The sequence below is a fragment of the Aphidius gifuensis genome, linkage group LG6, assembly GCF_014905175.1.
Source record: "Aphidius gifuensis isolate YNYX2018 linkage group LG6, ASM1490517v1, whole genome shotgun sequence".
Taxonomy (NCBI): Eukaryota; Metazoa; Arthropoda; class Insecta; order Hymenoptera; family Braconidae; genus Aphidius; species Aphidius gifuensis.
The window spans coordinates 808,309-867,853 of record NC_057793.1 but is presented as its reverse complement, the minus strand read 5'-3'; the positions used below and the strand labels follow the sequence as shown (position 1 = coordinate 867,853).

Below are 59,545 nucleotides of genomic sequence, written 5' to 3'. Positions count from 1 at the left end.
GTTAAATTTCCCATGAAAAAAGAATAGAATTAAATGATAAAAAAATAAATTATATATATTGAATGGAAAATAAAAATGTAACATCATTTGCGTTTCTGTATATATATAAATATCGTGTGTTAAACATTCGATTTGAATATTAATCATGATCTGAATGACTGAAAAGAAAATTATCTTTTCTCCGCTTTATGATCTACACAATATTAAATACATAATAAACTATTATTATAGAAAAAAAAAATTAAAATAACAAAAAAATACATGTGAAATTATAATAATCAGCGTTTTAATTCTTTGACATGAATCTTTTTCAGGAGAAGAGATAATATATTAATAAGATTCTCAACGCAATCATAAAAAATAAAATAATAATATTGTAATTATTGAGTCTGCAAAAACGAAAACAAAAAAATAATAAGAGAGAAATTGTAAACAGCTGTTAGTTTTATTAATAAATTATTAAACTATCCCACTCAAAATTACAAAAATATTTTGTATACTTGATATAAAGTATATAATTGATTATTTATTTCGACTTTTTAAATATTTAATTACTTTTATTAAATATTTCGAATGATTTTGTGTAATTATTTCGATTTATTGGATTACTTTGGCAATTAAATTTATTAGAAAATAATAAATTATTAAATGTAAAAATACAAAACATGATGATGATAATTCCATCGGTAATATAACTTTAAAATTTTGACAGATTACACTTCAAAGGATAGAAAAAAAAAGAGATTGATGCATTGAAATTTGAAAATTTTCCAGAATTACCACGGGACATTAACGGCCACGTATGTTTTTTTAAGTAATAAAAAATTTTTAAATTTTAAATGCAATTATAAAATTGTTCAATATCGCAGTATATATTATTAATTGAACAGTTTTATAATTGCATTTGAAATTTAAAAAACAATTGTTTAAATGTTATTGAATGCATTATTATTATGATTTGTTTGTTTTTTTTTTAAATTTTTTATTGACTTTTATATTATGAAAAAAAAAAAAAGATGACATATTTTTAATGATTATAAGTTTTTTATTATTAGTACAAAATTAATATTAAATGAGTAATTAACTAATTCTAAATTCTAACTTAATTGAAAATTAAGTTTTTTGAATATTCATTCATGATAGTTAAATATGCATTCAATGCATTTACATATCGTATATAAATATTGAATTGGTTGATTGGTGATTAACTTATTTTTTTTCTTTATATAATCATTCTTTCCATGATTTACAAAGATTCACATTTGGTACTTTTGAATTATTAAGTGCGTTCATACCATTATCTGTTATATGTGTGGTAACTATAAATAAATAATCTAATTTTTTGGCATTATTACAAAGATTTATCAAAAATTCATCTGTAACACCATAATCAAAATTAATATTAAGGTTTTCGAGGTTTTCCAAATTCCCAATTGGATACATATTAATTTTATTCCGAAGCATTTGATGCTCCTTCCAACAATAAGAGAATGATAGATTAACCAAATTTTGCATTTGACCTATTGACTCGAGTAATGGTTGGGTTGGTTCAAAACCCCACACGAAAAGTTTTTTTAAAACGACAAATCCAAGAAAAACCTGAAAAATAATCAATTTATTTATTAAAAATTAAATAAAATTTTTTTATTATCAATTAACAATTATTAATAATTAAAAGTTTAAAATTACCGAAGCCAGTGAATGTGGTAAGCAGAAATCATTATTTTTTACATAACATTCAAGAAAAAAATATTCCAAGGTTCCACCAACTTTTTCCAATGACTCGACCAAATTTATTGGTAGAGTTGAATATTCACATTGCCATTTAATACTCAACGATTGAAGATGAGACATATTAGAAAAAACATTATCAAAATCTTGGCTTTTAATTTCTTTGAAACCCAAGAAAAGATCCTCAACATTTGGACAATTATTATTTATCAATGGCATTATTTCAGAAAAAGGATAATCTTCGACATATAGCTCTGTCAAAATTAACCCACAGAGATTAATTATGTATTTGAGATCAATTACTTTTTCATGTGATTCATTGACATCTTCATATTTATATTCCTCTACATCTTCATATTCATCTTCATCTTCATTTTCATATTCATTTTCATCTTTATCTTCATCTTTATATTCAAAAAAATATTTTCTACAGCATGAATCAACGAAATAGTTATATCGATTTTTGCATACTGAAAAATTAATTAAATATTAAAAAAAAATTATTTATTTAACCTAAATCAATGCTGTTAGTTCTCTTACTTTTTTCAAATTGTGGTAGACCTGCAAATAGTGGACGCATCTGAATGATTCGCTTATTATATTGTGCTGTGAATTTTTTTTTAAATTTTTCAGTATCCTCTCTAAAGTCATCTTCAGAATGATATGTTACCGTCGATTTTAGAAAATAATCGTTATTTAATTTGTCTGGTGAATTAAACTGTAAGCAAAAAATTAATTTATAATCAACAAAAAACAATTGCAGCAATAACAAACTCAATTAAGCACTATATATCACAATGAAAAACAACAATTAATATAAACATATATAGGTATAATTTTAAACTTACTTCGTCCTGCGAAAATGCAATTAATTTTTCACGCCATTCAATTGGACTCAAAACGATCCTCATCTTGATTTTATTGATTAATCTAAAAAAAAAAAAAAAAAATTTAATTATTATAAGTATAAATACTAAATTTAAAAAATTTGATGAAAAATGTTTGAGTAAATTAATTGCATTCAATATATATATTTTTTACCTTTTTTATAATTCGCTAATAACCGCACTCGAATGCTACTAATCTCCTTGTAGTGCTAGACTTTCCCAGATAATTTGCGTGCAAGGAATATCACAATTAAAGAGGAGTGGGGCTACAAAAAATACCTTCATTCAAATAAGACATTGAACAGGTTTACAAGTAAAATTTAAATTATTTAAATATTAATTTTATTTACTTACGATTGCTGATTTATTTATTGTCTCAACAAAAGACAACAAGAAGAAAAAAAAAAAAACCGAAAATTGATGATATTGTTGCTGCTGTTGTATTCCAAAATAAATTTAATAACTAATTTTCAATAAGTTATTTAATTACAATTTATTTAGAACTTTTTATTTATTAAAGAATTGGGCCTTATAATTATCGTTAATTTTATGTACGTGTCCAAGTAACTTCGCAAGACTTTAACTGACTAGCAAGTGATTCAGCCGTATTTATACATATAGACAGGGAAATTTGGAAAAAGATAAGCACATGACTTGTCATTAGAATAGACACGTCAGTATTATCAGGATGGATTTGACGAAGTTCGTGGCTTGTGTTACCTTATTAGGAGTTGTTTGTTGGGTTTAACGATTTTGCCTTTGGCAATAAAGTTTCCAACGCTTTGTCACTTATTTTGTAAATTTTTTGTATATTGACTCGAGTAATGGTTGGGTTGGTTCGAAACCACACATACGAAATGTTTTTAAAACGACAAATCCAAGAAAAACCTGAAAAATAACCAATTTATTTATTAAAAATTAAATAAAATTTTTTTTATTGTGTAAATAATAATTAAAAATTTAAAGTTTAACTTTACCGAAGCTAGTGAATGTGGTAAGCAGAAAGAATTTTCTTTTGAATAACGTTCAAGAAATAAATATTTTAAGGTTCCACCAACTTGTTCCAATGATTTGACCAAAGTATCTGGTAGAGTTGAATATTCACATTGCCATTCAATCCTCAGCGTTTCAAGATGAGACATATTAGAAAAAACATTGTTAAAATCTTGGCTTTTAATTTCTTTGAAAGCCAAAAAAAGTACCTCAAGATTTGGACAATTATTATTTATCAATGGCATTATTTCAGAAAAAGGATAATCTTCGATATCTAGCTCTGTCAAAATATATCCACAGAGATTTATTATGTATTTGAGATCAATTACTTTTTCATGTGATTCATTGACATCTTCATATTTATATTCCTCTACATCTTCATATTCATCTTCATCTTCATTTTCATATTCATTTTCATCTTTATCTTCATCTTTATATTCAAAAAAATATTTTCTACAGCATGAATCAACGAAATCGTTCTCTCGATTTTTGCATACTGAAAAATTAATTAAATAATAAAAAAAAATTATTTATTTAACCTAAATCAATGCTGTTAGTTCTCTTACTTTTTTCAAATTGTGGTAGACCTGCAAATAGTGGACGCATCTGAATAATTCGCTTATTATATTGTGCTGTGAATTTTTTTTTAAATTCTTCAGTATCCAATCTAATGGCATCTTCAGGATAATTTGTATCAGTCGGTTCTACACAATCATCACCTGTATTTATTTTGTCTGGTAAATTAAACTGTAAGCAAAAAATTAATTTATAATTAACAAAAAACAATTGCAGCAATAACAAATTCAATTAATCACTTATATATCACAATGAAAAATATGATAATTAATTAATAATTCATAGGTATATAATTTAAAACTTACTTCGTCCTGCGAAAATGCAATTAATTTTTCACGCCATTCAATTGGACTCAAAACGATCCTCATCTTGATTTTATTGATTAATCTAAAAAAAAAAAAAAAAAATTTAATTATTATAAGTTTAAATACTAAATTTAAAAAATTTGATGAAAAATGTTTGAGTACATTAATTGCATTTAATATATATATTTTTTACCTTTTTTATAATTCGCTTATAACCGCACTCGAATGCTACTAATCTCCTTGTAGTGCTAGACTTTCCCAGATAATTTGCGTGCAAGGAATATCACAATTAAAGAGGAGTGGGGCTACAAAAAATACCTTCATTCAAATAAGACATTGAACAGGTTTACAAGTAAAATTTAAATTATTTAAATATTAATTTTATTTACTTACGATTGCTGATTTATTTATTGTTCCAACAAAAGACAACAAGAAGAAAAAAAAAAAAACAGAAAATTGATGATATTGTTTCTGCTGTTGTATTCCAAAATAAATTTAACAACTAATTTATATTCAATTACAATTTATTTAGAACTTTTTATTTATTAAAGAATTGGTCTTTAAAATTATCGTTAATTTTATGTACGTGTCCAAGTAACTTTGTCAAGGCTCTAACTGACTAGCAAATGATTCGGGCGTATTTATATATACAGGGAAATTTGGAAAAAGATAAGCACATGACTTGTCATTAGAATAGACACGTCAGTATTATCAGGATGGATTTGACGACGTTCGTGGCTTGTGCTACCTTATTAGGAGTTGTTTGTTGGGTTTAACGATTTTGCCTTTGGCAATAAAGTTTCCAACGCTTTGTCACTTATTTTGTAAAGTTGTTGATAACAATATAGTAAAAATACATGATAAGGTTTATTTTATTTAATCAAAATCTATAGTCAAATAAAAAAAAAAAAAAAATGTTTCGATGCGTAAATGACATTAAAATAAATTAAGTTATCTTGTAAAAAAAAAAATAATATTAATAATAAATCGTGCTAAAATTAGCTAGCAACAAATGCCATGATTATATTGTAATGATTTTAAAAAATATATTTGCGCCATTGACACAATTAAATGACCTTTAGGTTATTATTTTGTATTCTTTTAACTTATATATTGTTTTTTTTTTTTAATTATAAAATTACAAGATCAATGCTCAGTTACTTCAAGAAAATATCGAGTTAAATTTATTCTATGCACGTTAAAGTAAAGTATTTGCTCTCTTATAAATAACTAAAATTTTAGTGCAATAAATTATAAAAAATAAAAATAAAAAATTGCATTCTAATAGTCAAATTAATTATTGATAAAAAAAAAACCATATTATCACGGATAAATTTTCTCCGAAGTTTCTCCGAATCGCCTTGAGTGAAGAACAGTTCAGAAATATTTCTCCGCTATAAAAATACTCGGAGAAACGGACAATATTATAATCATTTATTTAAAATATATTAATGCATCAAATATGAATAGCTGCTATAAAATATCATCTATTAAAATTTCTTGATGATTCAATATGAATATTTTTAATTCTGAAATTACATAATCTTATTTCCACAAAAAAATGATCGAATGTATATTACAATAATAGTGGGTAGTCTACTTCGCGTCATTATTTTGAGAAAAAACATGTTATTATTTTGTCAGTATAATATCAGCAATAAAATTGGTATAAAAAAAGACTCATTTTATTTAACATTGTTTAACTTCACATTGTTTAACTTCATGAATTGTAAATTCTGCTTCCTCTATTTTCCACATAATAAATAAATCAAGTCTTGGCGCATTTCAAGTGAAAAAATTATGTATAAAATATATATGGAATATATATGGAATATGTATGGATTTGAACGTAGATTTTCCATACATATTTTATATATATTTTACACTTTTATTTATTTATAATGGATAGAAAGTGACCGTTGCTAGGGCTCCAAATAAACAAACTTTTTTAATTATTCATTTTACTGCGTTAATTTTTTTTTCCCCCGTTTTTTCGCTTGTTTCTTATTTATAAAAATTAATTCATTATATATGTTTTTTTTTTTTTTTTACTTTTTTTTTTCACTTGTTTTTTATTTATAAAAATCATTAAAAAAAAAAATTAAGATAAAAAAAAAATTCAAAAGTGTAAATGTATACATAAGAAATATATAAGTGTAAAAAATATATATAGAATATATGTATGGAAAATCTACATCCAAATCCAGAGAAAATTCGGAGAGATTATTTCTACTAGGATAGATTTAACTTACTTTTTATTTTTTTATTGTACAGCAAATACAAAATGACATTGCAAAAAAGTTGGATGAATTGAAATTTAAAAATTTGCCAGGATTACGACGGAAAATTGACGAACAATAAATATTAAAATTAATTTTTCCGGAAAAACGGTCCAACTGCAAATTCTAACTTTTTCACTAATAATTAGCGAAAGTATTCCTACATCTATCTGATATATTGCTTTCAATTTTAGTCCATTGATAAAAAAAGATATTGAGATTTTAATATTTTGGAGTAAAAAAAATGAATGAAAAAGAATTTCTGACGTTTTTTTTTTTTTTTAAGAAAACGAGTCAATAAAAAACTGATTTCGATATTCTTTACAAATTTTCATCTATATATTAAATTTTTTTTTTTTGTTGTTTTTAAATTATTTTTAAGACAAAAAAATGACAGGTGAATAAAAATAAATTGTTTGCAATTAGTAAATATTTAAATTATAATATTATTACATTTATTCTTTTTTATTATTAGTACAAGTGTACAACAGTAATATTTAATTAGTGATAAACTTATTCCAAATTGTTAATTCATATATGAAAATTGAATTGGTTGATTAGTGATAAACTTATTTTTTTTTTTATATATGTAATCATTTTTTATATGGTTTACGAAGCATCAACGTTGGTACTTTTAAATTATTAAGTGCATTTATACCATTATCTGTTATATGTGTAGTAAATATAGATAAATAATCTAATTTTTTAGCATTATTACAAAGATTGATCAAAAATTCATCTGTAACACCATAATCAAAATCAATATCAAGATATTCGAGGTTTTTCAAATTCCCAATTGGATACATGTTGATTTTATTCCTAAGCATTTGATGCTCCTTCCAAAAAAAAATGAACGTTAGAGTAACCAAATTTGGCATTTGACCTATTGACTCGAGTATTGGTTGGGTTATTTCGAAACCAATCATACATAATTTTTTTAAAACGACAAATCCACGAAAAACCTGAAAAAAAATTAATTTATTTATTAATAACTTGATAAAAAATTTTTTATTGTGTTAATAATAATTAAAAGTTTAAAATTACCGAAGCCAGTGAATCTGGTAAGCAGTAAGAATTTTTTATTGAAAAACATTTAAGGAGAAATAATTCCAGGGTTGCACCAACTTGTTCCAATGACTCGACCAAGCTTATTGGTAGAGTTGAATATTCACATCGCCATATAATAACCAGCGCTTTAAGATGAGACATATTAGAAAAAACATTGTTAAAATCTTGGATTTCAATTTCTTTGAAACCCAAATTAAGTGCCTCAAGATTTGGACAATTATTATTTATCAATGGCATTATTTCAGAAAAAGGATAATCTTCGATATCTAGGTCTGTCAAAATATATCCACAGAAATTAATTATGTATTTGAGATCAATTACTTTTTCATGTGATTCATTGATATTTTCATATTTATATTCATCTTCATATTCATATTCACATTCATCTTCATCTTTATCTTCGTCTTCATCTTCATCTTCACCTTCAAATTCAAATACATATTCTTTACAGCATGAATCAACAAAATTGTTAAGTTGATTTTCGCATACTGAAAAATTAATTAAATATTAAAACAAATTTATTTATTTTCTATAACTTAAAATAATATTGTTAATTTTCTTACTTTTTTCAAATCGTGGTAGACCTGCAAATAGTTGACGCATATGAATCATTCGCCTATCGTATTGTCTTGTTAATTTTTTTTCAAATTTTTCAGTTCTCTCTTTAAAGGTGCCTTTAGAATCATTTGCATCTGTCGATTTTAGACCATCATCTGGATTTATTTTGTCCGGTAAATTAAACTGCAAGCAAAAAATTAATTTATAATCAAAAAAAACAATTGCAGCAATAACAAACTCAATTAAGCACTATATATCACAATAAAAAACAACAATTAATATATACATATAGGTATATTTTAAACTTACTTCTTCCTGCGAAAATAAAATTAATTCTTCACGCCATTCAATTGGACTCAAAACGATCCTCATTTTGATTCTATTGATTAATCTACAAAAATAAATAAAAAGTTGATGAATTATTATAAGTTTAAATACTAACTTTATAAAATTTAATATAAAATATTTATGAGTAAATCAATTGCTCTTTATACATATACTCATTAAATTCCACTTGTAACACTTGTAACATATAGTAAGTTAATAATTAAAGTAATGAATTAGTTTCATCAGCATGTGTTACAAGTATAGTAAAAACGAAAGCCTCCAACAGCAACTCTGTTACAATAATTTTTTTAGCTACATTAATTCCTTAGCTATTTGCTAAAATGAATTAAAATATTTATAGCTCAGGAATTAATGTAGCTTACTATATAATTTTTTTGGCTCCATGAGATATATCTATGCTTCATTCCAATCTATGTCAATGAGTATAATTTTATATCTATTTAAATATGAATCGTTAAAGTTTTTAAATAATGTATCATCTGTTGTTTTCCAGTATTAATTTTATTACTAAGTTATTCTTAACAACAAACTGCAGTTTGTAATTTTATCAATAATTATATAATATGAAATATAACTATTAAATTAATAATAAAAATAATATAATATTAAATAAATATTAATATTAGGAATAATAAATAAAGAAAATTTAATATAATAATATTCAAAATTAACCGCTTTTTTTTTATTACACGCCATTTAAAAAAAATCTAAAAATTGAAAAATTATTAAAACAAAAAATCCCAACGTAACCCCCATTAAATGACATTAATTAGTACTTAAGTGTGATAAAAAATTATTAAAAACAATATAAAAAAAAAAATAAATCAATTACACAAAAAAAAAAAGGACTATATTGAGCCACTCTCCTTCATACCTTTCTTCTAATGCACGTGGATAAAATCGTGTCTGTAACTCCAATCACCACGTGGTACGTATAACCTGACTTTTGATGAGTTTGAACTTTTGGCTTGATGGCTTTGAGTTCTGATTTTCTGAACAGTTCTGAGTTCTGGTCTTTTCTGGATTCTGGTCACCCCGGCCTGCCCCGGCCACAGACAACGTAGTGCTATTTAGTTCTCTACTACTGCACTCTATATGATATTTAACTCAATTAGTCTGTGGGCCGGTTTTTTCGTCCACCATTACAGTTAACTTTACAGTCATTTAACTAAAGATTAAATACTTATCGATTGATATTTTCAATAATAATAGGCTCTATAAAAACGCAGTTGGTAACCAAATCCATTAGTTAACTAGAGTTTAAACGAATTCTTAGATGCTCTAATTTATGTATCTAGTATACTACAAATGTATTTGGTTATGGATATATGCTACGTCTGACTACAAATTCTAATTTTTTCACTAAAAATTAGCTAAGTGTTCCTACATCTACCTGATGTATTAGTTTCAATTTTGTTCCATTCATAAAAAAAGATATTGAGATTTTAATATTTCGGAGTAAAAAAAAATAAATGAAAAAGAATTTCTGAAGTTTTTTTTTTGAGAAGCGGGGGTCAATGAAAATACATTTCTATTCTTTACAAGTGTCTCTTCATTTATATAATATAATTTTTTTTTTTTTTCAAATTATTTCTAAGTCAACAAAAAAAAAACAGATGAATAAAAATAAATAGATTGCAATTAGTAAATATTTAAATTATAATATTATTACATTTATTCTTTTTTATTATTAGTACAAGTGTACAACAGTAATATTAAATTAGAGATAAACTCATTCGAAATTGTTAATTCATATATGAAAATTGAATTGGTTGATTAGTGATAAACTAATTTTTTTTTATATAATCATTTTTTATATGGTTTATCAAGAAACAGAACTGGTACTTTGAAATTATTAAGTGCCTTTATACCATTATCTGTTATATGTGTAGTAGCTATAGATAAAAAATTTAATTTTTTAGCATTATTACAAAGATTTATCAAAAATTCATCTGTAACACCATAATCAAAATTAATATCAAGATGTTCGAGGTTTTTCAAATTCCCAATTGGATACATGTTGATTTTATTCCGAAGCATTTGATGCTCCTTCCAATAAAACACGAATGTTAGAGTAACCAAATTTGGCATTTGACCTATTGACTCGAGTATTGGTTGGGTTATTTCGAAACCAACCATACATAATTTTTTTAAAACGACAAATCCACGAAAAACCTGAAAAATAATTAATTTATTTATTAATAACTTAATAAAAATTTTTTATTGTGTTAATAATATTTGAAAGTTTAAAATTACCGAAGCCAGTGAATGTGGTAAGCAGAAAGAATTTTTTTTTGAATAACATTTAAGGAGAAATAATTCCAGGGTTGCACCAACATGTTCCAATGACTCGACCAAGCTTATTGGTAGAGTTGAATATTCACATCGCCATATAATAACCAGCGCATTAAGATGAGACATATTAGAAAAAACATTGTTAAAATCTTGGCTTTTAATTTCTTTGAAAGCCAACTTAAGTGCCTCAAGATTTGGACAATTATTATTTATCAATGGCATTATTTCAGAAAAAGGATAATCTTCGATATCTAGGTCTGTCAAAATATATCCACAGAGATTTATTATGTATTTGAGATCAATTACTTTTTCATGTGATTCATTGATATTTTCATATTTATATTCATCTTCATATTCATATTCATATTCACATTCGTCTTTATCTTTATCTTCATCTTCATCTTCATCTTCATATTCAAACACATATTCTTTACAGCATGAATCAACAAAATTGTTAAGTTGATTTTCGCATACTGAAAAATTAATTAAATATTAAAACAAATTTATTTATTTTCTATAACTTAAAATAATATTGTTAATTTTCTTACTTTTTTCAAATCGTGGTAGACCTGCAAATAGTTGACGCATATGAATCATTCGCCTATCGTATTGTGTTGTTAATTTTTCTTCAAATTTTTCAGTTCTCTCTTTAAAGGTGCCTTTAGAATCATTTGCATCTGTCGATTTTAGATGATCATCTGGATTTACTTTGTCAGGTAAATTAAACTGTAAGCAAATTAATTTATAATCAACAAAAACAATTGCAGCAATAACAAACTCAATTAAGCACTATATATCACAATGAAAAACAACAATTAATATATACATATAGGTATATTTTAAACTTACTTCTTCCTGCGAAAATAAAATTAATTTTTCACGCCATTCAATTGGACTTAAAACTATCCTCATCTTGATTCTATTGATTAATCTACAAAAAAAAATAAAAAGTTGATGAATTATTATAAGTTTATATTCTAAATTTAAAAAATTTGTTGAAAAATAATTGAGTAAATCAATTGCACTTAATATATATTTTACCTTTTTCTTAATGCACTATAACAACTGTACTTGACTGCTACTGATGTTGCTGATGTTCTTGTAAAGAGTGCTGCCTGCTGAATGAAGCACACACCGACACACGTGCAGTTTTCGATTAGGCTATTTTATTTCGCCAGAGGGCTGATGATTATTTTTTTATAGTAACAAAAAATGCCTCCAACAGCAACTCTGATAGATTTTTTAGCTATATTGATTCCTTAACTATTTGCTAAAATGAATTTAAATATTTTTGGCAAATAGCTAAGGAATTAATGTAGCTTACTATAAAATATCTTTGGCTACAAAAAAAAGTTGGGTCCATTGAAAATTAATGAGGCATAATTTTCATTGATCAAGTAATTCTTTTTTTTTTCTCTATTCGAAATTTGCCGGAAAGTAAGACGTGACATTAACGAACACGCACAGTCCACGCCGCTGGCTATAAAAAAAAAAAAAAAATACACAACTGTACACAACATTTTATCATCAACAATAAAAATAAAATTAAAAAATATAAATATTGGATCTACTGGATTTATCTATCTATCAATAAAACCCAAAAAATCCAGGACAATATTTAACCAAAAAATTAATAAATTAAACACTTGTAAGTACAATTAATTAATTAATTAATAATCTTGTTTTTGTATTTTTGAGGTTATGATTTATTTGTATAATCATTTGTATTATTTTTTTTATTTATAGATGAATTAAACTATATATTAATTAATCATCAATTGATAAATAAATAATTTTGATATTTATAATGTGGCTATTAGTGAGAAATTTTGTTGTAAGATATGTTCCATTCGTAATGCTTCCATTCGCCGGTATTGTTGGAACAATTGGGTATCATATTGAGGAATTGGTATCAGACAAGTATACACCAGCACCAGCTCCAATTGGCCAACAACGTGCTGAAAGATTATTACAAAATGTTGATACTGAAGTGAATATTGAAGCACATAATCCTTTGAAAATTAATTTATCACCATCACTCTCAGAAAAATCATAGTTTTTCATTTAGATATATCTAATTTATTTTGTTTTGTTATTCAACATTATAACAATGTATCTAAAATGTAAAATGAGTGATATGTAAATATAAAAATAAAATAATAACAGTATAATAATACAAGTGAAAATATTATTTATTTATATGATAATATTTAACCATAATTAATAATCAAAAATCGATTGCATTTCTTTTGATAAATCATTGATGACATCCAGTAATAATTATATTTCAACTCCAAATTTATATGTAACAATGTGATGATAAATATCACCAGGTCTTACAATACTATTTGGAAAATTATCGTGATTAACAGCATCTGGATAATTTTGTGTTTCCAAACATAAAGCACCATGTTTAAAATAACGTGCTCCATTTTTTCCAATAATACCAGTTGTATTATAATCTGGTAAATGATTAGCAGTATAAAATTGTACACCAGGTTGATTAGAATAAACATCTAATGTTCTTCCTGATCCTGGATGAATAACAGATGCAACAAATATTTCTTCTAATGTTTTATCATTATTTTTTGGTAAGCAATAATTGTAATCATAACCACCACCTGGTACTTTATCAATAACATCACCAATTGTTGTAGATTTTCTCAAATCCATTATGCTTTTTTCAACAGAACGTATTTCACCAGTTGGAATACTATCAGCATTTGTGACTGTCCAAGAATTTGCATTGATCATTATTGAATGTTTATAAAGTTCAGCTGAATTTGTACCCTTTAAAAAATCAAAAAATTAAATGACAATTTGATGATTAGTAATGATCAAGTTGATGAGTTTAACATACCTGACCAGCAAGATTAAAATAACTATGATTGGTTAGATTAATTGGGGTTGCTTTTGTTGTGCAAGCTTTCATTTCGATAACAAGTTCACCTTTGTTGGTCAATTTAAATATTGCTGTTGCAATAACAGCACCTGGAAAGCCTTCATCATTGTCATCACTGAGTAGAGTCATTACCAGTGAATTATTACGCACAACTGATTCCCAAATTTTTGAATTCCATCCTTTGAATCCTCCATGAAGTGTATCATTACCAATATTTCTTGATACAACATAATCAACATTATCCAAGTGGAATTCTCCATTTCCTATACGATTTGCCACTCTTCCAACAGTTGCACCAAAATAAGCATTATCCTTGCCAAGATATCCTTTAATAAATTACATAAATTATTATACATTTTGTCAATTAGAAATTTGATAAATAAATTACCTTCTATATTGTCAAAACCAAGAACAACATCTTCAAGTTTTCCATGTTTATCTTGTGTTCTTATGGCTCTTATTGTTGCACCATAATTTAATACATCAACTTCTTGGCCTTTGTCATTTTTCAATGTGTAAAGTTTAACTTGTTGATTATCAATTTTACCCCATGGCTGGACTTGGATTGATGAAGATGCCATGCTTAGTCTGTTGAAAACACATCAAACGATTAAACTTCTTAATGATAAAGTCAATTTTATTTATATTCTTTGATACTTGTAGGTCATGTCAAAGTAGCAGTTGGGTTTTTTTTTTTTTTTTTATCTACACTGATAAATGTTTATCTGATTTTTTTTTTTTCTTTAAAAAATAACAACTTGAAGATTCAAGATGAAACTTGAGCCAGCTTAATTGCAATTGCTTCAATTAATTTATATAATATATTAATAATTAATTTAAATTTTTTTATTGTTGTTAAAAAACTTGGGAGTTGCATTAATTTAATTTTTAAAAAATAATAATTTATACAAGTTTTAATTTTATAGAAAAAATATTTATCATTACTTTTTTGTTTGAAGAATAATTGTAGCTTATTATTTCAGCTTTTAAAAATTTTATATGGATTTTTATAAATTAATTATTTAGCTTTATAAAAAGACAGACTTTCGAGAAAGCCAATGATGTTTCTAGTTGGTCGTCACCAATGATACTGATCATGTTGGATTGCTGGTGAGGATTGAGGAAGAGCCTCGTTTAAATTTATAACTTATTCACTTAAATTTAATCATCAATCAGACACATTATTGAATTATTTATCAGTCAAAAATATCAACGACCTTGATAATAATTTATTATTAATAAACATGAGAAAAAGAAATTTACTTTGATGTATAAATAATTTTTCTTTCTAGTTTCTTTTTACCTTAGCTTTTTTTTATTTGATAAATTTTTTTTATATTATCGTGCAGTGGCTGTGAAACAACAGAAATTTATTGATATCGAAATTTATTTCGATGCGTTTTATCTAATCTTATCAAGTATACACATTCAAAGTAATTTTTAATTCAAGTGAAAAACCAGTATTTATTTTTTCAACTTGTTAATTATTATTTCAAGGAGTATTTACAATGTAAATGGAAAAATTATATCAATCATTTTAAATTGTTCAACTTGTTTGTGTCATTAAAAATAAAAAAACAAAAATTATTCTTGTTTACTTTTTATCATGAGCTGTTTAATTTTTATTTTCTCATTTTTTGTATGATTAATGGTTTTTAAATTACTTACTCAAAGTATTTTATATTGTTGGATAAATTTGTCTTTGATAATTCCGGTAATTGACAAGCATAGAAAATTGTTATTATCCTAAATATAAAAAATTATATTCAATAAGATAAAATGAAAATTTGTTTTTTTTTTTTATGAAAAAAACATGAATGAACGCAGTTTTTTTAAATAAATGTTATTTTTTTCACGATCGCGACCCTGAATAATTATAAAAGATATATTTTTTTCAACGTCTCAATGTCTTAATAATTTTTATACTAATTATTATATTTTTCAGACAATTAACAAGTGCCACAATTGTTGAAATATTGACACATATATTTCGTTGTTTTTACAATTTTAATTTGTTGTTTTTTCTATTAATAAAAATAATTTCAAATAGGATTTTTTAATTTATGTTATCTAATTTTATTTTGCATGTTCATTGGCTATTTCAGTTAATTATTTAAATTATATTCTACAGGTAAAATAAAATAAAAATAGATTATAATTATTAACATTTATTCTGCAGGTAAAATAAAACAAAAAAAAATATTTATAAACATTAGAATTGTTGGGTTATAAACAAGTAAAATATATAAAAATATAGAGATTATATTTTATTTAATTATAGATTTTTTTGTTGTTAACTTTAGTCAATTATATTTAAATTTAATTGAGGAAAAAAAAATAAAAAATACTTGTTTAGTATAAATTAACAAATTACTTGTTGATTATTAAAACAGTTATTAAAATTTAGCAACAACAATAAAGATATTAGTTATAATTGAGCCAAGGAGAATAAAAATAGTAAATTACTTGTAGAAATAACATAAACAATTAAATTAATTTTATCTCTTACCCAAGAAGAAAAAATAATACAACAATCATTGCTGCTTTAAAACGCATTTTTATATTATTTAATTAACCAGAAAAAAAATTAAAATATATTCTTGAGTCTGTTGAAACCGAACTGAGGATAAATTTTTTTCACTTCCTTTTTTTATACCCAGTTTTTCCTCACAGTTTGTAATAAAAAAAAAAAATATTTTTTACAACCAATGTATTGCTGTTTTATTTTATTTAAATATTATTATTTATGAGTAATATTATTAAAATATTAAAAATTAAAAATTCACAATAATTTGTTCTTAAAAAAATCCTGCAGTTTGTTTTTGTTTTTTTTTTGTTTTTGTGAATTAATTTATATTATTTGTAAAATTTAAACAGAAAAAAAAAAATAAATTTGAGGTCGAGATAAAGACTTGGATAAACAATTGAATTGAATAAACATCTGTTAATTATTTTGCAAACATTGACAAGTGTTATAAAGTCACTATAAAAATATCTCTGACTTTATAACATTTATTCCTTTCATTTTTTAAATGCTCAATTATTGCATTCAACATCAAATGACACTGGAAATAAGTTACGTAGATCTGGCATTCTATTTCGATTCGTTTTTTATTTTTTTTCTTTGTGGTATAATTATTAACATAGCCCAAATGATTATTAACAATATATTTTTTACCAAAACCAGTCTTGCAAATCTTTTTTAAAACCTTGAAATTTTTTTTACTCCAACATTTTTTTTTTCTATATATTTATTTACTTTTTTTATCACCGAATGAATTTTAAAATATTCAAAAAATTTTTATGTAACCAGTTAAATTTTAAATAATAATAATTTGCATTTTATTGAAAAAAATTTTTTTTTTCAAAGCTTTTAGATATCAGTAATAAATTTCATTCGAAATTATTTGAATAAATTTCGATTTTTATATTACAGCTATTTTTTTTTTTTTTTGTAATTTATATATTTTTTTATTCTAGCCAAGAAATTGAATCCTGATAAGTTTTTTTTTTTTTATCTTTGTCAAACGTTTGGCAATTTTCCTTGTAGCTGGATGACCTTCAATGTTGGTTGAGCATTTTGAAGACCTACTTTTTTTTTTACTTGTAAAATATATTGTCTAGTTGCATCAAGTATCCAAATACTTTCTCGATTGATTTTATATTTTTTCTCTTTAATTTTTTTTAAAGCTTGAATATTATCTCAAGGTGTTTAATTAGTTTTATATTTTAAAAAGCAAAAAAACCATGTACACGTTTAGAAAAATTAACGTTTGTCTAAAAAATAAATGAATATTGAAAAATTAAATTTTAATGTCTATAAAAATATTCAACTATTGTAAAATTTATTTAAATTTAAAAAAAAAATTATATTATCTTTAAATGTATTTTTAAATAATCAATTTGTATTTTTTTTTTATTTTTTTTTCATATACAAAGTGGAAAATTGTCATCGATATTTTTAATAACAGTAAACAGCTTATCGAAATGAAAAAAAAAAAAAATTTCTTTTTTAAAATGATAAAACGTAATCGCAAGAAATATTTAACAATAATAAAAAAAAAAACAACAGTTAAATAAAAAGTAAATAACAATAAACAATAATTAAATAATTGTAATTTTTTGTTCTAAATAATTTAGTATTTTTTTTGTAACATATATTTGTTCAAGATTATCATCTTAAATATATTATCTCGAACAAACGTACTTTATTCTTTTTGTACTTTTGTTGTAAAAATAATAACAATATAAATCATGATAATGTTTATTGGCTCAATAGTACATTGACACGAGAAATTTAATCTTAAAATGTACAAAAAAAGAAAAAAAATATATCAAATTATCGCTAGACTTATTGTCTGTCAATAAAAAAAAAATCAAATGCATTTTATGATTTATAAATTATTTAAAAAATATAGACACATAAGACATCACGTTTTTTAGAAAAAAACACCTCCAAAAATTATATTATTTATTTTATTTCATGATCAATAAAAAGTACTTTAACTAACACGAAAATAATCTCTGAAAAATTTATACGTTTATTTAAGAATTCATAAATTCTTAGAAATAAAAAAAATAATTTTATTCATTTCTAGAAAATACATTATCATACTAGATACAGTATCAAATAAATATACACAAATAGATTTTTTTTTCTCTTTTTTTTTGTGACATTCTATACCACGTGTTTAAAATATTTAATCTAAAATATTATTTCAATTTTAATTTATAAATAAACTTTCACAGTCATCAGAAAGCAAAATAAAAAAAAAAAAAAATATATATTAGTCATTTAGATATTCAAAAAATAAAAATAATAAATAAAAAAAAAAAAAGAATTCAACTTTATAAAAACGATGTAATCAAATTTCATAAGCCTTGGCTGTTATTTAAACAAAAAAAAAGCCAAACAAACTGGTAAACTTGACCTTGTTGACTGCCAGACTCTGTTTAATATAATTTTACATTTTTATAATAAAATTTAACGCGTGGTAGTCTTAAAAATGATTCCACTTGATAGCAAATTAATTACTCGCGATAAATAATGATCAAAAAAAAATTAATTACAAATTTTCCACCTATAAATTTGTAGTGTTATCATTAAATTCATTTTCCCCAATAAATAATCCCAAAATTAGTTGAAATATTTAATTGACATTTCGCGTAAAATGATGCAATTACTATTTAAATTATCAAATTGTTTAAAAAATTAATAATAAATTATAAAATATATTTTTTTTCGAACAATAATTTTAAATTATTGGTCAGTAGTTTGTCGCGCGCCTTTGCCATTGGCTATTTTATCCCCCACTTTTTTTTATTTTTGATAAACTGCTCTCTCGCCACCACGTCCACGATCGCCCCACCACCGCCACTGTACATTGTACACAACCAACCTCAATGTGCCTCAATGTTGAATTTTTATTTTACCTCATTTAACCTCAACTGGTTTCTCACTTTGCACGTACACCAAAAGTATCCTTAACGTTTTCAATAAATTTACTCGAAATTCGAAAATAATTCACAAGTTTATTAGAAAAAACATTTTATTAATTAAAATTTAATAAATTATATTTTTTTCGAAATATTATCTAAACACGTGGCTATTATTATAAAAACTGTGTGATTTTTCTTTTGGAGTATTATTTGTTGAAGTTTATTTTATTTATATATTTAAAAGAGGACAGTGAACTTTGGACCCAGTGTCTTGATTGTGAACATAAATAATTTTCTTTCTTATCACTTAACTCAGACAGAAGAACAAGGAAAATATTATTTTTTATTAATAATAAATATGGGAGTTGCAAATAAGGTATTAAATTTTTTTTTTTTCTTTGTAAATATTTTATGCTTTCTCTCTCTTCCTCTCTCTCTTACTTACACCTTGAATTGATTTGTTTAAAAAAAATTTTATCTCTTAAATATAAATAAATATATACTCACTTTTTTAATTTAATTTAATTAATTATTTACAACAAATAACAAGTTATTGACTGCATAATTTGCAGGTCGATATTCGATACAAGATGGCGTATTTAGTATGCACCAACATAATCAAATTACCACTTATTTTATGACCATTTTAAAATTATTAATAAACTTGTTAATAACATCATTAAATTAGAAAATATTTGTAAAATAAAATCATGACAATTATTTAATGATCATTGCAAATTTTATACAGTTGAAAAATATTTTTATGGTGGCTTAGCTCCAATAAATTTCGTCCTAAATTTAACCTGACCTCAGTTGGAGGTAAATTTTATATTTTTATTTTTAATTTTCATTCCAAGAAGCCGTATCATTAGCAATACGTATATTTTAAAATATATTAATGCAAATATCAATATGTATAATCAAATTACATCTATCTTCATTAACAAAAAAAATAAATAGTATGAATAAATTCTAAAACATTCAACATGTAATTTATTAGACTTTTATTTTTATTTGATTCAAAAATTTCTACTTAATGATCTTTTATTATTATTATTATTAATAATAATAATATTTATCAATTTTTTTTATCTTGAATAAAATAGAATTTAAGACATGTAAGTTGACAAACATTTCAAGCTTATTATTAACTCAAATTACATTTTTATTTTATTTTTTTTCAACTATATATTTATCTTGACTTGAAAATAAAATATTTCTTGTTTTATAAATATAGAGCAAATATTGCGTTTTTATAATTATGATTCATAAAATTGTCTGAGAAAATAATATCTTGTTTATTTTTATTTTTTGTCATTGACACTTTTTATACGCAAAAAACTGGTTTTAATTAAACCAATAATTAGAAAAAAAAAATTAAATAACAACGTAATAAAATCAATCACGTGTTGATAAATTTTTCTTTGTGAAAATATTTTATAAACATTTATTTTGTAGTATAATATTATTCGTGAATTCAAACAGTTCATGTAAACAATAGCCACGTGCTATTTTTTAAAAAACACGTCACCCTCAATGCAATGTAAAAATTATTATAAATTTTTTAATGTCAATATTATTATTTATAGTAATATTCCAATTGAGCAAATAATAAATTGACTATAAAAATAACAACATGACTATAATTAATATGAAAACACTGTGCAATTTTATACGTCATTGTTTTATTTACAAAAAAAAAAAATTTATATTGATCGAAAATTGGTGCGCAAACTCGTTTGATGTCCTGGTTTTTTTATGCAATTTAGACATAATATAAAATATTTACAATAAATATTAACAATAAACAATTTAAACAATTAATTTTTGGGGATTACAGTGGGCTCATTGTAACCGATAGATCTTTTATCGTGAGCTATCCACAAGGGAGCGCTTTTATAAATTTATATAAAAAAAAACTTGGATAATCTTCTACATTGTTTTTTCATTGTCCAATCGATTCTGTAACATTTTTTTTTTGTGTCGACACACCTGTGATACGTCATTAATTATAAATATTTCAAGTAATAAAATAATTACGTTTAAAGTAATAAAAATACACAACAATTAAAAGGAAATCCGTCCAGTGATTGTGTACGTAAAATGAAAAAGAAAAATCACATAAATTGCTTTTAAATTATCTAAATTGTTATACAATGTTTAATTTTTTTTTAGTTATATAATAGTATTATTTTACTATATTTATGAATTAAATAATTAATTTTGTTTATAATAAAAAGCTGAATGAATATTAATTTTTTTTTAAACTTGTTCTAGATGTCTGATAAAAATCCAGAAATGAGAGCAAACGCAGCAAGAATATGTCGTGATTATTTGACAGGTGTTTGGAAACAAGTTAATGCTGAAAATATTGTTGTTAATCACATAAGGTTTGTTGATGATTGTAAAAAGAATTATCATTAATTTTTGTCGAAAAAAATAACGAGATTAATAACTAAAATTTCGATTTGAAATAAAGCTAAAATTAATAATTATTTTTTCGATTTTAGTGGTGGACTTAGTAACTGGATTTATGATGTACAATTACCAGAAGGAATTGCACCAGTTCGTGGTGAACCACGTCAAGTATTATTACGTATTTATGGACAAACACATGGTGAAAGAGCAGTTGAAGGTATTATAACTGAATCAGTTATATTTGCATTATTGTCTGAACGACAACTTGGACCAAAACTTCATGGTGTATTTCCTGGTGGTAGAATTGAAGAATATATACCAGCACGTCCTTTATTAACAAAAGAACTTGCTGATCCTGAATTGAGTGTATTAACAGCTGAAAAAATGGCAGCAATACATCAAATGCAAGTGCCAATAAGTAAAGAACCAACTTGGCTTTGGAATACAATGATCAAATGGCTTGATACTGCTCAAGATGTACTTAAAAATATTGATGATATTGATCAACGACTTGTAGATAATATTAAAGCAATTAAATCAGTATCACTTGCTGATGAAATTGCATGGTTCAAGTAAGTTTCATCATTTTTTAAATTAATTAATATCAATTGTATAATTTAATTATTTTTTCTTTGTAGAAATCTTGTATCACAACAAAAATATCCAGTTGTTTTTTGTCACAATGATATGCAAGAAGGAAATATTCTTCTTCGTCAAAATTCAACAAAACGTGAACTTGTTATTATTGATTTTGAATATTGTTCATATAATTATCGTGGCTTTGATCTTGCTAATCATTTTGTCGAGTGGCAGTACGATTACACAGCCAAGGATTATCCATTTTATCATGAGAGAAATAATGCTGGACCTACTGATGAACAAAAGGTATGTTACACTTTGGGGACTGGGTTGGGTAAAAAAAGAAAAGCAAAGTAAAAACGAAAAAAAAAAAACAATTATGACTAGGGTAAGATCGAAATTCATTCATTATTTGTTCACATAGAAAAAACTATTCGAAATTTATTATTACCTATATTTTTTTTTTATTTTTTTTTCTGCTTATATTTCGTTTCCCCCTGAGTATATTATTTCGATTAAATATATTTAAAAAATAAAATAAAAAAATATCAATGTCGTACACAATCGGTAACATAATTTGATTGAGAAAAATATAAAAATTTTTAAACAATTAATTTGTCTTGATATTATCAAATGTAAATATTAAAATTTTTCATAATTTTGTGTACATAATGATTAAGTATTTTATTTTTTAAACATATAAAAAAAAAAAAGCAAAGTTAGTTGAGGGAAAAGTAGCCAAACGTTGGCGTGCGTTGCTCGTGTATGTGTTAGTTTCACAGGATCACAAAACACTGAGAGAAGGCTGAAGGCCTGTCAACATATTGTGGAGAAGCCAAAGACTAATGTGATGATGAAGTGTCATCATTTTGCTGGAATGACTAACAGTGGGAATCTACGCAAGAGTCAAAGTGAAAGAGCTCAATTGAGACCAACTGACTGTCTGAGAGCCCAACCAACATTGGGCATATTGGATCGTCAAACATCTCTATATCAACAACAATAGAGTACCGTCAATACGCACTCTATTTCAATTATTCAATATAAATTATATCCGTGAATTTATCATTGATAAACATCCTAGTTTTCAATATTGGCAATTTTTTCTACTTAAAAATACGAGGCACTCTATTAACAAGGGTATAAGATATTATTGTAAAATATTACATGTATATCTGTATACTTCAAATATATTGTCACACTTTTTTTTTTTTTTTTCCATCGTTTGATAAACATTTTAACATATTTATCAATTTAATTTTTAACTATCCAAATTAATTTATTTTATATTTTTTTTTTTCTTCTTGAATGCTTGTTTATTAATTAGAAAAAAAAAAAAAAAAAAACACCCACTTACACAAACACACACACATTCTATCTCATTTTTTAATTTTTAATAATTTTTATTTTTTTAATTTTTTTTTATAAAAATAACGCTATTAAGTATTTATTTGCTGAAATTTAAAAATTAAAATTTCGATTTTTTTTGGCTTTTATTTATACGTTTAAATAAATAATATTTATAAAATATTAATTATACCTGACGAGTTTACAATGTGGGTGTAAATATTAACGATTAATTTGATTATTTAGTTTTTTTTTTAAATTCATTATTCATTCATTAATTGACAATACTCTAATTAATTTTGAAATCAATATTTTTATTTTTTATATATATTTTGAGACACCATAATGTTTATCATGTGTTATAATTTGTAAACGGAATTACCTTAAAATAATAATGATATTTTTTTTTTTTTAATTTTTATTTAAGTAGCTTGAAAATTTATGAAAATTTCTCAGCGAAATAGTTTAGTAATAGTATTTTTAATTTTTTTTCTATAGCTCCGTTTTATCAGAAGCTACTTGAAGACAATGGGAAAAGAGGGAACACTTGAAGAGCAACGTTTGTTGGAAGAAATTAAAATATTTTCATTGGCAAGTCATTTGTTTTGGAGTTTGTGGAGTATTGTTAATGTTCGTCATTCACAAATACCATTTGGTTACATGGTAAGTTTATTTATTTATTTTACTTTTAAATACAACAATTGATAATTATTTAATTGTTAATTATTTTTTAAGGATTATGCTGCATCAAGATTGAGAAACTATCAACAGTTGAAAGAAAAAATTAGCTCTGAATCAGCTCGTTGTGGCATCAAAAGAAAGGAGGAAATAACAGACTGAGTAAATTTCATGATTTTATTATAAATATAAAATTTTGACATTTACTTTATCAATTTATGATGACAATAGAATGTCTTTTTTAAAATCAAGTGATACGATAATGCTGGGAACAAATGACGCAAATAATTGGGTCTCTTATCCCAAAACGAATGAAAAAACTTAAAAAAATCTTAAAAAAAAAATAAATAACTTAAATATGTTTTACAAAAAAAATCGTTGAATGACGTTGCATTTAACAACAATTCTATTAAATATCTATCAACTACTTTTGAGATTGTGATGAAAAAATAATAACAAACAAATAGTTATTATTTTTAATTAAATCTTTTAAAAAAGTATGAATAGAAAAAAGAAAAAAATAACAAAAAAACGTCAAATGAAAGATGAAATTTTGAGTTTAAAAATTGTTTTGTTTTTACAATTTTCATTGATAAAAGTGATAGAGCATCAAGTATTATTTGGATTATTCGTATGAACGAAGAACTGATTGATAAAATCTTGCTATGCAAAGATCATCTTAACAGCAAAATAATCTTACTTAAATTGTAGATTTAATTACGTAGATAAATAAAAATAAAAAATAAATACACAATTAGCTAGACAACTTCATAATAACAAAAATTATTTTCCATAAATTTACTTAAATAGATTAATTATTTAGTTAAGATATAAACGAAGCAAAAATAATCGAATTTAATTTATTTTTTACATTATGTATTAACATTTTAATTTTTAAAATTAAAAACGAAAAAAAAATTCAGTCAGTTATTATTGTATTTTAATATGAACTTTGTTTTATTTATTTTTTAATATGATAAATAAATATTTAAATGAATATTTAATTTACATAAATGCCTCAGCTGGAATCCCAGATGATTTATATTTTTTAACAAATTGTATAACAGCTTTTTTAATATTCCAATTATTAGCTTCAAGCAATTTCATTGATGACACTTCATTCAACGTTGACAACTTCATAAATTTTTTAATTAATATATTCTTTTCATTTCGACTTAGCCACTGTGGTTTGTATGTATAATCAATATTATAATTATTTAAATTTGCCATTACATTTGGCAAATAATCACCAATATGATACATATCATTTAAAATTTTATATTCATTATAAATTTTCAACAAAACAAATGTACGATTAAAATTAAAGCTTCTTGAATTTGGACTTGTTACTAGCAATCCATAAACTGTGAATATTATTTTGTCTTTATTCATGAAAATTAAATCATAGCTAAATGAATTTTTATCATGAATACAAAAATTTTGTTGACCCAGTATTTTAATAATCTCATCAGGTCCATGATATATTAATTTGTCATTCATATTAAAACTATTATCTTGAATTAAATTTCTATTTATATTAAAGTACGATTTGACATCATTAACATCATTTTTTTCACATGATTTAGCTGTAACTGAATACAGCGCATCATCATGATACAAGCCATACATGATGGATTTATCATTCTGATCATGAAGTGTGAAAAAATGACTTGTAAATAATTTAACAAGACACTCAATATTTCTATCAGGTAAATATGATTCATAAATATTTGGTAAATCTATATCCTCAATAGTAATACCATCAAGTTTTTTTAATTTTCCACAATATTTTTTAACTGAATTGATATATAATTGAGCATTTGAATAATTTTCACACAGTGGATTGCCATCAAGGTATAAAATTTTAATTGGCATTCTAACTAATGGACCAAGTGTATTAATATCAATAAGTAAATTATTTCTAATATCTAAATAATTAAGTGTATTTAAATTTGCATTTTCAAATGCAGCTAATGTTGTTAAATTATTATTTTTTAAATTTAACATTGTCAATGAGACAAATGATGGTGTTGTTGATGTCTCAATGAGTTTTAATACATGATTAAATGTACGTACTTGTGATATTGGACAATAAACATTTTTAAGCAATTCATCATCACGATGAAAATTTTCTAAATTAATTAAACATTTTTGTTTATCATATCTTTTTATTAATGATGATAATATTAATGGCTTTATGCTGATTTTTAAATCAGCAACTGATGCATATGCAAGTGTTATATTTAATATTATTGGTTCTTTATTTATTACTTTAATTAGTAATTTATTTTCACATAGCTTTTCAATTGCTGCACTACAATTTCTTGCTATGAAAAATGTGTCACAACCTGTTGTTTGATAACGTACTGGTATCATGTCTGCTGGATGTACTGCATTTAATATTGTTTTTAGTAAATATTCTTTGTCATATTTTGTACCATTTATTATTACTATTTTATGCCAGACATCATTTCTTGATATCAGGGCTTTTTCTTTTTGCATTGCACCTTTTTTTTCGAAATTTCCAAACGACGAAATGTCGAGCTGCATTGGATTTGGTTTAATTTGCATCATTTCGATTGATTTTTATTGACAAATTTTTTGTTTATTGTGATGGAAAAATTATTTATCAATCATGTAGATTATACTTGTTCAGGTTAGCTGATTCTTAAACAAATTAAATATTATTTTTTATAACAAAAATCATGATTGAAGTCAATTAAATATGGAAAATTTGAATAAATACCTTTTTTAATTTACAAAAAGTAATCAATTAAAGAAATTATATTCAGCTAATAATTTGACATATTTGTCAACATTTGTCAAATAATATTTATTTTTATTATTATGATTGTTTTGTTGTTGTTGTTTTTTTTTTTTTTATCGACAGCTATTTTGTTTACCGACAAATTGGTAGTTTATGTTTTGGCCGCCATGGCGTTCAGTTTTCATTTGATAAAAGTGCGGGAAAATATATTGCTCCGATAGTCTCGTCGTCAGATAGCGTTTCCAGTACCATTTATTACCACAAATATATTCTACCATACAAAGTAATATTTAAAATATTACTAATTTCAAAATTCTAAAAAACAATATCAATAATAAAAAAAATAAAAAACACCACAACACACTTATTCAATTATCAATGATAAACATACAAATATTTTGAATATAATTTGCCGCACATGACCTAGACAACACATTTATCAAATAAAAATTTAATTTAATTTGCTGAATCAATTATCGCGGTTAAAAAAAAAAAAAAAAAAACTTTTCTTTGTGTGTAAAAAAAAAGCTGAAAGAATTTTTAAAAAACGCCGACTGATACACACCAGAAGAAGCCAGACTTCGTAGACAAGATATGCTTAATTACCCACGACCAAAAAGATGAAAATAAAAAATATATCAAAATATAACATTGAAAAAAAAAAAATATACAAAAGTCGGCAGGAGCTAGAAACAGCAATTTCTACGTACGACGTGAGTGGTCCTAAATATTGTTGTCATTATTATGAACCAGTATGTCATCACGTCTGTCAACTTGCTTATTTTTATTATCACATTATTCTTGAAACATCATCTTGACAAAAAAAATATATATTTCTATCCAAACTAACAAGTAAATGATGAAAAATTTCGATTAGAAAATTATTTAATTATTAGAAATTTATTTTCTATATTTTTTTTTATAGGACTAATTGAGTTATTGGGTAATTAATTTGGATGTTAATAAAGTGAGCTTATAATTCTTAGTATAATAATAAATATTTATTATCACGGTCAAACAGAAATCTGATGTTAAAAATTATATCTGTTTGTGGCAGTTGTGATAAATGGCCGTAGAATGATTTAAACTCAGATGATTACTGTGGCTAAATGTACTTGGAAGAAAGACCAACATATTGGATATATATTGTGCGAGTTAAAAAACCACAATTCAACAACTGATTTCTGCTTAATGATAATTTTTCTACAATAGAAGCTTTCATAGTTTTGCAACTTGACTGTGAAGCACATCAAATTTTTTTATCTTTCTAAAATAAGGGCTAATTTATTTTAACATTTTTTTAATATTATTTTTAACATTTAAAAAAAATATTTAAATTAAAATGCGATGAAAAAAAAAAAGACACAAATGATTTAGAAAAAATTCGTAAAATTTGATGATGATTTTGTGTTTTTTCTCGGCGAATAAATACTTTATCAAAAAAAATAAATAAAATATAAAAATGATGATCCTGTATGTGTTGGCAAGTTTTCGTGTCTATCTATCGTAAAATAATGTAGCTTTTTATAGCTTCAGTCATTTACAATTTATCTTTTTTTATTCTCGTTAAATGTATTTTTTTATTCATCCATTTGTCATCTTTCTTTTCACTCAAATCACAAGGATGCTTCATTCATTTTTTTCCTCAATTGGATTTATTTTTTTGACAACATTTTTATGAAAAATTTCATCATCTCACATGATCTTGATTCAACATATCACATTGTCTTGAACACGGATGCTTTATTCCCATATCATGATCATAGAATTTTATATATTTATTTTGAGCTATATATTATCAAACATTAATAAAAATTTTATCCACCAAGTTGGTATTAAAAAAAATGAAAATGAAAAGTATTTTTTAAAATTCTCTCTCTATTTTTTTGGATTTATTTATTTATTTATTTTTTTTTTCTTCTTATTCTTCGGCACAACATCGCTCAAACTCTCAACGAAAGATAAAAATTTAATTCCTTGTGGAGTAAAATGATGTGATGGTTTTATGCCGCAGGCACATCTAACGACTTCTTTTTAAATTCAACCCCTCTTTAATGATACAGGCATCATTTTTTTTGTCACCCTAAACTAGCTAGTCTTTAAATTTTCAGCGACTTTTTTCCAATTTCCAAAGAATAAATAAAAAACTATATATATAAATTCTTGTTTTTATTATTTTTTAAAAATATTTTTATTTTAATAAATTATTTAATAAATTTAAAAATATCCTAGCGTGAAAAAATATATATTTTTTATTTTATTGTCAAAATGCTGTTTATTTTTTAAATGCTGTAAATTATTTAATATAATTATTTGTATTTTATTCAACTGGAAATTAAAAAGAAAAATTATTATTATTATTTTAATGAATTTTAAAAATTAAATAATTTTGAAGAATTATTTAACATATATTTAAAAATTGATTTTTGTATACTAACAACTATATTAAAATATTTTATTATCAATTATTAGTGAAAAATTAATAAACAAAAAAAATTGACAGCCTTGGTAAAGCATTTTAAAAGGAAAAACAAATTATTGTTATCCTTAAAAATAGCAATATGAAAAACAATATTGATAATAATTTTTACTGGAAAATATAAAAACAGTAAATTCAGTTCCAATTTACCCAAGTCCTTGAAAAATATAATTTGTTTTTCATATAACTTTCTGGACACGTCGATTACTTTTATGACTATAGTAATTTTATTTTATCTTTTTTTGATATAGAATAAATTGCAGTTGACATAACAATAGAATACTTTAAACTTTCATTTGAAAATGTTTGATAAACAAAAAAATAATTATAACATAATTATTTAAATAAAAATAATGTTGTTGTTTTTTTTTCGATATATTATTCCGTATCTATTGTTGCGTAATAAAACGATTAGTTGAAGATATCGATAAAAAAAAGGTATTTATAAAGGAGACCATAAAGTAGCTGTTCTAAAAGTTAATATACACATCAAAAACAAGTAAGCTACAAGTTATTTTTAATAATTACAAAATAAGTCTATTTTTCGTTAATTAATATATGAAAAAAAATTGTTTTATAATTTTTAAAAATTTAAATTAGCAATATAATATTACTTTTTTTTTTTTTGTTTATTTACAGTAAAATAATATTGAAAATTTAATAATTTAAAAGAAAAAGAAAAAAAAAAAAAAATTAAGGATGAAATTTGCATTTGGATATTTAGTTTTTTTAATAATCATTTGTTTTGAATTGAACTATATAAAAACTGATACATCTTACGATCACACTTATGAACCAAATGTCTCAATGTTATCTGAATGTGCGGACTTTGGATGTTCCAGTGGAAAATGTTGGAAATACTGTACACGAAGCAAAAGTAAATGGTGTTACACAGTAGGTCCTAATTATAAAACTTTAGCTGATAACTCCATTAGTGGATTCTGCGACTCATGGAAAAATTGTGGTAGTTGCTGGGGTTGTCGGGAAAATGATTGTTCACATTTCAGCAAGTAGTCAGCGATTGCAGTCAATTCGGGGTAAATTTCACCGTAAATTATCGATTAATATATATAGTCAGCTGATTGGTCAATATTGTTGTTACTATATAAAATAATATATTTATCAAAAATTTATAATTATTCTTTAAAAATTATATTCTACTAAAAAACTATAAATCAAATTATAAAATATTATTTGAAAATTTTTAAAAATAAACAAATGTAAAAACATATAAAAAAAACAAAATTAAAACTAAAATTGAATAAAATAAAGCACGGGGTAGTTTCTAAATATAAAATTAAAAAATTAAAATAATATATATAACAAAAGGAAATAAATGTATAAGATAATCTATGTACTGAAAAATGTATATATTCTGGGACAGCACAAAAAATAAATAAATGCAATTATTATTGAATAAATAATAAAAAAAAAAAAAAAGAAAACTTTTGAATTACAACTATAAGTATTTTAAAAGTAAAAACGAATTATTAGTATCCTTAAAAATAGCATTATGAAAAACAATATTGATAATATAATGTTTACTGGAAAATAAAAAAACGGTAAATGCAGTTACAATTTATCCAAGTCCTTGAAGAATACAATTAGTTTTTCATTCAACCTTCTGGACAAAAATTTCTAACAGTTTGGATTATACTTTGTTTGGTAGTTTTATTTTTTCCTTTTTTCAAATCCAAAATTGCAGTTGATTAATAATAAACACACTGTACTGACATTGAAAACGTTCAATAAACAAAAAAAAAACAAATAATTAAAGAATAATTATTTAGATAACAACAAATATGTTTTTATTATTTTTTTTTTAAATGTTTTTATTTTAATAAATTATTTAATGAATTTAAAAACACCCTACGTGTGAATAAATATATATATATATTTGTTATTTTTATTGCTGAATACTAAAAAAAAAAAATGACTATAGAAAATATATAGAATTCAGCAAAAAATAAGAAAATTTCTTCTTCGATCATTGTCCTTTGTTCGTAATATAGCCTATCGATCTGTGTAATCTGGACTTTGGTATATTCCTTTTCGACCAATGACGTAACTGGGCTATACATCAAATCGTTATCAGTTTGCCAGGGTTTTCTCTCCCTTCCCAAGGGATCCAAGACGAGCCATGGGTGCGCAAAGAAGAAGGCTCTTTACTAAAATACGCACAAGAATCTTGTGATCATTGTTTTTTCTTTTTATTTTCCACTTGAAAAAAAAATTATATCGCTCTATTGAAGCACAAAAAAAATATCTGAGCTTTTTTTTTTCATAAAATTAAATTGAATTTTCATTTTTTCGATCTGTATAGAAATTTTGTTTATAAAAAAAATATTTGTAAACTATGCTGTAAACTTTTATAAGTAAAGGACAAATCAGATATCTATATATATTTGAGTAATAAAATTACTGTGATACATTGAGATGAAATCTTGAAATGCGCGTTGGTTGTAAGTTGCTTGAAATTTCATTCTGTCAATATGGCAAAGGTCGACGTTTTGGTTTAGTGAGAGAGTTTTCAGATACATAATATAAACCTGGGATAAATTCTCCAAGATGAAAACATATTTAACAAAGACACAGTTAAATTAAATGAAAGAGAAAAAAAGAAAGACATGCGAATTGTCTCGTAGCAAGATGGAGGCTTGTGAAATTCGTCGAAGTTAAATCTAGGAGGGATGTTAGTAGAGGAAAAATAAAATAGCTAAATGTATATTCTCCATCAGTAGTGGTTGAGAGTATTGAGAGAGAAAAATCATATAGAAAAGGAGGGTAAAGTCAAGATAAGGGCGCAATCTCTGTGTTGCGTGGAGTTGCGGAAGGGGTTGAACTCGTTGCCTTGGCAACTCTTACCAAAGAGGGTGAGACTACTATCTAAATATAGATATATATATTGAAACTAGTATAGATTGCTATCGACTATACTGCCTCCATCTTTACTTCTCCCTTGTCTTCCATTTATATTCTTCTAGAAAGAATACTATACGACGATGAGGGAGTATGAGTTTTTGGGGTGGACCGGGTAGAGTTCAAGATGGCTTTATTACCCTCGATGTTGTTTGAACACTAACTCGGTATTTTTGTTTGCTTGTATTCACCGAATATATACGTATATTAAATTTGCAATTTTACACGAGTGCACCGACCCCCATCTTGTTGCCAATAGGAAATTACTTTTAGCGCTGATTTTTATTTTTTTTTATTTTTTTTTTTTCTACGTTTTTAATTCTCTAGACATGTAAAATTATTTTTTTTTTTTTTATTAATAATTATTACGTTATCGTATATTAAATATTTTTTATGAAAAAAATTATTTATTTAATTTTTTTGTGTATTTATTAGAAAATAATTTATAATTTTCTTAAAATATATTTTGTTTATTGTCAAAATAATATGAAAAATACATAATGAAAATTTGATATATCCAAACTCTTATCATTTTTACGCTCGAAAAAGTTTATTATTATTATTATACATAAAGAGTGAAATATAATAAAGTGACGTTTTCAAGTTATATAATAACCACCTTGGGATAAATACATACGTATGTGTATATATATATAAAATGAAAGTTGGTGGTTTTGGTTGTGAGTTTCATTCGTTTACCAAGGGGTTCGTTGCATCTCGGGGGTGCCATCCGTTTATGTTCAACATCCCCCAAACGAGCTACCGCGAATTCCTCAGCAAGTTGAAACTTGGCACAACACCGGAGATGAAACCCCAGACGTAATTTCCGCTTTTTCAAAGTATACCCAACTGCATACTACAGTACTTTCTCTCTTGCTCACTTGATTTTTACTCTTTTATATTTTTTTCTATATATCATTTATACAAGTAAACAAGTTTGTGTGTATATTCATCTGTACATGTTTGCAAAGTACTTGTAATAATAATAATAATTACTTGGTGTACCCAAACAACGATCATTCATTCGAATCATTCGAGACTCTTATATAACAATTTAGATTTTAAATTTTAATATGATTTATCAATTTTCTATCGTTTTTAATTCACTATTTTGTTTTTATTTGTTTGAAAAAAAAATATACATAAAAGAAAGCAGGAAAAATAGGATAACTTGGGAAATAATATAGAGTGATTTATTGAAATAATGTTTATTGACGGCTTTTCAACTTAAAAGATTATAAAAATTATAAATAAAAACATGAAAAAAATTTAAAAATAATTATTGTATTGTTTATTTATTTTTTTGAGGATTTATGATTTTTATAAATTTATAATAACATTGTTTTATTATTGTTTAAACAAATTAAAAGCTGAAATTTTTTTAGTTGTTTTAATAAATTTTTTCGGTTGCTTTAGATGTTTTTTTTGTAATTTATTATTCAATTTTTTTCTGTAATTTTACATTATATTCATGTAAAAAAATTATCAAAAATTTTTTTTTAGTCTTGAAATTTGTTCTATATTTATTTCGTATTACAACAAACACATATTTCATAAGTAAAATTGTATTTTCAATATATCATTAAATTCGCGATATCAAGTTGATAACTTTTTTTTTTTTTTTCATTGAAAATATATATTCAAGAAAATTTATATTTACAATACAAATATACAAATATACACACACATATCATATCATTATTTAAAGTAGCTATATATGAGAAAGACAATTTATATTTTTAAATACCATAAATCGATCGAGACTCACGCTTTTACAAAAATAAAAAAAATAAATATTTTTATTTAAATGTATTTACATACACCTGCAGTGTATGAAAATATAAAATTATATTTTATATACCAACTCGAGATATATTCGTCGATTTCCACTCTCTCTCACATTTGCCTTTTCGAAACAATAAGAAACATATTTTCTCTTATCTTTTTTCAATAATAATAATTCACAAAAATCGTGTATTATTTATTATTTTTTATGAATTTTAAATTCAACAATACACATTACATATATAAAAATTTTTACAAATTGTGGGCGATTGTATATGGAAAGAAAATTAAATAGACTAAAAATTTCAAAAGATGTCGTTAAATTTAAAGGCCATTGTGAGGGTATTATTGTGGCGCGTGCCAAAGGCATTGTATAACATCGAAGAGGCAAATGTTAAAAATTTTATATATATATATATTGTATACATTACATATCATCGGGGTTGGATAATTCAACTGCTTTGCAACGATGATGAATGTGTAATTTAAAAACTACCCTCGTTTAAATAGTTTTAAAAAAGGGTTGAGACCAAAAGCGTTATGTACTTTGAAAAAAAATATAAAAAAAAAATATAGTGAGAAAGTGGCTGCTATATATATTTTATGATATATAATAGATTCAATCATTTATTTATTTTTTAAAATTTTGATTTATAAAAAAAAAAAAAAACATTTTTAAATCGTGTGAAAATTATTTTTTATAAATTGCTGATTTTCGATGGAAAAAAAAAAATAATTCAAGAAAATTTAATGGAGATTTAAAGATTATTTAAATTTTATTATCATGTTAATATTATTTTTTTTTTTCATAAAATTGCTATGAAAAAATTAATTTTAAATAATGTTTTTTATGTTGAGAGTTTTTGTTATTATTATTTTTTTTTTTTCAAATATTTTTGTTGCGTAGGTGTCCATATAAATGAGTAGAATATGAATGAACAAAATAAAAAAATAAATACTTGTATGGGACAAGATATTCTCATGGGTATCGGATATGTATGATGTTACAGTTTGTCGCTGTCACTTTCGATTGGCACTATTGAAATGGTAAAGAAGGGCCAGAACAAGCACGTTTGCCAACACGCCCTCCTGTCATACATTTTTTTTGAACGCTTCGTGTCATTCACAAGTCTTTTACCATCATTGTTACATAAACATTATCTTATTTTTTAAATTTTTTATTTTATTTTTCATCAAATATATATATTTTTTAATTTTTTTATCATAAATTTACATACCTATACAAAAAAATAAAAATGAATTGTTTAAATAATCCATATTTATATCTATTAAATTCAAATTTTTTAATATTAATTTTTTAAATGCGAAAAATAAAATTTTCATCCATTATTGAAGATAAAAAAAAATTATATATCTTTATATATTTGCGAGCGTCGGAACGTTCAAATTGCCTTATTGATAAATTTAATTTTTAAATTTTTCCGCAATAGTAAACTTATAAAAATAAAATTAAAATAATATTTTTGATATTCTATTTAGTTGTATGTACTATGTGCATACTATTGGTCTTTGTAAAAGGGTTGAGTTACTTATTTGTTAGATCCATGATTTATTAGTCTGACTATTATCAATGCTGTATATTTTATAGCAATCATCACTATCCGTAAATTCAAAATCAATGATTAACACGTTGTTTAATAAATCAAGCAACATATATATTAAATGCCTTAAAATTTTCCAATTTAATTAAAACTAAAATATATAAATATTACCCAAAATTCATGTCAATTTAAATCAATATTTGTTTTATTTTTTTTTTCTATATATCCATTAAAAATATGATTTTTTTTTTTTTCATAAATTTATACTGTATTATATTTATTTGTTAATGATCATTTTATAAAGATTTTTATCATGAATCATGTTTGATATTGAATTGACACGTGTGTGCATTAGAAAGAAAAAAAATAAATAAATTAGTTAAATAAAGTTTTAGCAAAAGCAAGGTGTCCCCAATGAGTAAATAGCCAGTCTATATTATTATATTTATTATCTGTTAAATGGAGTGAAAATCATTGGAATATATACTAGACGATATCCTCAGTGATGCTGTGCTTGTTGATGATATACATCATGCTCGTTTCCCATGTCCACGTTTGGGACAATAAGATTTTGCGGTGTGTCTCTTGTTCATCTCCACATTGATCCATCATTTGTTTACAATATTTATCCCTCTTTATTCATGTAGTTATATATGAGTGTTTAAATTTTATAAATATATATATATGAAAGTATCTTGTATATCTTCCCCTTGTTTCTCGTTACACACATGTGTTAATGTGAATCACAAAACGATTGTCATTTAGTCTTCGCATTTCATGTCATTTCATGTCGATTCATGCGTTATTTATAAACAAAATGAACATCAAAAAAATATATTTATATGTATTATTTCATTCAAATGCGAAATACAATAATTGAGCAGTTCAATTTATACAGCTAAAATATTTGAATCAGTTGAGTTTAATACAACAATCAATTTACACTTGATTATATTTTTTTTTTCTTCTTTTGATATAGAGAAAAAAAGAGAATTTTTTTTCAACAACTTTCTCAATTGAATGCCAGTGTGTGTGTATGCCAATGTATATTTGAATTATTTTTTTGAATATTTAAACGCCCATTTTTTAACCCCCAGTATAATAAGGGTTGAATTGGTTATTTATATAATGTAAATTTTTTTATTTATATTATTATACACGTACTTGTAATAATGAAAAAGTAATCTTGAAATTATATTTTAATATATTTTTTGAGTATTTTAATATCTGTTATAATTTTTTATTTAATTTTCATGAGTTTCTGCAATAATTTAATTTTATACAAAAAAAACTATTTTTTAAAATTAAAAATATATTCAAAAAATTTATAAATATTATCAAGTATTATTTAAAGAAAAAATATTAGCAATAATTATATTGATATAATTCATGATTTATGATTTTCATGCGTACAAAAAATCAATGTCATTTTAAAAATAAAATATAATATCCCACAGTGTACGATGGGAGTGTTTGTTTTATGTCATCGGATCAAATAGGATTTACAAAATTTGCCATACTGATCCCCTTACATTATTAACACTTGGATCAAAAAAATGTACATGTTCCCATGATGATTACCAAGCAATACGTGTTACTCTCAAAAAAATAAATAAACACCCTCTACTTTTATTCTTTGAATTCAAAATGATTCAAAAAGTCAATGTACTTTCCATCCAAAACAAAATATACCTGTACACATTTATGAACCCGTCGATCAATGTCATTATAATCTTAAAAAAAAAAAGATTAAATAATCATAAATAATAAATTGCAGGTGTATTTTACCCTTTTTTTTTTAATATAAAATTTTTTATCAGTATCATTATAATTCAATATGCATGTATATTTTTTTTTCGGCTTTATATCATGCAAGTGACATGTAAGGGCATGCCAATGTCTCAGATAAGCAATCAAAATATGCACAAGTGCATAATTGTACTCGAGACACATTATACACCGTAACTTGTCTTATTTATTTATTTTTATTTTTTTTATTATAAAAACAGGAAACAGATGTTGATGATTTTTAAATAGCTGTATAGTATAAAGTAACGATCATGGTAAGATCAGTAATCGTTATTAAAATATTATTAAGTCATATAGGTCAATTAAAATATCATTCAGCGACATTATAACATTCATCAAAAATTATTGATTATATCGTTGATATCACTTAAAGTCTTTTAATTTATTTATTCATTTTTTTTCTCATTAAAATTATATTAAAATTTATAATTATATGAATTAATTATTTAAATTAATGTTTAATGTATAAAAATAAGTAGATAATTGGAATATTTAATAGAGTGTATAAAATAATTGTGGTATATATAATTTTCATTTGAAGTCGGTGTGTGTGTGTGTGTGTGTGTTTGTTTATTGTTGGTAGTTGTTGGTATAAAATTCGACTTTGATCCTGATGGCTCAGCGAGTCATAAGGGACGGTTTACTGTGGGATGCTGGTTATTTAATCTCTAATCCTGCCACTCGAGGGTGACTTTGTCAATGATATGTATATAGAGAAGTTTTCACCCCTCTGATTATGTATATTGCCTAGACGCACAATCGACCATTCTAGGATTGTTATCAAAATTAAAAGGACCTATTTTGAATCTTCAGTCATGTATACAGGATTTTAAATGTCAATCACACTGTCTTGAAATATCTTGTAGAAATAATATCTACATTAATAATTGGGAAAATCAAATTTATTATGAAAATATATTCGTTCCATTTAAAATCAACTAAATGATTTTATTCTAAAAATTTTTGAAATTAATTTTTTTATTTTTTTTTCAATTTTATAATTAAATTTCTACATAGGTTTTTCATGAAATTATGCTTTTATAATTTACACAACACTTAAATATAATTATTCTAAAAATTTCATTATTTAATTTTTACTATTTTTATTTTTTTTTCCACTTTTATATTTTTTTGAGACGAAATTCTATAATTTCGACGATCCATACCATTTGAAAAAAAAAATAATTCTATGCAAAAATATCATGAAATTATGCTACTAGTATTGAAACAACACCTAAATATTATTATTCTAAAATTTTTAAAATTTAATTTCATCTATTTTTATTTTTTTTTTTATTAATTAGTTTAATTTAATTATTGAATTTTTAGTAAAATTTTTACACAAAAAATAATATAACAATATTTGTTATAATTAATCTACTTCCCCAAAAAAAAAATTAATTTTCCAATCAAAATATTCAATCAAACAATGATTTATCAAAAAAATAACTAAAAAAAAAAAAAAACCAATAAAACTTAATAATATACAAACTCAAAAAAAAAATATTAAAAATAATTTATATTAATTTGTTTCATTGTATTTGGCACGTGTAAATTTACAAAATGAAAAATGATATAATGAATGTTAAAAAGATAAAGAGAATAAAGAAAGTGTGATTGTCCGGAGGGCCAAATATACACCCAAATAACAGCTCTTCCCTCATTCGCACTCTTGCCAATTTGTTTTTTTTTTTTTTTTTTTAATTCCCCGTTAGGTTATTATTATCTTTTGAATTGTGATTTTAAAATGACATAGCAATTTGATTTATACAACAACCAGCACTGTGATTAGAAAAGTACTTCTTCATATTAAAATGCTCAGAAATTTACATACTACATATAATTTTTACCTAGGGGTTTTTAAATTCTTGCATATTATTATTATCATATATTTAAATCCAAGATAAGTGTGTTTTTCTGGTCTTTTATTTTAACAAGTGAATGTATACATTTAACATATTGCATGATAAAATATTTCATCAATAGGGGATATAAAGTTTTTCCCCTTTTATCCCAAGTACGTCTGTTTTCTTTTGAATGATTTTTTGTTATTTTTTTTTATACTTGGACCCCCCCATGGGAATATTTCACACCGGTAACCACATCAATGTTCACCCCTCTTGATACTTCACCCTATGTAGCAGCTCTCTCTCTATATATAATCATACAAAGTCAATTTAGTCAGGGATGGTTTACTCATTGATTTATCACATTACACCACAAATATCCATTTCACTGATTTTTTCTTTTTTTTTTTAAATTAAATCAACACTCGAGATCTGAATAACTCTTGTCTATTTACTAGCATATATTATCTTCTAATCAATTTTTAAATTTCATGCATCAGAAATTTTTTAAACGTGTTATTGCTAATAGCAAAAAAATATAAATGAAAACGTTTAATATACAATATTGATAATAATATATTTAAAATAGTGGCTAAGTTTATTTAATGCAATTTAGTGGTTGAACACTATTGAGTGACTGTAAAAAAAATAACAGAAAAATACCTTGCCTCATTGTCAATATTCACAGATATGCATTACATAATGTTAAATATATTTTATTTATTTATAAATATTATTATTAAAAATTAATTAATAAAAAAATTAACAACCTTGATATTTTTTGATTGTCTTAATCTTAAAAATACAAAAAATCTGTTTAATTATTTTTAGCAATAATAAAAGTAATATGTACATGTTATATGGAAATATTATATTATTAATTATTTATAAAAAAATTATTTAACAAAAAAAATTTATAGCCTTGATGAAGCATTTTAAAAGTAAAAACAAATTATTGGTATCCTTGAAAATAGCGATATGGAAAAGTATTGTATAAAGTTTGTAAAAAAAAATAAAATATAAAAAAAAGAAAATAAAAAAACGGTAAATTCAGCTCCAATTTACTCAAGTTTTTGTAAAATATAATTTGTTTTTCATATAACCTTCTGGACACGTGGATTATACTTTGTTTATTTTATCATTTTTAAAATAGAAAATTGCAGTTGGTATAACAATTAAATATACTTTGACCTTCCATTTAAAAAAGTTTGATAACAATTAAAAAACAAGTATTCACATAACAAAATAAATATGTTGTTGTTTTTATTTTTCAATTTTTTTATATCTATAATTGTTGCGTAATAAAACGATAAGTTAAAAATATCGTTATATAATCGTCGTCAAAGAAGGGTATTTAAAGAAGAAAATAAAGTATAGTTTTATTCAAAAAGTTAATAACAATACGCATCAAAAACAAGTAAGTTACAAACCATTTTAAAAAAAAAAATAAAATAATTTTATTTTTTGTTTATTAATTAAAGCTTTATTAACAAAAAAAAAATTAAATTGTTTTATAATTTTTAAATACTATATTAAATTAACAATATATAATAATAATATAATTTTTTTTTGTTTATTTTCAGTAAAATAATATTAAAAATTTAATAATTTAAAAAAAAAGAAAAAAAAAAAAACTATACTTGAAGATGAAATTTTCATTTGCATATTTAGTTTTTTTAATAATTATTTGTTTTGAATTTAATTATATAAAAACTGATTCATCTGACGATCACACGTATGAACCAAATATTTCAATGTTATCCGATTGCCAGACTTTTGGATGTGATAAAGGAAGATGTTGGAAATATTGTGACTCAAAGGCTTCAAGATGGTGTTACACAAAAAGTCCTTATCATAGTAGTTCATTTGATGAACGTCTTAGTGGAAATTGCGAAACATGGAAAAATTGCGGTAGTTGCTGGAGTTGTGAAGAACAATGTGTTTACAGCGTATAGTAGTCAACTCGAGATAAATTTTTCCGTAAATTATCGATTAATATATAATCAGGTTAATTTTGGTCAATTATATTCTGCTAAAAAGCTATTATAAAATATTATTTGAAAATTTTAAAAAATATATACAAATGTAAAAATATAAAAAAAAAAAAAATTTATCGAAACAAAATTAAAACTAAAATTGAATAAAATAAACTAACAATATATAAATTAAATGGTGAAAGTATATATATAAATTAAAATAAAAAGCACGGGGTAATTAATAAATATAAAATAAAAAAAATTATAATAATATATAATCTATGTACTGAAAAATGTATATTCTGGAACAGCACAAAAAATCAATAAATACAATTATTATTAAATAAATGATAATAATAAAAAAAAAAAAAATTTTTGATTACCTTAAGGTTGTTTTCAAATGAAATTCCCGTAATTTAATTTTCGATTTTTTTTTTTTAATGTTTAAATGAAATAATTATCTATTTGGTGGAATTTTTTCGTAATTTTCCTCTGCGTCAAAATCCAGATAATTAGTGTCAAAGTTGAAAACTTTAACACGTAAGCATAGGGAGTATAGGTACGTTTGCGCTTGTATACAAGTATACTTTTAAAACTCTTAATTTAAATTTTGATTTTTTTCTACAGATTTGTACACTTTACAAATACGAAATTGAAAAAAAAAACAAGTGTCTAATTATTTTTTGATGCTTTTTAGCAATATGATAATGAAATAGTTATAAAAATAAAATTTAAATGTATACATAAAACCTTCTGATTAATTATTTTAAAATTTCATGCATCAGAAATTTTTTAAACGTATTATTACTAGTAGTATGTTAATTCAGAAGAAATATAGATATAGTTTAGAATGAAATAAATGTAACATAATTATTATACTGATTGTATAAAGTAGGACATTGATTGAATTGCTGATTAACAAAATTATTGATATAATTGTATACACGTACATATAGAGACCATCAAAATCAGTTGAACACATATGCAATTTGTGTCGTGTAGATAAAGGTCAATCATTTGTCGCACGAAGTAGATATTCCAATTTGATATACATTCATAGCCTCAATATCTCTTCAATAATATTCATAATACATTTTCAATAATAAATTAAATATTTAAAATAATATTATTTCAAATTAATTGTATTGAATTATTCCCTAAAATTATTAATATATTATTTTCTAAAAATTAATTATTAAATTCATTTTTTTCTATTTTTAAACTTTATATAAAAAAAAAAAATGTTTAATATTTTAAATTTTCATTTATTTGATTTTTTTTATTTTATTATAATATACTTATAACTTTTTATTTAAAAAAAAAAAATTTTTTTTTTCTATTATTTAAATAAATATAGAGCATAAAGATAAATATTTTATTATTTTTTTATTTCTATTTTCTTATACATGGTTAATTTAAGATTTAGTTTATTTTTTATTTTAAATGTCAGAATGTATACATGTATATAAATGATTCCCTTTTGCCGTTTTAAAAAACAGGCGGGTATATACGTCCTCCTTTTCCTCCACCTCTTTATCCTCTTGGTTTTTAAGATGAAGATACCGTTTTCTCAGGGGGCGTGAACAGTTACCTCGCGTGTACAATAAATTTTTCTAGTCAGAATATTGAAGGTGCTAGGGTGTCTGGATATATTGCAATTTTTACATCTGTAACTTGTAAACTATTTATTTGCCTAAAGCATTAATTTTCTCCTCCCTCAATTCTACATCACACTGTATACTAATTTTTTTTTTTTTTTTAATATTTATTTATTTATTTATTTCAAAGTCATGAGATGCTTTGTAAAAGATTATTGATATCGCTGCTGACGTCGACTTTGAACGCCCTTTTTGAAATGATCCCACAATGGCTTTAAGTGAGAAAAAAAAAAAAATAAATATAAAAAAAGAAAATATATATATAACACGTGCCGTTTGCACCCTTGACAGTGTCAAGAGAAAAATTCCAGGTCAAGCGAGCTGGCTTCCAAGTAAATCCTCAGCTGCAAAGTCAGCGACATCAACAGGGTGTCATCCACTTTACTCTTTACTTCAAAAAAAAAAAATAATATTTGCTTAGGTAGCACCATTGATTTGTCTATTTTATTTTTCAATTACACCTTTATTTACAAAAGTTTTTCCCAATTTTCCTTTGACAGCATTTTCATTGTTACAAAAATTTTCAAGTTTTAAATTTCACTTCTTAATAAATAAATTATAATACCATGAATAAATAATTAAAAAAATATAATATTATTATTAATTTTAAATAATATTAGGATTATAAAATTAAGATAAAAAAAAAAAATTATAAATTTTTATTTAAATATAATTTTCCCAGTGATTTTTGTTTATTTTTTTTTTTGAAATTTTTTTAATAGCTGCACCCTATCAATGAGACTTATGTCTTGTCGTAATTTTGGTACTTAGATGCTAGAAAATAGTAAATTTTGAATAGGGTGTTTTTGTGCACAAGCTTTCCCATATCAGGCATGCAAAGCTTGATGTATCGATGCTTTATGACGTGCACGAGTCACACACATATACCCACATACCGCCCACTGCATTGTCAGACGAAGAAATATACGTGAAAATATCATGTAACTCCCCTGAATTTTAGGGTGAACAAAGTCACCCTTAATGGTTGGATTATGTAATTTCCTATATACATATATACAGCTTCACGTAGAAGAGTAAAGCTTAAGTACATTTGCATTTATGGGTGAGGACATGATACGATTAATTTTGGATTAAGAATTTAATTCATGACTTTTTTGTGGATATAATATTTAGACGCGTGTGACACATGAAAAATCAAATAGTTTTTAATATTTTTTTTATTTCCAATATTCCCAAGATTTAAAAAAATACCTAAATGATGGATTAAATTTTTTAAATTGTCATTTAGTCATTGATAAATTATATCAAAGTAAATGTGAGTTTTAAATTTTAGGGTTAATGATGTTTCAATAAAAATTCGTTCGAAACAAGTCTTAGATAATTGGGGTCTTTAGTTTTCTGGCAGTATCTATGAAACTTGATCTATTTAGACAAGAAAATGTTTTCATCATTATCTTAAGGTTAATATTTTAGACAAGGCTTGCTTCCTTCAAGTGATTATTTTGTTTGATGATAATATTTGGAGCTTTTTTATGATAGCTCTACAACTCATGTATAATTAAATAAAAATACATTCAAGCTTGTTTTTTTTTTTTTAAATATAATAAATAATAATCTATCAATTTATCGATCAGCCATTTTATATATTGATGTACGAGAACAAGCTCTCAATCATGCGACACCCATATTTTTTTGATGGAATTTTTTTTCTATAATTTTTTTTAAAAGTTTGTTCAAGTTTTTGAAGATTCTCTTTGGCTTGATCCTTCTCTTTCTCGATCGTATCGATCATTCAAAAATAAACAAAAATAAAATAGACATAGTTTTTTTATATATAGCTTTTTTTCATTTTTAAACAAAATTTTTCACAATATATTTAAATTTGTTTTAATATAAATTCATGGTAAATGTTGAAAAAAAATAAGGAAATATAAAATTACTTGATACATCATAAATATATATACCTGCTTAAATACATTTTTATGTTATCTATATATTTATATTTTTTTTTTTCAATTGTTTATTGTTCGTCTAAATATATTTTTCTCACGACTCGATTTATTCAACGAGGTCACCTTGTATATCTTCGAGAAATCTTGAATTTTGTATATTGTTGCTTTTATTTTTTCTCAGGTCTCTTCGTCTTTTGATTCTTTATAACGCATTTTTGAACCCTGAAAATTTGCAATACTGCTTCAGGGAGAAATACCGTAAAGATTCGAAAAATAAATTCACAAATGCAATTTATAAATTTAAAAATAAAAATTGCTCTGATTGGAAAAAAGCAAAAATTATAAAAAACTAAAAGATTTATAAATAAATTATTTATTTATGATATTATTAACCAATTATTAATATTATTTTTTAAATAAATAATTTATAATTATTTTCATTAAAAATCATAAAAACTTGTTTGAAACATGTTGCTTGTTTTAATATATAAATTATTATAATACACTGAGAGAAATTTTAACTAAAAATTACAAACGTATAAGAAAAAATTACAAAGCGAATAGTAAAAACTGCGTTCCTCGATTTGTAAATTAATTTATATTATTGATAATAATTTTTACAATAAAGGTTATGTAAAAATTTGGCCATTGACTATATACAACACTAAGCCATAAAATTACATGAATTTTATTGTAGTTTTCTTTAAAAATGACTAAATTCACGAAACTCACAGTAAATTCAACAGATTGAAATTTTCTAGTTTTAAATTTTACTATATATTTTATTATAAATTTTAATTTAAGATTGGACATTTTTGTGATAAGTTCGGCAGTTTGCTGCTAATTCACGGAGAACGGCAATCAATTCCGGCACATTTTTTTTTACACGCTCAAAACTCGAAACTAATATTAATAAATTCTTTCTTGATAAATTGTTTGAAATAAATTACCAACAATAAACCTCGCTTAACCCATACCTAGCTTTGAAAGGCTGTAGAAATGCTTGAAATTACATGACAATTCAATCATTTGTTCATCAGTCGGTATCTTTATATGTATTTTAAAAAAACAACAGAGATTTACAAAAGCGATATAATGCAAAAAATATTTAAGTCTATGCTAACTTTTATATTTTTTTTTCAATTTTATTATATGTATTAGAATATTTATAAATTGTTCAGTATTTTTATTTGGTCACCTTGTATATCTTCGAGAAACTCAAATTTGTATGTGCTTTATTTTATTTAACTCATAACTCATTATCTAGAGATTAATCAAAAAAAGTAATTCTTTATAAATTGTTTAAAATTGAATTCTCAAATAACTCACTCAAAATATGTCTATCTGCAATAGATAAATTGTACAGGAACTTAAATGCATAACAATTTAACTTGTGTGACATTTATAAATAATTTTTATTGTAGAATATCATCTCTCGCGGCCAATTCCAGAAATAAAACAAAAATTACAAAGCAGTATAGTAATTTCTATTCAACATGGGTTTTAAATTTTAGTTAAAATTTCTCTCAGTGTAACGACTAAATTATTCAAATTAAAATTCTATAAATTAATAAATGTTTTACAATTGTAAATATATATTTCATTTCAATTTAAAAAAGGTAATAATCACTTGAATTTTCAATATACAGAGGCACTTGGGTGTGGCACTCTCTTACTCTCTCATTTTTTTTTTCATATTTTTCTCTCTTTGCCTGTCCAATTAGAGTTGGCAAATGGATTTCATTTTAAACGCTCGACAGGAGGTCTTGACAATTTTTTTTTTTTAAATCAAAATGCATAACATTTTGCAATCATGATTTAAATATTGAAAATAAAAAAAATCAAGTTTTACATAGTCTAGATTTTCATATTTAAAAATAAATTATTTTCAAAGTTAAATGACAATAAAAATAAATAAATTAATAACAAAAAAAATATATATAAATTTAATTTAATTCAAAATTAATTTCTAATTTTTTAAAATTATCAAAAAAATATTATTCAAGTATGTTGATATTATTTTCGAGTATGAAAATTAATCCTGTTTAATTTAAAAAAAAAATATAATTATAAAAAAAAAAATATTTCCATGTAAATTTATTCTATTTATAAATAAATATATTTTTTTTTTGTATACAAGTTGATATATACAGGTAGTGCAAGAACGTGAGAGCCATTATTAAAAGAAAAAAAGAAAAAAAAAAAAAGAGTTATATTAATCGAAGCTGTCTCCAAAGCGAGCCTTACAGATTAATTGTCTGGTGATTTTAGTATATCCATTGCTGCGTTCCAATGTACATATACATCGTCATGACATATTTATTTTTAATGTACAGTGATTAGATAAATAAATAAATTCAAGTCACCGAGAAATAACAGTGGCAGAATATTCCACATCAGCTACTACATATTAAAATAAATATCTACAATAAAATAACAAACTCATCAGCATTAAATTATAATATTATAATTATTTATACATTTATTATCCACATGACCAACAATAATATTAATAATATAATTAGAATTAAGAAAATATAATTATTATAATTTACACTACACACTACTTCAATGTCAATTAATTTTTTCCCTTTCGTTGATTTTTTTATCCATAAAAATTACATGTATAATTTTTTTTCCATTCATCTTTTATTTATATTATTATTTTACTTGATTTTTTCAAAATAAAAACAACATGAGACACAATATAACACTCATTAGCACGTTGTGTAAAAAAAAAAAAATGATAGAATTTAAATTACAACATTGTGATGATCAAAATGTGATGATGAAAAAGGAGGTGTAGTCATGTACCTGTAGTCAGTATTAAATGTTGCGTGTATACAAGGTGGAGCTTTGTATAAATTGTAGAAAAAAAAAACAAAAATATTGTTTCATGTCACGCTAACAACGTTACTGTGATTGGCTATGCTTTTTTTTTTTTTTAAATACGCGACGCCCCCGTGCACGCATTCTCTTCTTTTGCCATTCACTTTTGGCATAACTTGTTTTATTATTATCAATATATTTTTATTTTTTTTATTCTATATATTATACACTGTAAAATATTTTACTTTTCACCTGAAAAAAATCATAATTCTTTGAGCTTTACCCTGTTGTTAAAAATATAAATTTAAAAAAAAATATGCGCGGTATAAATTTGTCCAAACAAATCATGTTAAATGTAATCTTAAATAATGCAAAATAAAAAAAAATAAAAATTATAATGGTAAAATGTATATAATGCGTGTGTATATGCAAAATGTCGGGGAAAATTGTGGAGAGATATCAGACTAAGCATAAATTCCTCAAGTGTCATGACACCCTGTGGTATAATCTCATAGCCATGTTGTGTTTGTGGGAGCACACGTTTGTTTGTAACAAAGTTAGTTATATATAAATTATACAATAAGGGGGTAAAATGAGAAATACAACATTAAATTTACCTGTATGAATTTCTAAATTTGCAACTAGCCATGTACAATATTGTGTCTAAAATTTATTGTGCAAAGATACACACTGGCTACGTAATTTGTCATAGGATCAAATCACTGCACTTGACATATATATCATCAGTTTTAATTCATAATTTATATTTAATCATTGTATACTAATTGCAGCTTAAATTGTACATCAAAAATTTATTTATTATCCAAGTTGAATGATTGATATATGCAACTTGCGAGTTGCGCTGCGCAGGATTAATTGACATTTTGTTTTATTAATATTTCGAATGATAATGTACATTGTTCAATGATCTCAGTTTAATTTATTCGTTTGACATTTTTAATTTTTAGTTTGATATATTGATGATGGTATATTGATACATGTCATTCAAATTTAAATGTCAATTAAAGTTTTTAATAATACAATCGTCTTTGGCCAATATTTGAAAAAAAATTATTATAATTTTTTTTTTTTTTTCTCTTTTGACAGCTGTCAAAAGTGTAAATTAAGGAATTAATATTTTTTAGTTTTAAATTAGAGTTTTGTTAAAGTTAAATTGTTATTTTCTTGAGATTATTTTTTCTCTTTGGATTTACTTTTGAATTTGATGAGACAAGTATATCGCACTCGAGATTTATTCAAATTTCAATTGAATTTTGTATCTTGAAATTCAACTTCTAGACCTCCATGAAGAGTAAAAAAGACTATGGGCAATTATGAATTTTATTATCATGGATTTAAGAGATTTTTATTGTTGCAAAAGTAAATGTGTACTTGAAATTATTTGAGTACATATTGTGAGACACGCGCAACCACTACAAATGCTTGTAGCACATGTTTTAAATACTTGAAATTTAAGTACTCATCACATATGTTTTGAATCCGTTGGAATATTTTATTAATTGTATACTCTATTAAATTTAAAAAATATTTTATTTGTAATTATCGATTAAAAATTTTATTAATTACTTTAAAATTCAAATTAAAAAAAAATAAAAATCAATTTATAAAATAAAAAGTTGAAAAACAAATTGGATAAAAATTTTAATAATAAATTTTAAGTATTAAATTAACAATTGCATTTATAATTTAAAAATTAAATTTTTATATTTTATAATTTTAATAAACAATGAATGTTGACATGCAAAAAAAAATTACATTTTTGAATTATTTTTCGTTTGTAAAATTGAAAAATTATTATAAATTAAAATTATGAAATTTATTTTTCAAAAAGTGACATTTTTAAATGAGTAGTAATATCTTCACAGCTTCATTTTTTTTTATTGTAAGGGCACGTGTATTCTACCCTCTCATAATCGAAAAAAAAAAAAAAAAATTGCCCTCTATTGTCTTGAACTCAAAGAGGTTGTGATTGTTTCGGTTACCGGTTTTTTTTTTCATTTTTATTTTCGCGCTCAGTGTGGTCTATAAGGATTCGCTGATGACATGCCACCCCGACGACATCCAAGAGGGTCGAAGGGGGCAAAGGGTGCATTCAAGTGCGTATCGTCAGTGTATATATATTTCAATGTAACGAGAAGTTTATTATTATGTAGTGTACAAGCAACGCGTGCGGTTTGATACTTCCGACATGCCTTGTTCTTTTGTCTATGTCATGAAAAAGAGAAAAAAAAATGCCCCCCTGGCCCTCCCATAGAGCAGTCCACTTTTTTTTCATGTACAATATATTATTGACAATAATAATCAAGCATGATCTACATACATGCAAGCGAATAATAAAGTTTTATAAATTTATTATACATATTTTTTTTTTTAAATCATTTCAAAATCCATAAAATATTTAAATAAATAATTTCGAAATTTTTTTCGCGCCGTCATATTGCGCTGGTTTAAAATATTAAAATAAATTGCAGAAAATTATTCTTTTAGTATTTAAACAACACTAGAATACAAGTATTCTGAGAATGTTTTAAAATTTAATTTCAATATTTTTTTTTTAATTTTATAATTTGTCATAACTTGCAAACAAAACTCCAGAAAATTTGCTGCAAATAATATTTGTTAAAAAATTAAAAACATGTTTTCAAGTATTTATTTCACAAAATTATTCTTCAAGTATTTAAACAACAACAAAATACAACTACCCTAAAAGTTTTAAAAATTAATTTCAATTATATTTTCATTTTTTTTTTCAATTTTCTATAATTTTTTTTTCGTTGTTATTGATGATTGAAGATCCAAAATTAAATTTCATTAGTCATTAAATACTACATTCAATGTGTTGATTATTAAATAATTAACTTATACTTTTACTTGAAGATTCAATGCAAACCATGTACATATTCTTGTTAATTTTGTTTTGACACGGAATTTTGTCAATATATTACTTGGTGCCACATTACCATCGAACCATATTATGATTATCAAAAAATTTACTGTCATTTCAACGAAAAAAAACAATTGTAGTCTTGAAAAATTAAAATGTACCATAGCGATTTTGTCATGTTTTTTTATTCCCCGATGAAAAATTTACAACGCATAAGAAATTTTTACAGAAACCAAATTTAAAATTTAAAATAATCAGTCTAAAGACATTGCACCATAGCAAAAATATATTTTCTTTTTTTGCTTTGTTTATTTCTAAATTTTACTTTGTTATGGACAAGATTAATGATCCTCTGAAAATTTACAATGTACCATAGTAAATTTTAATAATTTTCTTATTTCCTAGGTTTTTCAAAATACAAAAACATATTTAAAATTACAATGGGCCATAGCAAAATTAATGAAGGATCAGAAATGTCAACTGCCGAGTCGACTGCGAGGCGTGACGCTTTTTCAAATTGTTAATGTAAAACAAATAATATTTCCTTACAGATACGTTTGTGGCGCAGCGGATAACTCCGGGTTTACTCCGAAATGATAGGGGTTCAAATGGAAAATATTTTTTACAATATTTTTGACGTTTATAAACATAATAAATTTTGCGTTTTGCCCATCGAAATTACTATGGTACATCAAAGTCGTACGGCCAATAAGTGGCGTTTCAATTAAAATTGCTATGGCCTGTCTCAAAATTTAATATGATGCTCTTATGGTTCCAGCTTACTGTAACACAACGCAAAAATTGCTATGGTATTATATTAAAAAAAAATGTAAATTTTTCTCCGTGCAGTAGAGTGTGAATGTCGTATGAAAGTCAAAGGATGTTTATAGAGGAAAATCTCTCTTCAGTCGTAATATACACGGAGAGGTCTCAAACAAAAATATACATACTAAATAGGATATCTAAAAGAAAAAAAAAAATAAATATAAATAAAAAGATGATAAAATAAAAAACGACGAGTGCGCAGTGAGTTTTGATGGTATACACGAATCGGGTGAATATGCGATAACGGAGGGCTCGGTTGTCTGATAGCAAGATGGCGTCCTACGATAGTGACGTCACCCACACTAACACACAGAGAGAAAGAGGGTTGAAAAGAGGGCATCAAGAGAATCACCAGGGAACACAGGGTGGCTTGACTACTACTACTACTACTACTACTACTGGTGCTGGTGGTGGTGGTGATGCTGGGGTTGCCAACATTGCAGAGGAGAAATCACTGTACATGAAGAGAAAGAGTGCGAGTTGAATTTCGTTGCTGATGGAGAAAGAAAAAATATTATGATAAAGAGGAAGAAGAGGAGCAAAAGGAGAAGGTTCAAGAGGAGGTGGAGGAGGGTGCGGCAGAGGAGGTGATGGTGTATAATATTGATCGCATCTCTGGAAGCTGCAGACAGCATCTCTATTCTCGCAGTGTTGACGGGGTTGTTAGCCCAATATACATCTAGCAAATACACATTTACAATAAATAAATGAATTTTATTATTTTTTTTTTTTATTATAATTTAATTTATCTATTGTTTATAATAATAAATATATTTATATTTTATTTAAAATGAGCTTTTTTGTTTTTTAAATCTTCCATATACATAAGCTGTAATAAAATGCACTAGATTTTGATGATGATAATTAAAAGGGATGGAAAAATATGAAAAAAAAAAAAAAACAATCTGGCTAAAAGAGCAAACTTGATAAAATTACACAGGACGATTTTTTTTATGACTGTTATAATCGTTAATGCCTGGTTTTAGTTAACCAGTCTCCTCCCATTTTTTTTTGAATTTTTTTTTAGCATCATAAAGAGGAAAAATAAAAATATATTTATAATAAAAATATTAAGAAAAAAAGCGTTGATAAAAATGCATATGAGTAAAGAAAAAATATAAATAAATATTGCAGATAACTTGACAGCTGCTATCATCTGCTCGGCCTACTTAATATTTCAATCTCCATATGTTCATTGAAAAAAAATTTTTTATAAATTTTCATATGCACTTGAATAATTAACAGTATTTAATAATAATTTTGTATATTTTTATTATCAATTTTATATTTTAAATAATTTCATACATTAACTTCCGTTTGTCGTTAATGATGCCTCGTGTGTCCTGGACTAAGGTGTGGCAATATATTTTTTATTTTTTGTCACAATAAAAAACAAAAATCTACAGTTCAAAGAAAAATAAATAAAATAACCATATCTATATATTTTTTTTTCTTTTATTTGCATATATAGTTTTTTATTTTTTTTTTTTTTATATTGAAGTTACACACGCAAAAGGAACTTTTGCATCATTATGCGTGGGTATGTATCTATCGGCGTGGCATATCGACGACCAAAGTCGTGGCACAGCAAATACACACTGTTTTAATCTTTGCACGCATCGACATGTGTATTTAAATTAGTCGCCACTGCTGCAGCTTCACCGGTTTCAACCAAACGGCTATGAAAAAAAAATAAAAAATATATAAAAAAAAAACAATAAAGTTCATTCCGTTGAGAAATTTTAATTAGTACGAAGAAACACATCGTTAATTTTCACTTCTTTAATTTTTTTTATGTATTTTTTTTTTACTTTTATAATTAACTCTTTTTATTTTTTGAAGAATTGTTGATGAATATTTAATTGTAAAATATATGTGTATTTATTTTTTTAATTGTTGCAAATTATGAATTTCAATGAGACAACTTGATGACTTTAATTTTGGATTTTTATTAGTCTCTGACTCTCTGCACTGATGGTGAGTTTATTAGTATTTTTAAATTGATTTAATTTCATTATGTTTTTGTTAAAATATATTTATAAATTTTTCAAAATTGTTGTTTTAATATTTAAGCGACATTTCAATTTGAAAAACACAAAAAACAATCAGTGTTTTTCGGCTTACTTTTTCGATTCAAACAAATTTTTTTGTATATCAATTTTTTGAATCACGTGTGCTTGATTGTAACTTCATCTGGATGAAAAATATAATTTGACTTTTAGGGGTGTGAATTTTATAAATGCATATCTGATTGTTACATTGTGGTATTATATTTGACGTGATAAGTAATCTTATCACAATGCCCATCGTGAGATGACCACTGCCACGTTCACATTTACCACTGCAGTCGCACTATTATATTCCACTACTGTTTTAACACTCAAATATAATATTATCAGAGAATCGTTATCTATATCTACACCTTGACCAATGATATAAAAGTCAAGTGTCTATTTTAATCGACTCATTCCACCATCTATTAATACCTAAAATTGATAAAATAAAAATAAAAATTTAGCATTTATCTTTAATTTAAAAAATAAAAAAATTCATTTTTAATGTTTATTATTTTTTTTTAACTCGGTATATGATTTTTTTTTTTTGATGTTACATTAAATTATATACACCAATGATAATATTACAATTTTGCCTGTGGGTTGGGACGAAAAATGAATAAATAAAAAAGAGACAGGATAAAAACAGGAAAAAAATAAAAAATGCTCGCGGGAAGAAACATTTTTCCAGGACATTACTTTTATCGGCCTCACGTAAAAAAAACCACCCGAGTTTTTGAATTCTTCTCTGTATATATGTTATTTTTTTTTTTCGCTTTTTATTTTTCATCCCCCATTTATTTATTTATTTATTTTTTTTATACATTCTACCCTACTGTCTAATACGTGATACGTGACACTGGCGCGAGATTGTTATCTTTTAATTAATTGCCCTCAGGCCAAGCTCATAGGCAAAAATATTGGTATATTTTGTTTTTATATTTTTAATATTTTTTTCATTTTTTTTCCAATCACAAATATAAAATTTAAAAATTTTTTAACAAAAAATTAATTTATGATTTTTTTTTATCAAAAAATATTATTTTTAATGGGTTTCAATTATTTGTTATTAATTAAATGATTAAAATATATTTGTTAATTAATATTTAATTATTTCAAAAGATTTATATGATTTTTTTGAAACTTAATTTCAATTATTTTCAATTTTTTTACAATTTCATAACTTGGCGTGACTTGGGGACAAAACTCTGGATTTTTCTCTGCAGTTTAAATTAAAAAAAAAAATATTTCTACATAGATTTTTCATGAAATTATTTTTCTATAATTTAGACAATACCTTGATATAATTATTCTGCAACTTACATATTTTAATTTCAATTATTTTTATTTCTTTTACAATTTCATAGGCATGGCTGGGAAACAAAACTCTGAATTTCTTTTTGCGAGTTCCATTTGAAAAAAAAATATTTCTACATAGATTTTTCATGAAATTATGCTTCTATAATTTAGACAATACCTTGATATAATTATTCTGCAACTTTCATATTTTAATTTCAATTATTTCGATATTTATTCGTTCAATCAATGCCCAAACAAGCGAAAATTCTTCAAAATGAACTGAAGCTAATTTTCTTTCCATTTTCATACCAGACTCCATAAAGATTAGATAACAAATAGAAAAAAAAATTTTTTTCTTTTTAATTTTAATGTTGCCATTAGATGTATATTGACATGAAGGGTTGAAATAATAAGAGAATGTAATACGATGTAGTAAAACGATCGCGCATATAAAATAAAATGCTGAGCTGCAGAGGTGAATGTTCGTTGTGGAGATTTGATGGTCTGTATATAAAAAAATAAAGAGAGAAAGTAAATCAAAAAAAAAAAAAGAGTCATTGCGTTGGTTTGTGGTAGTATAGCTGTGAATCTAGTCAGCCACATGAGGGTTGAAGGGAGCGACATTAAAACCACGATGTCCCCATCAGAGTTGTTGGGGATGAAAAGATTCTTATCCGTTGGCTCGCAGTACCAGCCATTGCCCAACAGAACACTCCAAAATTCCATTGCTTTATTTATTTATTATTTTTTTTTCATTTATTTAACATTCATAAATGCTTTGTTTTATATACATTTTTTTTTTTTTTAAATTTCAAATGATTTAGTCACAGTCTTGGCTTAGACAAAAAATTAATTTTTATTTTTCAATTTCTTTTTTTTTATTTAAATAAACATTATGGGTTTACAATATTTTATTATCGTTATTTAATTTTTTTTTTCGAATATTTAAACTTGTATTGTAAAGTTAAAAATAATGTCAATAAAATTGATTAATTATTTCAAGTCAAAATTGATTTTTAAATTGAGAAAATTTCGTTCGAAAAAAAAGGTTGGTTTTTGTTTTTTTTTCGTTGTAATCTTTCTTGTTGTATATACAGATTTAAAAAAAACAATATTTAAAATAAAATGTGGTATTTTTTATCTGTTGTATGTTAGATAAGATAAAAAGTTATCAAGAGTTTAGGAAAATGTTGGAGATTTTATTAAAAGTGACATGGACAGAGGGCAAAAGTGAAATAATAAATGAAAGTAAATGTTTCAATTAGAAATTCTCGTTTGTCACAGCTTGATGTCGAATATATTTTTTAAAATGAATATACAAGATTGAAACTCAAGAAGTTTCTTATAAACTTGTGATTCTTCGTTATACATGTATAGACAAAACGAACCCTTCACTGTTGGTGGCACATTGGGCCCCACACACGCCATTTAATTTTATATTTAACCATTGACGAATGATATTGTGGCAAGAGTGTTAGTCGCTTAATGTCTGCCAAGTATTTTTCAATTTTTCAAATCAAAACATCATTCACATCAAAAATACAAAAAAATAAAATAAAAAAAATGAACCAAATTGATGGATTTCTATTTTCTCGGTTAGATTTATGCTGAAAAAAATAAAAAATTGATTTTTCATAAATATATTTTCAACAAATTTTTCATATATATACAAAAAGAAAAAAAATAAAATTCATTTATTGAATTTTAATTAAACTAAAATTTATGATTTTTTAAATTTACAAATTTTTTTCTCACCAAATAATCATGACTATACTAAATCAAAAATTTCACCAAATAAAAAAATATAATATTCATGAAAAAATATGAAAAAAGCTTTGTCAGCTTCATTGGTTTTAAAAGTAAAATCAAAAAAAAAAAAAAATCTCCCATCGAGCCTGGTCTCTAACACAGGTGGTAAAAAATTTGAATATTCAATTTTTTTATTTTTTAAATTTTTCATTCATTCAAATGTTTGTCTGTTTTTTTTTTGCCATTTATTTTTTCTTTTAGTTTTAATATAATATTTTGCACAACTATTTTTCATTCTGGCAATTTTTGATAGCCGGGATTAATAACACTTGATGTAACAAGACTCTTTTTTTATATGACGCAAAAGAAAGTTGAATCGAGAATGAAACAGCTTGAAGAAACTGGACTGTGTTTGTGTCGGTTTGAATATGTGTGTTATGTATTAATGGTTTTGGGTTTTAGATATTTAATAAAAGATTACAGATGCATCCGTTTGCGGTAATAAGTTTGATTGTGAGCTGGAACTGGACAAATTATACTGTATTATACTCGTGTCTTAGTCTATCAATTCACTTTGTGTCTTGGTAACTGAAAAGCTCCTGTGGATAATATACAAGTCTTAAAAATTATATTAAGTATATTATTATATGGCTTTTTAAAGCACACTGAGATCCAAAATTATGCTGTATAAATATATTTAAATATATATAATGCATTCCATGTCGAATGAAAATTTTTTTTTGCAATTTTTTATCCTTTAAAAAAATATTAAATTCATTCTTTTTTTTTTTTTGGGAATGAAATAATTTAATAACAGGGTTTTTAAGTACTTCTTTTTTGTTAAAAAAATCAATCTAAATTGTGGCAATTTTTTTGACAAAATAAATTGATAAAATTATGAAAAAAAAATAAATTTAAATTTGAATTATTTTAGATGAAATTCTAGTATACTTTTTAGTAATGTATATTTTTATTATGTCATCGATAATTGTGAGAGAGAGAGAGATAGAATATATGTAAGTGTGTTACATTATCTTTTCTGTAAAAAAAATAAAATGAGGTGTCTAATCTTTTGAGGTGTTTAAGGCAGATATTTCCTGGCATAGACCAAGTGCGTAGTTCACATGGTCTATACTAGATTATATTTGCCCTAAAAAGACACCGGTTAAATCATTTTTTATTTCATAGTGAGTTCAATTTTGCTTCTTTTAAAGAGCTGTTGCAAACGCCGATGTGATACAGATTTGAACTCGAGACCAATAGCACTGTAGGCAGGGCTCTCGTCAACTTAACCATCAGCTAACTCGATGAACTCAAAAAAATATAAACAAATATTAAAAAAAATAAATTTATAAATTTGAATTATTTTAGATGAAATTCTAGCATACTTTTTTAGTAATGTATACTTATTTTTTTTTTTTTTTTATTATAAAAAAAACAGTTGTCATCGATAATTGTGAGAGAGAAAGATAGATAGATAGAATATATATAAGTGTGTTACATTATCTTTTCGGTAAAAAAAATAAAATGAGGTGTTTAATCTTTCGAGGTGTATGAGGCAGATATTTCCTGGCATAGACTAAGTGCGTAGTTCACATGGTCTATACTAGATTATATTTGCCCCAAACAGACAATTGCGCTTTTGGTAAAGACAGCCGATAGAGTCCCAGAAAACAGCAAGATTTGAACTCGAGACCAATAGCACTGTAGGCAGGGCTTTTGTCAACTTAACCATCAGCTAACTCGATGAACTCAAACAAATAAACAAATATTAAAAAAAATAAATTTATAAATTTGAATTATTTTAGATGAAATTCTAGTATACTTTTTGAGTAATGTAATATATTTTTTTAAAATTTGGTATACCCTACTAGAGTTACAAAAAAAAAATTAATTTATAGTTGAGGGTTGTCCAGATTGACTTGAGAATTTTATTTATTTTCACCCTGTTTCCATAAATTTTTAATATTTAAAATTTTTTACCAATAAAAAAAAAAAAAAACATACACATATATATTCTAACGATTAAACAATGACTTTCTTTGTTAAAATGAATAAAAAAAAAGGCTCTAAATTATTTTCCAAACTATTTGACCAAACAAACTCCGCCTCGTAAAAAACAGTAAATTATGGATAGCTTCTGACATGGGTTACAATTTAAGGAAATCCAAAAAAATAAAAAAACAAAAAAATCAAAAGAAAAACTAAAAAAAAAAAAAATAGATAAAACACTGGAGAGTCTTCTTCCTCGAACCTTTTTTTTTATATATTTCTTGTGTCGCTAAGGGTGGGCCTTCACTGTCATAGATTATTTCTTACGGTACCTTCTTCCATCTAAGATTTCTCAGCGAAAAATATATATAAAAATTCAGGTAAAAAAATTCTCCGACTGGCACCATTTACCGTTACCAGTTTCAACAAAATAAAATTATGTGAAAAATTATATTACAGTCATTTATAATATTTATATAAGCCATCGTATAAAATTTTTATGTTACATTTATTGAATTACATACATCGAGTTTAAAGGAAGATGAATTTTTTATTACAAAAATTCATTTTTTTTTTTTAACAACCAAGAATTTTTTGATATATTTTTAACAAGCTAAATAATAGCTCTAAAGTAACAATGAATTTATTTTTTTACTACTTTTCATCTTAAAAATAAATAAATCAAAAAAAAAAAAAAAATTGTTGACATTCTCCATAGCGCCACCGAAATATTTTCAAGTCGAAATGACATTGTAACGAGAGGGTGTTAAGAAA

At 24.2% G+C, this 59,545-nt stretch overlaps 6 protein-coding genes across 14 annotated transcripts; 2 read left to right on the top strand and 4 right to left on the bottom strand.

Moving 5' to 3' along the window:
• Positions 1-7,364: 7,364 nt before the first annotated feature.
• LOC122859641 lies at positions 7,365-8,190 on the bottom strand. The gene is made up of 2 exons (XM_044163323.1): positions 7,816-8,190; positions 7,365-7,733 (listed from the first exon to the last, which is right to left on the bottom strand). Exons 1-2 carry the CDS (start codon positions 8,074-8,076, stop codon positions 7,365-7,367), a joined length of 630 nt encoding a protein of 209 aa, XP_044019258.1. The 5' UTR covers positions 8,077-8,190.
• A 2,361-nt stretch (positions 8,191-10,551) lies between these two features.
• On the bottom strand, positions 10,552-11,952 carry LOC122859640. Its single transcript, XM_044163322.1, has 4 exons — positions 11,890-11,952; positions 11,589-11,766; positions 11,002-11,513; positions 10,552-10,920 (listed from the first exon to the last, which is right to left on the bottom strand). Exons 1-4 carry the CDS (start codon positions 11,950-11,952, stop codon positions 10,552-10,554), a joined length of 1,122 nt encoding a protein of 373 aa, XP_044019257.1.
• Positions 11,953-12,847: 895 nt separating this feature from the next.
• LOC122858644 (small integral membrane protein 12) lies at positions 12,848-13,096 on the top strand. The gene has a single exon (XM_044161643.1). It carries the CDS (start codon positions 12,848-12,850, stop codon positions 13,094-13,096), a length of 249 nt encoding a protein of 82 aa, XP_044017578.1.
• LOC122858642 (galactose mutarotase) lies at positions 13,094-20,042 on the bottom strand. 6 transcript variants are annotated; one of them, XM_044161637.1, is made up of 4 exons: positions 16,452-16,913; positions 14,331-14,530; positions 13,901-14,268; positions 13,094-13,830 (listed from the first exon to the last, which is right to left on the bottom strand). In XM_044161637.1, exons 1-4 carry the CDS (start codon positions 16,496-16,498, stop codon positions 13,321-13,323), a joined length of 1,125 nt encoding a protein of 374 aa, XP_044017572.1. In that variant the 5' UTR covers positions 16,499-16,913; the 3' UTR covers positions 13,094-13,320. The 6 variants fall into 6 exon arrangements, with proteins under 6 accessions (XP_044017572.1, XP_044017575.1, XP_044017573.1 ...); XM_044161640.1 differs by lacking the exon at positions 16,452-16,913 and adding an exon at positions 19,889-20,042 and having other exon boundaries at positions 13,103-13,830; XM_044161638.1 differs by lacking the exon at positions 16,452-16,913 and adding an exon at positions 19,376-19,471 and having other exon boundaries at positions 13,103-13,830.
• LOC122858641 (choline/ethanolamine kinase) lies at positions 19,651-25,098 on the top strand. Of its 4 annotated transcripts, none has more exons than XM_044161635.1 (6): positions 19,651-19,757; positions 21,659-21,771; positions 21,892-22,371; positions 22,438-22,684; positions 24,224-24,388; positions 24,461-25,098. In XM_044161635.1, exons 1-6 carry the CDS (start codon positions 19,740-19,742, stop codon positions 24,563-24,565), a joined length of 1,128 nt encoding a protein of 375 aa, XP_044017570.1. In that variant the 5' UTR covers positions 19,651-19,739; the 3' UTR covers positions 24,566-25,098. The 4 variants fall into 4 exon arrangements, 2 of the variants coding, with proteins under 2 accessions (XP_044017570.1, XP_044017571.1); XM_044161636.1 differs by lacking the exon at positions 19,651-19,757 and adding an exon at positions 20,679-21,475; XR_006374313.1 differs by lacking the exon at positions 24,461-25,098 and having other exon boundaries at positions 22,438-23,385; positions 24,224-24,279.
• Positions 25,099-25,170: 72 nt separating this feature from the next.
• On the bottom strand, positions 25,171-27,247 carry LOC122858640 (nuclear RNA export factor 1-like). Its single transcript, XM_044161634.1, has 2 exons — positions 27,150-27,247; positions 25,171-27,070 (listed from the first exon to the last, which is right to left on the bottom strand). The coding sequence occupies exon 2, from the start codon at positions 26,975-26,977 to the stop codon at positions 25,409-25,411; it is 1,569 nt and encodes a 522-aa protein (XP_044017569.1). The 5' UTR covers positions 26,978-27,070; positions 27,150-27,247; the 3' UTR covers positions 25,171-25,408.
• Positions 27,248-59,545: the final 32,298 nt, after the last annotated feature.

Excerpts from the sequence above, each read along its gene's own strand:
- LOC122859641 (XM_044163323.1), bottom strand. The coding sequence starts at position 8,076 with ATGCCATTGATAAATAATAATTGTCCAAATCTTGAGGCACTTAATTTG. Across the intron at positions 7,734-7,815 it reads TACCAGATTCACTGGCTTCG|GTTTTTCGTGGATTTGTCGT; the intron begins GTAATTTTAAAC and ends ATTTTTTTTCAG.
- LOC122858640 (XM_044161634.1), bottom strand. The coding sequence starts at position 26,977 with ATGATGCAAATTAAACCAAATCCAATGCAGCTCGACATTTCGTCGTTT.
- LOC122858644 (XM_044161643.1), top strand. The coding sequence starts at position 12,848 with ATGTGGCTATTAGTGAGAAATTTTGTTGTAAGATATGTTCCATTCGTA.
- LOC122858641 (XM_044161635.1), top strand. Across the intron at positions 22,372-22,437 it reads GATGAAATTGCATGGTTCAA|AAATCTTGTATCACAACAAA; the intron begins GTAAGTTTCATC and ends TTTTCTTTGTAG. Across the intron at positions 24,389-24,460 it reads AAATACCATTTGGTTACATG|GATTATGCTGCATCAAGATT; the intron begins GTAAGTTTATTT and ends TTATTTTTTAAG.
- LOC122859640 (XM_044163322.1), bottom strand. The coding sequence starts at position 11,952 with ATGAGGATAGTTTTAAGTCCAATTGAATGGCGTGAAAAATTAATTTTA. Across the intron at positions 11,767-11,889 it reads TTTTATTTTCGCAGGAAGAA|TTTAATTTACCTGACAAAGT; the intron begins GTAAGTTTAAAA and ends ATTTGCTTACAG. Across the intron at positions 11,514-11,588 it reads TCTACCACGATTTGAAAAAA|TATGCGAAAATCAACTTAAC; the intron begins GTAAGAAAATTA and ends TTAATTTTTCAG.
- LOC122858642 (XM_044161637.1), bottom strand. The coding sequence starts at position 16,498 with ATGCGTTTTAAAGCAGCAATGATTGTTGTATTATTTTTTCTTCTTGG. Across the intron at positions 14,269-14,330 it reads TGGTTTTGACAATATAGAAG|GATATCTTGGCAAGGATAAT; the intron begins GTAATTTATTTA and ends AATTTATTAAAG. Across the intron at positions 13,831-13,900 it reads ATTTTAATCTTGCTGGTCAG|GGTACAAATTCAGCTGAACT; the intron begins GTATGTTAAACT and ends GATTTTTTAAAG.